This window comes from Brachypodium distachyon, chromosome 1 (assembly GCF_000005505.3).
Source record: "Brachypodium distachyon strain Bd21 chromosome 1, Brachypodium_distachyon_v3.0, whole genome shotgun sequence".
NCBI classification, from domain to species: Eukaryota; Viridiplantae; Streptophyta; class Magnoliopsida; order Poales; family Poaceae; genus Brachypodium; species Brachypodium distachyon.
This window is the reverse complement of record NC_016131.3, coordinates 52,418,801-52,479,748: the sequence shown is the minus strand read 5'-3', so window position 1 is coordinate 52,479,748 and position 60,948 is coordinate 52,418,801. Positions and strand designations below refer to the sequence as shown.

Below are 60,948 nucleotides of genomic sequence, written 5' to 3'. Positions count from 1 at the left end.
ATGGTCTCTGTTTTAAAAAAAACAAACTTTAGTATCTAAGGGTGTATAAGAAAGACTGAATTAGAAAAAACAAACGGTTCCATATATAAAATTGAACTTACTCCAAATTAAGGAAGAAGAGGATGAAGTCGTCGTCCGCGTATTTCTCGAGACATGCCACCAAGTATTTAGATGCCATGGTTCTTGAGGCATCCTTTTCTGGCTCAAGACCGATGTCATCGTAGTTGAACAGCGCGGGGTCTAGAATGGCTACTTTTTTTACCTCCAATCGCTGCAGTTCTCTTATTTGGTAGGCAGACCACAGCCTTAAGAGGTTGATATCAAGCTTTTGGCGGTTGAAGAGGTGGAACAGTTCGTTGAACTCCAAAGGTGATAGGACGTTCCTGAATGTTCCCGGTTTCTTGGTCAAAGAAGCCATAGTTTTTTGGGATTCTAACATTGATCTGTTGGGCATGCTGTTGAGAACCAGCTGATGCTTGCATGTAGAACTAATGAAGCTCTTGCATCTCTCTGGACACGGCACGCAGGAAATCTTCGGTGACCATCGGTCTTCCAGGATAGTAAAGCAGCGCCCGGTTGAACTCCCTAGCCATGAAATAGGATCCGTTTTCGAATCTCTGGCCTTGATATGGGTTCTTGATGAGAATGTCAGGCCTATTGTCCTCCCAGACTCCAGTTATGTCAGGCACATGGTGCATCTCATCTTGACTGACAGTGGAGGACTCCTTGATGGTCTTGCCGCCGCGCCCCCTCTTTTTATGCCTTCTCTTACTGTCCATACCTTCTGCTCCTCCGCCTTGTACTTGTCATCGATCTTGTGGCCACCCATGGACTCAGCGGCACCCAAGAGAGAGAAGGTGGGAGGGACGCTTCCAGCCTGTGCCGACCCTGTGGTCTGGCTATCTTTGAGCTGTGCAGGCATCGACATTGCCCGCTCTTCATCTCCGCCGGCATCGACAGGAGGAAGTATCCTAGGGGAAAGGCCGAGTGGCGAATGAGAAGTACCTTTCTGGGCGGAGGGATATGGAGCCATAGAGGGCCGGCGCTGGTTGTAGAGACATACCAAGCTCCTATGCCACATAATTCGGTAGTTTGGACAACCGCCTAGGATATCCACGCCTTCCTCCGGAGGTAGCGGGATAGCATAATCCCGATGGTCGTCGATGACGGAGTCCACCATCACACTCACTTGTGCGTCGTTCATGAGAATGCCTCAAGATCGTTTCACACGACGCCTTCAGGTTCCTTATATTTCTTCGCAGCAATCTTTTCGGGGACAACCTCAAGATTGTTCACAATTTCGAGGATTTGCATACCAGACTTCTCCTTCGGCGCTGTCCCGTGCTCCGTCTTCCCATTGAACCTTTCCTTGTCATCCCTCCAAGGGTCTTTAGCATCCAACCACTTTCGGTGGCCCATGTACACAATTTTGGATGAAGCGGGCAACTTCTCCGATGTCGTGTTTTCCCCGCACTTTGTACAGGCCTTGTACCCATGTGTCACCTGGCATGAAGTGTTTCCATTCACGGGGTAGTCATGCACGCAGGTCAGAAGCGCTGCTCTCATCGTGAAGTACTCCCTCCCGTTTGCGTCCCAAACCACTCTGCCAGGGTTCCAAAGCTGCTTCAGCTCATCCTTCATTAACTGCAGATACACATTTAGGTCAGCTCCCGGCTGCTTTGGACCCTGTATGAGCATGCACATGTGGATGTACTTTCTCTTCATGATTAACCATGGAGGAAGGTTGTAGACAAACAAGATCACTGGCCATGTGCTGTGCTTGTTGTTCATGTTTCCGAAAGGATTTATCCCGTCAGTGCTGAGACCGAGTCTCAGGTTTCTGGGCTCTGCCCCGAAATCCGGAAATGCCGTGTCGAAGTTCCTCCACTGAGTCCCATCGGCAAGATGTCTTAGGACCCCAGGTTTCTCCACACGGTAGTGGCCGTCAGGATCGAATGCAGCCTGCGGCGGATCGTGATGGACGAGATACCTCACGTCCTTAACGTTCTGCATCCAACGTTCAACTCGTTCACCTGCCGTAAGATACCAAACAGTCTTTGCCGGCCTGCCCTTCATCACTTCTTCCCCATCGTCTTCGCCAGCCCTGGCGTTTTTCTTCTTGTATCTCGATGCACCGCATATGTGGCAGCTCTCATGGTTCTCGTACTCTCCAATGTATACCATGCAGTCGTTTGGACATGAATGATGTTTCACGCAATCCAATCCGAGCGGGCATGTAATCTTCTTCGCCTCGTATGTGCTCTTGGGCAACTTGTTTGGCTGTGGAAAAACCGAAGCAAGGTAACTCAACAAGCCCGTGAAGCCCTTGTCTGACCAGCATGATGCTGTCTTCAGCCTCAAAAGTTCGAGCGTCACTTCGAGCACGTTGTTTTCTTCGCCAGCTCCATCATGCAAGGGTGTGTTTGCGTCCTCCAACAATTTTTTGAACTGAGCAGACTCTGTCTCATCTTCGGGGTCCTCTAGCTGCTCCCGTAGGTACGGGTCATCTAGCATTTCGGCAATCCTGCCACGTGGAGCTCCTTCACCTTCCACATTAGCCTCCTCATTGACCCTTGTTTCTTCCTCGGAATCATTCACCAGATCATACCGCAGGACATCATCATCTTCGCACCGCTACCGACATCAACAACATCCTCCTCGTGACAAGTCCAGCGAGAATAATCATCCACAAAAGCCAATGCCAGCACGTGCATCTGAACATCTTCAGGCTTCATCATGCATGTGTTTCCACATTTGCGACATGGACAACGCATCAACAAAAATCTTTTTCGTTCCATATCACCTTTCGCGACTCCAAAAAAGACCGTCCATTCGGTTATCCATCGAGCATTGATTCTTTCCTTAGCGTACATCCAAGAACGGTCTTTCGATCTACAACACAATACACAAGAAAACAAAAAAGAAAAATAGTTAGCCTAATCATTGACAAGGAGATTAAGGTACTAATTAACCGGAGCTAACTAAAAATTTGAAATTAGAGACATTCGGAGAGAAATTGGAGGCCGGCGAGAAAGATCGGGAGGAAGAGAGAGCTCGCAAGCGAGAGGGAAGCTCCGGGTGACGACGAGGAGGCCGCATTTTGGCCGGTGGCCGCGGAGCTCAAAAATCTGAAATTGGGGAAATTGGAGGCCGGCGAGAGAGATCGGGGGGGAGAGAGACATCGGGAGGGAGAGGAAGCTTAGGGCTCGAAGATCGGAGCTCGGCGGCCATGGCCGCTTGCCGACCATGGAAGCGGCGCCGCCGGCGCGGGGGGGAGGGAGGAGGGGCTACCTGGGGGGCTCGCCGGCGGCCATGGCGCGGTCGGGCAACACCTCGCCGTCGCCGGAGAGGAAGGGGCCGTAGCTGGTCCGTTACGACGCGCGGCGCGACCAGCTGCGGCTCTGCCAGCGTATTTAAAACGCGACGAACATCAGTGTCGGTCGAGGTTTTCGCGACCGTTACTGATAATCGTGTACACATCAGTAACGGTCGAGCTGGGCCGACCGTTACTGATGCATGGTTCATCAGTGGCGGTCGCCCCATAACCGACCGCCACTGATGTTACTCGCGAGCTATGAGTGTACATCAGTGGCGGTCGGACCGCCACTGATGTGTCGCTGGCCGGAGACAGGCGGTGCCCGCTCGGTTCATCGGTAATGGTCGCGCCGGACCCGTTACTGATGTGACGTTGCATATAAACCGTTTTGTAGTAGTGTGTGCAGTACTTTCCAAGAATGCACCAAATTCATGTGCTAAAAGAAGGATCTTCGCAGGAAGAATGGTGCAGAACATGGAAGATTAGAAAGGATCTATTCAGAGCGTCTAAACTGGTAAATGCATCGCATGAGTGTATCTATTAGACTGACAGGACAGGTTTGTATCGCAGCGTGCAGACTGCAGAGAAACCAGAATATGGTAGCTCATGAACTGGGCACATTGTGTTTTCCATTATTTTTTCTGATTCACAGTGCGGATGTTGTTCTTAATATTCAATGTAAACCTCTTTGCTTTGATTTTTTTCCCGCATGTCACGACTGTAAATAAAAAAATACTGATGCTTTCATCCTGTAACCCAACCAGGAACTGAAGCTGGAATTACAAGAGGATTGAAATTCAACCTAAAGTTAATAGTCTGTATATGGTACGTGCACACGGCAAGCAAGCAAGCTCGAATATATCTGATACGTTTCGTCGATCCCGTTCAATACTGCTAGCTTTTAGTTTGCTTGTTGGAGTAGCCCCAGGCATCTTTGCAACTATAAGAGTTGGCATGCATCCATTATGCTACTGCATCACTATTTCAAACAGCTCCTCTCTATAATCGGTCCCATTTTCTTTCTAGTGATTACTTGGAACAAAGTCCCAAGAGGAACGTGCATGGTAATCTCTTGCCAGGTATTATAAATATCATTTGTTTAATACTTGGACTTTTCTGAATTGTAGGTATTTTGTAATTTGTATGATTCAGAATTTGCTGTAAAAAGAATTTTGGATTTGCAGGAACAATGTAACCAAGTTTTTGTAGATTGCTTTGCTATGCTAGGAATTTCAACATCCACTGATTCCACTCCAACCTCGTTTGCCTGTTCATTTGCGTGGTATTTTTCCTACTACTTAGTTTCAACAACAAAAATATATAACTACTGGATCTTTTCTTATGCAGTAAATTAACCCAAAAGATAAAATATATATAGATGGCAGCCAATACATCAACAACGACTAGTTCATCGGGAGGAATGGACAAACGGCTCCTGCAAGCAGCAACATCCGGTGATTCCACATCAATGAAGGCCATGGCTTCACAGGATCCAAGCGTTCTTCTCGGAAGAACTCCATCGGGGAACACCTGCCTCCACATATCCTCCATCCATGGGCACCAAGAATTCTGCAAGGATGTAATAACACTAGAGGAGTCCCTCCTCACGGCCGTAAACTCCGACAAGGAGACGCCTTTCCTTGCCGCCGTTGCATGTGGCCGTGTCAACTTGGCCTCCGTCTTACTCCGGTGCTACCGTGTCCGCCGGTTGAACGAGGCGATCCTGCAGGAGGACAAGGACGGATGCAATGTGCTGCACCATGCGATTCGTAGCAGCCACAGAGAGTTTGCAATGGAGCTGATAGCAGCAGAGCCTGCTCTATCGAAAGGCGTGAACCAATTCGAAGAGTCGCCCATGTTCATCGCGGCGATGAGAGGATTTGCTTATGTTTGCGAGGAACTACTGCAGATTCATGATTCTGCTCATGTGGGAGAGTTAGGCTTCAATGCTCTGCATGCTGCCGTGGAATATGGTAGTCCAGGTGAGATGAGATACCACAAATTAATTAATGTGGTATATATTTTCCTTCAGCAAACTGAATTTGAGATTTTAAATTTGTATTTTGCATTATCCAGATCCTAAATGTTGATGCTCTAATATTAGTCGTTTCCATACCTTAATAATAAGATCAAACCTCCACCATTGATCATGTCTTGATCTTTTTCAGTTATTGCTAAAAGAATTATGGACAAACGTCCTGGCTTGGCTAGAGAAGGCAACATGGAAGGGAGTACTCCGGTGACAATGGCTGTAATTCTTAAGAAGATTGACGTGCTACGAGTACTGCTGGAACATGATTCTTCTTTAGGGTATGAAGTCAACGAGAAGGGTTTTCCTCTCCTTAGTTATGCGGCATACCGAGGTCATGTCGATGTTGCTCGAGAACTTCTTAAGCATTGTCCTGATGCTCCTTATCGCCAAGTAGGTGCTGAGGCTCAGACATGCTTCCATACTGCTGTATGCTACAGTAACACGGAGTTCGTGGAATTTATCATGAGCACACCGCAACTTCGAAAGCTCATTAACATACGAGACAATAAAGGGAAAACTGCTCTACATTATGCAGTCCGTCAGTGCAGTCCTAAAATAGTTGCTGCTCTGCTATCTCACAATGATATAGACACAACAATGCTTGACAAAGGTCTTGTTTCCGCAACTCGGGAATTGTCGGGTGTCATGAATGAAGCCAAAACTGTAAATTGGGTACGTAACTCTATTGATTTGCATGTTTTATAAGAGTAGTTGAATACAATTTCACCGTCAGTCCTAAAATTTAGAAAAAACTGTAGAAGAGACTCCGACAACAAATTATGTTAAAAGAACAAAGTATGGACAAATATTTACAAGGGGTGGAAACCCCAGGACACAAAGACAAAGACACAGCTACACAAAGGCCAAGGAGCAGAACACTCTACGTGACACTGTCTAGCAGTGCCAACCGGTCAAGCATGGGAAGCCTATCGCGTCAGTCCTAGGGATTGAATATATAAGCATCGAGGTCGTGTGACCTAATGAAATTTCGCAGTACTTACATATATATGGGCTCTCTGAATAAGCAATGTCACCATTGAATTTTGAAGGGGTCTATTGGGTCATTGGGTGCTATATTTGGGGAAGCCTGTGTAGTGTTGATGTAGTGGGAAATATAAGGAAGAGCTAAAATGTAATTTCAACAGTAAATAACTTGTTGGAAGGTAAGTGACAAATGTAGTGAGTTTAAAGTGTTTCAGATACTTTACCATATAAATTTTATGAATATATTGTATTATTTTAATACATGAGTTATAATCCTATTGCTGTTGCATATTCGATGACAACATCCCCCCCCCCCCCTCCCTCTTTGATTGTTTCATGGGTCAATTTAAACATATATGGCTTTAGTTTGTCATCAATTTTTTTAACTAAATACATTATTATGAGTAACACTTAGTTATTACTCATATAGTAGAATAGCTAATCTTTATTGTTACACTATGAATGAGCTCCATTTGTACCTAACTTGCTTTGAATTCATGCAGAATGAAGTGTGCATGCTTATGTTAAAAGCTAATCCCCAAGATAGCACCTCCATTTATAATCTAAACGAGGAAGCCAAGAAACATACAACCTTGGAGTCACGGAAGCAGGCGAAATCACTAACGCAAACATACACAACCAACACTTCGTTAGTAGCGATCCTCATTGTAACAATCACCTTTGCCGCTGCCTTCACCCTGCCTGGAGGATACAGCAATGATGCTGGAAATGAGGGACTTCCAGTTATGTCTAAGAAGTTTGCATTTCAGGCATTCTTGGTCTCTGACATCTTAGCAATGTGCTCATCGTTTGTTGTTGCCTTCATATGCATCATAGCAAGGTGGGAGGATTATGAGTTCTTGATTTATTACAGATCATTTACTAAGAAGCTCATGTGGTTTGCGTATGTAGCAACAACTACTGCCTTTTCAACTGGTTTATACACAGTAATGGCCCAGCGTCTCCGCTGGTTGGCCATTGCAACTTGCATTCTGATAGCTATGTTGCCAATTCTCACTAAGCTGCTGGGTGAATGGCCAGTCTTGAAGCTCAGATTTCGATTGGGTAAAACCTATAAGTCTGATCTTCTTGAGATGGTCTAACCCCATCAATTTTTTCTTATTTTAAGTTTACCTGTAATGAACATTGTTTGGATCCTCGTGTGGTACTGTAATTCAGCAGAAGAAATATTGTACCCTTAATTCTTGTATTCCGTTCAATACCTGATGAAGTGCTTCCATCTCTCTGGAGATGACCCATGCCATCTTCAGTGACAATCAACATGGGTCATCATCAGACATTCTCATCATGCGAAGTAAGCTCAGAGGTCCCAGGGAGATACCGAGAATTTTTAAGAAGACTTGTTGAGATGCTAGTTAAGCAGATTCAATTATGCTTTGCGCAAAAAGAAAAGTAGATTCGATTATGTGCAGGTGTCGCATATATTTCTTGCGTAAGGCTAGCAGGTCATACTCAGATTCCTTTTGCTCTATGTGTTTTCATGAGATCAGATAATTTTTCTTGTTTAGTAGTATGATGGTTAATAAGATTCTTCAAGACCCCAATTTGATTTGAAGTGTTTTTACCTTTTTAGATGGCAATCAATTTAGTAGGCTTGAACCCCATGGCTTCCCAATGGCTGATCTGGAGCTTGGACAAGTATTACAAGGCCTAATTAAGACAACAATATTCAACAGGAGCATGATGATCTAGAGAACTAGATAGTAGTACTTCCTCCGTCCAACAAAAAATGTCTCAACTTTGACTAAATTTGAATTCATATATACACTAAGTCATGTCTAGATACATCCAAATTTTGACAAACTTGAGACATCTTTTGTTGGACGGGGGGAGTACTAGTATTTTGAAACTCAAAAGTTTCCTATACTTTTGCTATCTTGCATTCCAAATGGCTATTTTTCTTTATTCTTGTGTTTTCAATCTCAATATGATTTGTAAGACATTCCATCTCAATTCTTCTATTTTTCCTTCCAAACAGGGCCAGCTCTTGGCCCAGTGTTAATATGTGTGTTGTGTGTGCGTTTTTACACCAAGAGACAGGCTCAGTTGGCTGACCTAGACGTGTCCTCAGAGGGTCATATGCACTAATTTGAAGACATTTTTTGCTTGAACTGCACAAATTCAGAGATATTTTCAGTGTTGAAGTTCTTCTCGACCGAAACCTTTTTCGTACTCCTAGAAATATGTCAACGGGTGAACATGCTCCGTCTATCCACCTTGTAACGTGAGCCATTAGATCAAGCCTTTTGAGATGGTAATTATGTTTGCTAAGATAAGTGGGACATCATAGTTGTCATAAGACTAATCCTGGTATAGACCAAATTTATGGCAAAATTAGGATACAATAACGAACGAAAGCATGTTGTGCATGCAAAGTTTGGCAATACTAAGCTCTGTTTGGAGACCAAATTCGTTTGAACTTCTCCCTCTGTCCTGAAACAAGCCACGTGAATTTGTATATTCCTTCGTCCAACAAAAGATGTCTCAATTTTGACTAAATTTGAATGCATCTATACACTAAATCATGTCTAAATACATCCAAATTTTAACAAATTTGAGACATCTTTTGTTAGACGGAGAGAGTATATTATTTCGGAACAGAGGGAGCATATGTTCGAATAGTCTGCTAGCAACCACACCGGTATTTAGCTGCTCGATTGAAAGTTCTCTCGACTCAAACTTTGATCCAACCGTCGGATCGCCGTCGCCTCCCACGGCCGGGCCGTTGGATGCACTAGTTAGGCCCTGCTCCAGTCCTAAGCCTGTGCCACTTTCGCCGCTCTCCTCCCTTCCCCGTCGCGATGCCGTCGTGCTGCGCCTAGGGCACAGTTGGCCGACTGACCAGGAGACCACCGGACCACCAGCGCTCGCCGTCGCGGTGCTCGGCCTCCTCTCCTCAGGCTTCGTTCTTGCACCTGCCCGCCGCATCGGCCGAGCCGACATGTGGCCGTCCCTCCGGCGAGCCTCCAGGCAAGCGCTCTTCCCCTCCCCGTACCATGCGCCGTTTGGCCTGTCCAAGCATGCTTGCTGCTCCGTACTGTGTGTTTTCGGCCGATTTTTTCCTCCCTAATGTCATCCGGTTCCGGTATATTATTGTCAGTCCCCTCTCCCCGTAGGCGCGATTTCATTTCATTTCATTTGGTCGTTGCTGCCGCAGTTGACGCTAATTTGATTCCTACATAAATTGCATTGTACCTCTGGTGTGGAATATCGGATTGGGGAGAAAGGGAAGTATGGCATTTTTAGTCAAGAATGGGAATGAATGTATGTCCGTGTATTACTTCACTTGAGGAATTAGTATCTTCTATGATTTCAGAAAGAAGAAATAAGGAATAGCTAGCGCCCCACGATCATGTTCGAACCAGAATCCTCTGTAAACTCTATGTCCTTAATACCCCTCAAGTTCATATAGCTGTATATAAATGACAAAATGTGGTCTGTAACAAAAATTTTATGGGTCGGATCCTTGAAATTTCAAACTCTCGTTCCTATAAGTGTTTTCTCATGTGTTTCCTATAAGTGCTGGATCCATGGATAGTAACTTGACTGGTGGTACTTTCAGTGGCTTGAGAGACTGTGGTTGCCAGGTGTTGTCTCAACTACTTCCATTTGGGTATCCAGAAACTGTTCTCCCCTTGATTCGGAGATTTTCTGCAGAGTCGACTGAAAGGCTCACCAACAGCAAATTTAATAATGAGTTCTTGGGTCAAGATGCAGCCGTTCTGCCAGATGACAACTTCGGTTACAATGATGAGCTCAGTAATGGGAATGGTACCATTGAAGCTAACATTTCGAAGTCTTGGAGTTTTAATATGGATCACAGTGCTGATCTAAAATCAAAACATAGAATCCACAGGCCATATCTTTTCCAGACTGTGCTGGATGCTCATTCACTTTCTGTTAAGTCCGTGCTTGATAAATGGATTGAAGATGGTAACCAGCTTGAAAGAAATGAAGTCTTGCTGGTTTTGTTTCACCTCAAGAAGCAGCGACTGTATTGGAAAGCTTTCCAGGTACCTATTTTGCAACTTTGTAACTAGTATGACTGTTTGGTTGTATCTCATCAAGTGGACTTGTTTCAGTAAAATATATTACATATTCACAATTATTCGTAAAGACAACATGTCTTTCTTCTGCATTTACTCGGCCTCTTAATGTTTGTTGCGAAGAACTCCTGTCGGAGTTGGTTACTAGTTCATGCATGTACTATATTTGTTTTATGTAAGTTGCTAATAGTCACGTGAAGTTCAAGTTTCTCAAGTTAATTGCCTCTGAATATTAAGGCAATTAGCCAAATATGAAACAGATTTCAGACTCATGTTCTAGGTCATGATAAATGAAATTCTATGCTGAGAGTCTCAGACTCAAGATTCCACCTTTCTGTAGCAATATAGCAGCATCTCTATCCCACCACTTGTATGAAGCAGAAAAATAATCCTATCTTCTGAAAAAAGCTGCTAAAGATAACCTTGAAGCTAATTAGCAGCAGTTTTCATGAGGATGTGATTTATTGATGAAGCTTCGCTTCATTTGTGTAAAGTTATGGATCTATAAACTCTATATGTTTTAGCCTACGTAGAGTTCAGTTCTAGGAGTATAGCAAATCTGCATTTTATGAACTACTATATGTTTTAGCCTGTAGCTTTAAATGTTTTGTGGCAATTTCACTAGCTTTGCATCAGTAACACAGCACGTATATGTATGCTTTATTTCTACAGTATACCTAGATACACAGCTGAGACAGCCTCCTTTGCATATGCCAATTTTAAACCTGCAGAATCATGCAAACATCAAACACATTTTTTTATACGTCTGAATGCTTGCAGTTTATGGAGTGGATAGAGAGAGGACATCTACTCAATTTTGAAGAACGTGACTATGCTTGTCATCTTGATTTGATTGCACGGAATACTGGTATTGAAGATGCTCGAAAGTACATTGACAGAGTTCCGAAACCCTTCAGGAATGAGGTGCTGTACGAAACTCTACTAGTGAACTGTGTGCGTGCGAGAGATATCCAGAAAGCTGAAGAAGTCTTCAGGGAAATAAGAGACCTCTCTTTACCCTTAACTGTCTCTGCTTGCAACCAAATGATATTGTTGTACAAGAGAGTTGCTCGTACTAAGGTAGCTGATATAATCATGCTGATGGAAAAGGAAAATATCAAACCCTCTCCCTTCACTTACAAACTCATAATTGACTTGAAAGGGCGGTCAAATGACATATCAGGCGTTGAGGTGACCTTAAATGAGATGAAGGCCGCTGGTGTTGAGCCAGATTTTGTTACGCAGACAATGGTTGCAAAATTTTACATATCTGGGGGCCTTATAGAGAAAGCAAAAGCGGTTGTCAGTGAGATAGAAATGGAATATATGAAGGATAAACGGCATGCTGTTAGATCTCTTCTTCATCTCTATGCAGCCCTTAGCAAGCCAGATGAGGTGGCGAGGATATGGAAGTTGTGCACGGAACCTAAGTTGGACGATTTCATGGCTGCAATTGAGGCATGGGGTAAACTTGGGTGTATTGAGCAAGCAGAGGAGACCTTTGAGGCCATGCTAGAAGCAACACAAAAGCTATCTTCCAAGTATTATAATGGGATGCTGAATGTGTATGCAGAAAATAAACTTATGGACAAGGGCAAAAAGTTTGTTGAAAGGATGTCTTTTGATGGGTGTCCAAACGGCCCTCTAACCTGGGATGCGCTTGTCAAGCTCTATGTGAATTCAGGTGAGGTTGCGAAAGCCGATTCATTTCTGCAGAATGCAACAGAACAAAATCCTGACAGAAGGCCTACTTACGGCTCTTACATCTATTTACTGATGGCATATGCAAAAATGGGTGACATCTATAATGCTGAGAAGATGTTTGACAGGCTGAAGAATATTAGGTACCCAGGAAGGAAACCACCTTATCCTGTGTTACTTGAAGCTTATGTCAATGCCAAAGTTCGACCCCACGGGTTCATAGAGAGAATGAGAGCTGATGGTGTACGTCCAATCAAGAAAGTAATGGAGCATTTGAAGTTTCTTGGCAAGTTACCAAGAGGAGGTGTTCCACAACTAATAGGCTGAATTTTTGTCGTTCCTATGATGGATTTCATTTAGCATTTCTTGGCAAGTTCCACAGAAAGGAAGAACTCCGAGCTGGTAAGACTGGAAAAACAGAAGAATCCATCATGCCTTGTTTCTGTGATGGATTACATTTAGCAATTCTTGGTAAGTTCAACAGAAAGGATGCAAACTTGGATAGAATGGGAAAAATAATATAAATATCCATCATCTCTTGTTGATTTGAATCCGCTCTTGGTATGCATCATGTTCTGATGGTACAGGATTTTCGAAGTTGTAAGCGAGTGAACTAGAGACTTATCCTGTTTGACAACATTTTAATAAAGAGAAATTAAAAGATATAGTTTTGTGGCCGTTTGCTTCCTGTAATTTACAGTGTTTATATTTTATGCAAATTAGACTCTGACAGTGAAATACAACGCTCCAAAATTCAAAATTTCAAGCTTGTAAAGAAGCTGACATAATAATGCTGATGAGAAAAGAGAGGTCAGCAGTTTTGGATTAAGGCTGACACCCTACGGCAGATCATGCAGCTTACATCCACAGTTCCACACACGAGCAGCTAAAATTTATTCGTGTATGTATTCATCCAGCTTAACCTGATGGGCAATGGTTTGTGCTACCATCTTCCAGTTCCATATGGCCAAGTGGGGCATGAGCCTCTCACCGGGAATGAAGCAAATTTGATACTACCTCTCTTTCTAAATATAAAAAGTCATAACTTATCCTAAGTCAATTCTTTTAAAGTTTGACCAACTGACCAAGTTTATATAAAAACTACCAACATCTAGAACTCCAAATAAGTTTTATTAAATATGTTATTATATATATTGTCGTTGTTATTTACAACAATTAGAGTAAGAGATGCCAATGACAACAATTAGAGTAAAGGGTGCCAATGCTTGATGGCACAAGTGCGTATATAAAAGTAGAGCATGTACGTCAGCCTAATAGCGAAGGTCGCCGTACAGTTGGACAGGTTGACACGCTGATATTTTTTGAATAGGTTCGGTCGACCCTGTGGGTACGACTTAGTCCTATGTTAGGAAAGGCTTCAGGGGGTTGTTGGCCAAGTGATTGGGCTGAGCTAATCTTCCCAAGACACCTTTAGCGAGAGATTCGTCGGGGCCGCCTCGTACTTGGACCGAACGCGTCTTCCAAGTATCGAGGTTAGGATACCCTCGGAACTCTAACCCAATCCCTTCTCCATCGACCCCGTGCTAACCAAGATTAGCGCGGAGCCTTGAAACTAGAGTCCCCTAAAAGGCTCCTCGAGGCCGGTCGACTTTTAGTCGAAAGCGGAGCTCGAGAGCGAACCTTAGTGGGAGCACTCTATCCCTTTCCCCTTGAGTTTATTCAAGTCGAGAGTGAATGGTACAAGCCACCATGGAGGGTATTTATAGCCTAGGGGTCCATAACAAAAGACCATGGCTACCTTTGCGGGAAAAAGAAAAGTGGGGGCAAAGTGGTAAAAGTAACCCTTTAGTCCATAACTTTTGTGTGCACCAAGTGCGAAAAGTAGGGGTTGGTCCATGGCCCACCATGGACCAAAGACATCATCCCTACACTTTTCTTGGCCCCTACTCAAGCTCATTCCACCCCTTGATCATGGCATGAGATGCTTGACTTGTTGACTTTGTTGGTTAACATGGTAGGCTACGCGAGCACAAAATAAAATTTTCTACCGATTCCGCCCGGATCAATGCTGTAGATAATGGATCACGAGATTATCGCTAGACACGCAGACCCGTAGCGAAAGTAGAGTCAATGATGCGTGTCGATGCCGAATAGTCAATCGGCCTGTTCGTCCTCGCCGATCCCACGAACAGTTCGTCCAAGCGCCGCAGGTGCAGCGCCTCTGAGGTATCCACACGTACAGAGAGGAACTCCGTGCGGCGGACTGCTAGATCCGATCGCAAGGTTTGGTCGTGGAGATGTGACGGCCGGGTCTGACTCGTGCCACGAACTGGGGTAACCCTAACCGGGTATGCCTCCTCCACTTATATAGACCTCCCTGGTGGGCTTCAACACTTGAGGCCCGTTAGGAGTCTAAGCCCGATACGAGTTGGATCCTATCCAATTCGGTCCCATCCCCTTAAGTGTGTGACCCTACAGGTTCGCGGTTAGACGGACACGACTACGAGTCCGAACACAGGTTCCGACCCAAGTCGATAGTCAGTAGCGGCGCCTAGCAGCACGTGCTGACTCCCGAATAACCACAAAGTATATTGACGAACCATACAATCTGTCCACAAGCAACATTCCTTTTGCCTGACGATATGTGTGTCGAGCTCAAGGCAAGTACTTGTCATCCTTGTGTATAGCTCGACTCTCTTCTCGATCTCGTGATTCAGATTCCCGAACGGGTTAACGCTTAGCTCAAGTCGCATGGCCATGCTTTCCGAATCTGATCACTCGAGATGGCCCAGAGATATCTCTCCCAAAGGGAGGGGCAAATCCCATCTTGATCAACCATGACTTGCAGCATGCTTCTCAGCAAACCCGAAAGCTATCTTTATAACTACCCAGTTACGGAGTAGCGTTTGGTAACCCATAAGTAAGCCGATTCATATCCCAAGCTCATGCGATGACCTCAGATCTAGGACTGGCATAAACATTGTACTTGAGACTAACAAATGACAATCATCTCGTTGTGTCTCGGTGCGGGTCTGTCCGACTCGGCAATCTCATTGTCGAGTCCAATGCTATCAGTTGGCAACACCTTGCCTTATGATTTGTGAAACATAGTCATCATACTGAGTCACATTGCTAGTCTAGGTTATGTGTCCGCATAACCTCAATGACTAGGGACCATTAGAACGACATCATAGAATATATAGTCTCACAAACAAATCACATATTTATTGATACATATCAATGATGATGTTCGAGGACAATAACATTAACTCATAAATACATAGGAAATAACATCATCACATGATTGCTTCTAGGGCATATCTCCAACAGACTTGTCTTGATCATTGTCATGTAGGATTGACCGTGTCACGTTGGCATCCTGACCCATGTAGGGAAATGTTGACCTAGTCGTCACCATGTAGGATTTATGGTTCGGCCCATGTAAGGGTTTTATTTTACTACAACAGTAGCCCCTTTGAGCTGGAGGCGTTGACAATGCCTTCGAGTCAACCTTCGGTGAGAGACTCTTGAGTCCTTCTCTTGTTCCTGTATTTATGATGATTTCTTCGGTGAGTCCCTTTGTAGGCTTCCTTGTGAGAGACAGAGGTATTTGGCAGTTTTCCCGCGAAGAATAGGAGCCTTGGAGGTGTTCCGGGGAAATCCATGCCTTCGGTGATTTTCTCTGCGAGAAATCGGGTTTCAGGGGGTATTTTAGCAAAAACCGGGACCCTAGGGGCCTCTCTGCGAGAAATCTGGTGTCCCGAAGGACTATTTTGCAAAAATCAGGGGCCATGCGGGCCTCCCCGAAATTTCTGAGGTCTTATTGGTAATTTTCCCGAAATCCTGGGCTTTCTGCAATTTTTCCGAGCCTAGCCAGCCGCGTGGACTCGCTGGGCCGGCTTCGCGCGCGTGCGGGTGCGGACTGGGCCGACACGTGGGCCGCCTTCAGGCGGTCCGTTTTTTTTAACCCAGGCCGGCTTTTGGGCTGTTTTCGGTCCGAGGCCTAGTTGGGCCCGATACCGATTCAGTTTAAGTGACGAGGATCCGGCGATCGGGGGAGCTCCCTAGCCCTAGATCGGACGGCCGGGGGCTCGTCTTCAAGCTCGGTACGGGCAAGGGAAAGGTGGCGGTCAAGCCGACCACCTTTTCTCCTTTGTGCGTCGCCGTCGTCACCATAGGTGACGAGGGGAGCTCAGCTCCGGCCGGGGCCGCGTGGGGGGGGGGGGGGCTCTCCCCCTCCTTCCTCCCTCCCTTTTGGAAAAGATTGCTTGTCCCTTTCCCTTCACTTGTGATTTGCTCACTTCAATCACCATGGTTGTTGGTTGCCTACTAGCATAATCAACCAACCACGTGGACGTTTAACTATAACGTGACATAGTAGAACATGCGAGAGGCCGCGTGGCAAATTGCCGTCCCCCTCAACTTTGGAATTAGCCCGTTAGTTCTTTTCATCCTCGTTCATTCACTACTCTCGCATCGTCCATGAGAGAGGGAGGTAGAGGCGATTGCAGTAGGGTTCAGAATGCTGGAGGTCATCAGTTGCCTGAGGTGTCTTGATGAGACGACAACCTACAAGTAGAGAGCCGTTGTGTGACGCAGATGATCCTTATCGGAGCAATCAATGTATGCACTCCAGCAAATGCATCGATCCTTTACGACCTACGTATTGGAAAAACTTTGACTCAAGAACAAAATCGGGATAGAGAACAAGGGGAATCAAGAGAGGGTAATTGGGGAATCAAGAGATGGAGTTAGGGACTTAGGATATTTTATATAAACATTGGAAGGATGGGTTGTTTCTAAACTACAAGGAGAAAGCTTTTTTTTTTTTGCAAAAACTCACCGCATGTGAGAGTAGGGCTTGCCTCCGACATGTTCCACTATGACACACTAGCATGGTTTAGTGTACACGTGGTATGTTGGCTGGTGAGATAAGGAGTAAAGTAGGACAAAAATAAGTGCAAGGATGACATGTTTTTTTTAACAATTTCTAAGTACAATGACTATAGACGTGGTATGTTGGCTGGTGAGATAAGGACTAAAGTAGGACAAAAACAAGTGCAAGGATGACATTTTTTTAACAGTTCCTAAGTACAAGGACTATAGTTAATCAAGCTCTTAAGCACATGGACCGCTAATGTATTTCACTCGTATCTTGTGGTTGCGAGTAATTGTCACGATGCTTCCTTACCTCCCGAGTTTCCACTCATATGAACACAATCTTGAAAATGAGGAATAGAGGAATAGGATGCAATTCTTTACTAGTCATGTTTACTTGATCTCTACAGATGCCCTCTTTGAATTATGACATTCTTCTAACCCTACGATTTAAGTGTTGATTCTTTATTCAACTAAAATTGTGTAATGCACATTCTGGTGCAGTATGTTCCATTTTGTATCCCGTATCTATTGCCTTGCCGTTTAAATTACTCCTGATGAGTACGGAGTATTTCATTTTCCCGTAGATCCTCAATTCCCCATAGGAGTAAAAGAACCCAGGGAGTAGGGAGGGTGCCAACGTAGTGTACGGTGTACCACACAGGACACTCCCCTACAGAACAGAGATCGAAAGGGCAGAGGCCGGCGAGCGTTGAGGTCTTTGCTTCCGCGGCCAAGTCAAAAAAGCCCGAGTGAACGACGAAAGGGAGAGACAGGAAAATGGCGGCGGCTGCTCTCCGTCCGGCGATCCTCCGCCACATCCGCCTCTCGGCCACCACGGTGACGCCTCTCGCCGCGGCGGCGGCAGCGGCCCAGCCCCACGCTCTTGCGCGGTGGCTCGGGCGGCCAATGTCCTCCCACGCCGACCACCTCACCCACGACGAGGTCGTGGGCCGCGTCCTCGACGTCCTCAAGAGCCACCCCAAGGTCGACCCCTCCAAGGTAACCCCATCCACTTAACCCGCCGCCAAATCCGCATCGCGTCGCGCCGGACCGGTGCCATCCAAACCCTAACCCTAAGACGGAGAACGGTCCTCGGTGGTGGCTATTGTGGCAGGTGACCCCCGAGGCGCACTTCGAGAAGGATCTGGGTCTCGACAGCCTGGACACGGTGGAGGTGGTGATGGCGATCGAGGAAGAGTTCAAGCTCGAGATCCCCGATATGGAGGCTGACAAGATCGACTCGCTCCCGCTCGCTATTGAGTATGTTGCCAACCACCCCATGGCCGGCTGAGTTTCCGTCCATCTGCTCCGCCTACGGCGCCGGGGTGAGGCTTTTCTTGATTCTGTTTTGGACGATGATGAATAATTGACTGGAGTTATCAGGAAAACTGGTCCCTGGTGCTCTGTGCTGTGTGGTGGTCAATATTGATCTTCGATGAAATGTTAACATTTTGTTGTTGTGGAACTGCAATCTTAGATTATTGCTCTTGTTTTTGTTCTATAAAGTATGTAATGCTGCTGCTGAACTAGTTTTGTTGGTCACACGCCTATATTTTGTTACAATGAATCTGTTTGCACAGACTGGGTCTAGCAAGATAACATGCCTTTTTTGTTTTTATCCATTTTCCTCCATCTTATGAGACCCAACCCAGATTGATTGACAAACAAATGATAGTTCATCTTAGGTGCTGTCAGCTCATATAGTTTGGCGGCACATGTGATGTTGCCTTGTTCTTGTCACATCAACATTCTGGTTGTGTTGTTGTAAGAAAGCAATAGTAAATTAGTTGATAGTAACCCAACATAGTTCTTTCTGCCCTTAGAGTTAACATCTTTGTGCTAAAACCAGTCAAAGTACCCAAGAATTTGCGTTATGTGATTAAATAAATCTGCACAGTTAAGACTTAAGACATCTTCAATTGGGCCATGTTTTTCCATGAACTATTTGATTTCATCGCATGAGAATCTGCCAGAAATGTGCTCAACTTTCAGTTGAAGTACTTTGGTACTGCTTTGATCCCTTGCATTTAAACAAAATGCATGCACTCATGTAATAGCCATCTTATTCAATCAGCATTGTTCGGTATGGTGTTAATCTATTTGCCACTACTGTGTTATACATTTGATTCAGAGTGTTACAAATTAAAATTGCTCCATATTGAGGGATACCGAATTAATACATCTTTGTAGTTGATCGCTTTGTCCTAAAATCTGCTAATTATGATATCAAGTGATCATAGTAGAGACTTGCATTTTGTTCTTTTTGCACTGCCCCAACCTTTTGGTTCTTTATTGGTGTTTCAAATTCATTGCCAGATTGGGTCCATCTTAATGTTAGGTGGTTCCATGATTGATGATTTGGTGTTGCATGTATCCGGCCTTCAGTAGACACAACTCCACCCTGGCTGTCATTGCATGTTATTCAGTATGGCTGGATTTACTGTATGGAAGATGGCGCCTTCATGTTGTGAACCTAGAAAGTAGTCAGGCTGTGCGTGTTTTATGCCGAATAATGATTGAAATTTGGTAGGGTGTCAACATGTCATGAACTCATGATATTCTCAATGGCCTTATGTTTTGTGAAATACTCATGCTTGATGGATATGCACTTATGATAGCCTATTTTGCTGTATGGAATATGGTTAGGGCCCACCATTTTTTTCTTAGTGACCGGATATGATTTTACTTCATTTTGGCATTTTGTCATCCGCAATTAGGTCTACTATTGCAAAGCAAATGAAGTAGCGGTTAGTGTGGCAGCCACAACTAAGTAATTAAGACTGGTAGATTGAAAATTTCACCAGTTGATGCCTTGATGGTATAGCTGTTTGCTAGTTTTCACACGTTTACTAAGTAATTGCCGATACTATCAATTACTGGCAACACTACTAGGGAAACCAAAATCCCCCTTCTCTCTTCCAGTAAACCTAACAGAAAACATCGATCTAAAAGGCTTCATTGTTTTGCATTCTTTGTAAGTAGTACTATATTTGCATGCAAGAAAGTGAAGAAATAACCCTGTTGGGATCATTGGCGTGACTTGATTTTCTATATTTAGGTCTTAATAGGATCCAGAACCCCAAACTGGCTGCATGCCTGCATGTCTGGTTACCAGTGGTAACTGAGAAGCCACCATTTCATTCGTGAACATCATTAATTGTTCCTTTGGCTGCTGCTCTTCCTATCCACCTTTTTGCTACAGTTTCTACATTTTAGTCAAGCTTGAGGTAGCTGCACCTTTTATAGCTTGCAAGTCTAGTTTGATCTTCACAAGAATCCCTCTATTCTTTTTGTTCGCAAAGCCTGGCCATTTTTTATTTAATTTTTCATGCTGAAGTGTGTCAATTGGAGCCTGGCTAATGTGTGTATGCTTCGATGCACTTAGCTGAGGGGTAGTTACTTGGTTTTATCTTTGTCTACTTTCATGGTATGATTTGAGGGGGGTTTCTTATTGGCTTAAACCATCATTAGTCTCGAATATTTTTCATTTAAACAAGATTTTAAGAATTAATGCAGCCTAGACTTTGTGCTGGTGAAATCGATCAGGATCCTTTTGGATGGTATAGTTATCTTTGCTGTGGATCCCTGCACACCCAAATTGGGCCAAATAATTCTCAAAGTGCGTTTGCGCTCTCCATCGTGCGGAAGTTTTGAATGCCAGTCCAGAACTATCTAAATTTAAATTCTCCCGCCATCCTGAAGTAAGTGACGTGGATTTGTATTAGAATATATGCAAATTCAAGTCACTTATTTTGTGACGGATGTGACGGAGGGAGTAGTTGAAATGCCATTGGTAACTAGAGGTCCCTCATTTGGATAGCAACCGGGTCAAACCAACCTCACCCTTCGATAACTAAATGCCCATTTACTATTGGGCACTATTGATCCATCTGCAAAATGTTCATAGATCTATATGGTAACCCTGGAATTATGCGGTGGGGGTACAATTCGTAGTTGATTTGTTAATGCCTTTTGTTTTGACTTCGGGACTTGCTGATGTAGCCTAACACGTTAGATGATGCTTAGTTTTTCAGCTTTTGTTTGAAGACACTAGGTCATTTGTACTTGACGTGAAATACCGATGCACAGAAGTTTCAGTTATTCAGTCAGATTTCATGAAATATTGAACCAAGTAGTCAAGGCTTCATGTGAAGGATTAAGCGTCATGTTTTCTGGGCTAACGTTTGCTACAGCTTATATAAACCACATCTACGCTTTGTTTCTGCACTGTGGCATAGTGCAAATGAAGATTGTGAACCGCGGCACACGCTGGGCGAGCACATTTTCCCAATATATATACAGGAGGCATGGGAACATTTTCTCACAGGATTCTCAGAACCGTTCATTGCACAAATATTTTGCCATGGCCCTCCGTTGCTCAGGGCAGTCAATGTTTCGAGAAATCGACATAGAGTTGATGCAAACCTTGCTTCGGAGTGAAGATTCGAAATATACTTGTCGCCTTTAACTTCGAATCTTGCACGTTGGAGGAGCTATGTCAGTCAGGGCCACGTTCCTTATCATCCTCTTAGACCCAAACACGTCGATAACATATTGCTTCACCACGAAGGAGACCCTTCCATGTGCTTCCAACGGCAACAACCTAAATTAAAATCGATTTGCTATTTCCCATTCATTAGAACGACTGTTATCTCTAATTCGACCAAAGGAGTCAAAATACATGGGAATTGTTTGAAAAAATATGTTTGATTGTACACAAGAAAACACATTAATTTTGAGATTAAATGATACTCCCTCTGTTCCATAATTCTTGTCGAAATATTACATGTATCTAAACGTTTTTTAGGAATAGATACAATCCATTTTTGGACAAATTTGAGATAAGAATTATGTAACGGAGGGAGTACTTAATTGGGGTAGGAGAGGAGAGACAGAGATAAGAGTTCCATTGAATCTTTCAAAGGAAAATACGGCAATGTTTAGATTTCTCAAAAATTTGGAGAAAAAATTCATATCCTATGATTTTTTTTGTGTTAATCCTATGATCCAAAAGGCAGGGGCATGTATAGGGATTATTCCTTAGGACGTGAATTCTCTATTTTTCCTCCAAATGACCCAAAGATGGACAGAGTGAGTTGCATAGAAGTATGCGTGCAGCTTAATTGAGGTATAGTCGTACACAATTTGTATAATTTGAAAAAAAATTGTGTAGGATAGGACAATAAGTATTATTTATCAGTCTTCCATTTCTAGGGACACATAACGCAAATCTTATGACAAATTATAATGCCATGGCAACAGAAACGAACAATAGAACAATTTCCTATATCACCACAGTTATTTTTCGTTTCATCAGATTTGTACTGAGCATAACGTAAGAATACCCATCAAAAAATAAATATCGATCTCTATATATAATTCCTGAAAAGTTTCAAGTAAAGACATTATGGTTCAAAAAGTTTAAATCTCCAATAACTTCGACAAAATCCGTGAAGCTTGAAGTAATTTAATTCAATTTAAATCCTGGAAAGTTTTTTTCTGCTGCCAGAGAGGTGAGAAGAGTTTTTTTTTTTACCACAAAGAGGTGAGAAGAGTTGGTGGCATTGGGTCTCTGACCGACCGCGTCCAGCTGTCCATCGACGCGTGCCTCTCGAATTTTGACCTCACCGTCGTCGATCGCATCGAACATAAATAAACTCCCGTCCCGAATCACGACGCACGTTCCCGTCTTCTTCGCCTTCTTCTTCTCCTCCCTCCCCTCTCTCTCTCCCCCTCCCCGCATTGGATCGCATCGAACAACCAAGCGCCAGCCAGCTTCTTCTCGTCAGGTACCCGATCTCCGGCTCAAACCCATCGTCTCCCCCGATCCAGCCTAAATTCTATCGATTCCATTTGTTTTCTACCTTGATTTCGTGAGAATATCGCCCGATCTGTTTCCTCCGCCGGTAGATCTCTGTCATCTTCCGCGCAGATCACAAACATTTTTCGTGTGCATGGGTTCATCCACAATTTTCCACCTAAGTTTGCGTCAGGCCTTACATGGGGATCGTCGTCGCGTTTATTGGATCCATAGGCGTCGCGTCCGTTTTGTGTTGTTAGGATTTGGATCTGATGGATTTGGGCCGGATCTGACGAACTTTTGTGCTTCAGGTGACCGGAGGAGAGGTAGGACGAGATGGGGCTTGCTTTCGGGAAGCTCTTCAGCCGGCTCTTCGCCAAGAAGGAGATGCGGATCCTCATGGTCGGTCTCGACGCCGCCGGAAAGACCACCATCCTCTACAAGCTCAAGCTCGGCGAGATCGTCACCACCATCCCAACCATCGGTCAGATATCCTATTTGTCCCGTCTACACCAGTTGCATGCTGTTTAAATCCCATTCGTTAATTCTATTGTGCAGAGTTATATTCCAGAAAATTATGCTATTAGTTTTTCTCGTTGGGAATAATTTTTTTTCCTTAGACGATGTGAATCTGAGGGATTATTTTATGGAAACCTGAACTGTAAGCAATCCCCACAAACTAAAAATGGTTGGTTTCATAAACATTCTACTTTGTACTAAATCCTCCGGCTGGAATTACTTGTCATTGATTTAATACAACTTTGTACTAAATCTGAGACAAGTAATTCCGGCCGGAGGGAGTAACAGATTTGTAAGTCCGTACGTCTCTTGGCACATTCAGCTCCCACCATATCTTATAAAACTAGTAGCTTGTCTGATGTGGGACCTGATCTTCACACGTGAACTATTGTTATGTGCATCAGAATTGTACCGCCTAGAGCAAGTTTGTTCATGCATATGCTTGAAAGCAGTTGGATTTGGTTTTCTGTATTTACATGAAAACTACAGTTTCTGTAATCAGTAGTAGTGACATGTTAGACCCATGGAAGTTCATTTAGACAATATCATGATGGAAGTTCATTTAGACATTATTATGATGTAGAGGTTAAATAAACAAAAGCTGGATGGAATGATGTGATGATATTTTTCTGCTTACAATGGGCCCTGAAGCTAACATTATGACCCCACCTGTCAGTTACACCTGACAGGCATTTTATCAAAGGGCAAACTAAGACGGGGAATTGGATCAAATCACCCTTATATAACTTCAATTAGCTTTTTGCATAGGTTGAGATCAACAAATTTTTGACATTTTTGTTGTTTAAATATGAATACCTAATATCTAATTGAATGGCCTTCACTATGTTTTTTTTCTGCTTGAGCTATGACATGATCATGATGTCTCTTGTGAAATACAGGGTTCAATGTTGAGACTGTTGAGTACAAGAACATTAGCTTCACTGTTTGGGATGTCGGGGGTCAGGACAAGGTATTAGCTGCTGCAATGTTTTTCACCCATATTTATCTACAAATGGTTCAATTTCATATTAGTTTTTTTTTGTTTTTCTTGTGAGAACAGATCAGACCACTCTGGAGGCATTATTTCCAAAACACCCAGGGTCTTATCTTCGTTGTGGACAGCAATGATAGGGACCGTGTTGTTGAAGCCAGAGATGAGCTCCACAGGATGCTGAATGAGGTACATTTGTTGTGGATAGCAACCTATTGTTGAGCATGATTAACATAGCAATCTTTTGGTTTGACCTGCATAATTGAAAGCTAGGAGGCAATTGTTTGCACGGGACGTCCATATTACACTACTTACTACTTATTTTGTCACATTTAACTCCTTTAATCTTCTCTTTTATTTCTTTTTTGATAAAATTTCTCTCTAGAGAACTGAGGAAAGGGCCTTATTCTGGATGTACCAATTCCGTGTGTACTGTCTAGTAGTTTGAAACAATATTTTCATTTTCTTTGCAATGAAAAGTGATAATTTACACTTTACTAGCTAAACGCCTAAACGTCTATAAGTAGCTTTGATTTTGCAATTGTATTGAATGAAATTCACTTGATATTAATGACAGGATGAGCTTCGTGATGCTGTGTTGCTTGTCTTTGCCAACAAGCAAGATCTTCCAAATGCTATGAATGCTGCTGAGATTACTGACAAGCTTGGACTACATTCCCTTCGTCAGCGACACTGGTAAATAAGGACTACCTGTTGGTTTTTACTCCTGAGCTTTGTAGCAAAAGTCGTATGCAGTATTGTTGTGATTCGTTTATTACTTTTATTCGGACCCTTATATCTTGATCTTCTCTCCACTCTGACAGGTATATCCAGAGCACCTGTGCTACAACTGGTGAGGGTCTGTATGAGGGCCTGGACTGGCTGTCCAGCAACATTGCTAGCAAGGTATGCATAATTCACCCTGTTCAATTTTAGAAATCTTTATGTTCAGATAAATTTGTAACTTACAAGCATTCTTCCGGTGTGACGTTTCTGGTAACTGTATTTGTCTATATTTCACCTCCATTACAATAAGTTTTTATTTCTCCCTCCAATTCTCTTTCTGACTCGTCATTTTTTGGGTGCTTGTAGTCTTGAGGCTTGGAGTTTCGACTGGAGCTGACTAGAAGCTGTGGATGTATCAATTCATACTTAGGACGAATTATTTGTTACCATCTGTTGCGTGCGCTCTGCAAGCTCAATATTTTTGTAATGATGTCCCAGTTAAACGTTTCCTAAAGAATGTTCTTTTGTACCTGTTAATTTTGCAGAAGGATTTAAATATTACATTTCTTAGACGAGTTACCACGAACCTGTTCCATGCCTGCTAGCTCAAGGCCCTAAAGATTGTCTATGTTGATACGACGGTATAGCCATTGATTGTGTTTTATATGCCGGGGTGATTGGGTAGCAAAGGCTGCGTTGAACTTAGATTATTTTTAAGTGGTGGCGTATCATGTGAAAACTGTCTTTGAAAACACATCGGAACCACTGTAAAAAGGTGAAAACAAATTGTATATGTTGGTAGAGTTTATGTGTAAAATGGAAAACACAAATGCAACATGAATAGTGATTCTTCACTATTTGACACTTTGTGTATTTCTCCTTTTAACCCTTGCAAATGCAGCGTATATACTTTAAGTTTTACAAATTTATATTCCCTCCGTCTCATAGTAAGTGACTCAAATTTGTCTAATATGTACGTGTCTATATAGTACAATACGTCTAGAACATGTAATATTTCGGCATTTAATATGAGACAGAGCATAGTAGTGCATATGGTATTTTTCTTTTTAGGAATATTTTCTACTTGTAAACATGTTTTTATGGAGTCTGGAGGGTAAGAATGTTTTTTCCCTAATATATTTACCCTTTTAATATATTGACAGTAGAGAGAACACAATGAACACTTCTTCTTCTTTTGGAAATAACCCTACTCAAAAAGAAAAGAAAAATCACAGTTCACATGTCAACAGTAGCGTGCATCCTAAATGTTTTCAATTTCAACCAATCTGTGGTTGGTAGTAAAGGTCACATTGTCAATACTTTGGCTAACATCATCAACTTTGCTAATATTTGTAATGCACGAACTCAATGTTCACAAATTCCCTCAGAACAAATTTCTCTTGAAGTTGTAATAGATTAGTTCTGGAGGATGTCCCTCCTGATGTAAGGCCTTTGGCACTTGGCGATTTGATGCCTGATTAATGAAAGTTGTTTTCCCTTTCCAAAAAAAGTATTTTATCTTGAAGTTCCATCTCTTAATGGATAAGGTGTTCTGCTAACATATAGACATTTTTTAAGAAATAAAAGTGAGAAATACCCACTATCTTGTGAATTTTTTCGGATCTAGTGTATGTGTCACCGTTAATAATGAGCTACAAAATGACTCGTTTCATTTCATAATTGATTACACTTCGTTTTTAAAGAGTGGTATTTTATGTCCAGTATTTCTGATTGAAGTAAGAATGTCGGAACAAATACGATAATGTTGAATGAAAAGTTTTTAGAAACTTTTAGCCTAACAAGAGGAGGATATGGCCAAACGGACGTTGAATCCCGTACATTACTACTCTTGCTGCCAACTCACTATCCCTAGTTACGTTCTTGCTAACCCTAACGCTCTACATTTGTAATCTTAAAGTTGGAACCCTAAACACACAAATCAAAAGATAGAACCGGATGGGAAGGCTTATTACTAGACGTCCAATAGAGGACCCCAGGAAACAACCATAACTAGGAGGAGATCGGTGACGCCAATACCAACCAAATTATATTATTACATGATAAATGAGACATTAATTGGTGAGGGGAGTGACAATGAGCAAGGAAAGGAGAGACGAGGAGACGACAAGGAAAATGAGGATCAATGACGGGGTGCCATCCTATAGGATCACATGTGTTGGCGCCAACCTCGATATTGCACAAGAAAAGAGGAAAAAAATTCAAGACAAAATTATTATCCAGAGAACCTTTTCATCCATTTGGTAGAAATGAAATGAAACCCAATTTTTGATATGATTTGATTTGGTTGAATTTGAATTTTGGGATAAAAAATCATGTTTGTCTACCACATGAATTTATAAAGTGAGAGACAATTTCAGAGAAATGATTGCTTTTAGTGAAAAAAAATTCTTAGTTATAATGTGATTACATGAAATTTGTGATTGAATTCACGTGGCCAATTCCGTACTAAACAAACTTTTTGAAATTGTCCAAATGATAGATGCCAAGTGAGCTGTTAGTATATTGTCCATTTTGTTGTATTCGTGTAGGTCACTTAGGACACTAGCTGAGCGCACTTCGTGAAAGGTGCAAGCCTGCTGCATCAAAGTGGCAATACGTTGTTCTGTAATTTTTTTGATAGGCCGAAAAGCTACTCCTAATTAAGAAAGCCGAGGGCCATTTAAATCAAAACATATTCTCGGTTACAATAAATAAATAAATTCAAATCAAAACATGATCTCGGTTGGCACATAAACTCCCGGCCCGAATCACGACGCACTTGCCATTTTATTCTTCCTCCTTCTTCTCCTCTCTCCTCTCTCCTCTCTCTCCCTCCTCGCATCGCATCGCATCGAACCACACGAGCGAAGTTCCAGCCTCTTCTGATCAGGTAAGCGCCACCTCCGAATCCCAAACCAGATCGCCGGCCCTGCTCAAATCCATCCTCTCTCTCCCCGATCCATCATTCTCTCCAATTTCTTCTGCCGAATCCCTTTGATTTTTACGCGGATTTCGCGAGAATTTTGCCCGATCTGTTTCCTCCGCCAGCAGATCTCTGACAGCTCCGTCGCAGATCACAACAATTTCCTTTTCAAAAGTTCACCCACAAGTTCGTGTCAGGCCACGCAGGGATTGTCGTCGCTTTTGTTGGATCCGTAGGCGCCGCGTCTGTTTTTGCGTTGTTAGGCTTCTGGATCTGATGGGCGTCCAATCTTTTTTGAGCCGGATCTGACGAACTGTGTGCTGCAGGTGACCGTAGGAGAGGTAGGGCGCGATGGGGCTTGCATTCGGGAAGCTCTTCAGCCGGCTCTTCGCCAAGAAGGAGATGCGGATCCTCATGGTCGGTCTCGACGCCGCCGGAAAGACCACCATTCTCTACAAGCTCAAGCTTGGCGAGATCGTAACTACCATCCCAACCATTGGTAACAAATGATCCCTCCCTCGTCTCTGTGGAAATATGTTGTTCTTGCATCTGATCAGTTTTAATTCATTGATTGAATTGTGTGTATCGTTGTTGGTTTGGTATTTAATAAACTTTAAAGAAATACGATTCTGATTATCAGGCTAACCTACAAACTGTGAGAATCAGGTGCTAGCCATATGGTTTGTTGCCCTTGCATGGCTTCGGACCATACGGCCCTTAATGAAATATTTCTTCACATTGTTCATTATTGAGTGCTTGTCACAATTTTGATTCCTTTCTAATGTGCCAGCACTAGAATGCTTAGTGTTAGTGCGTTGTTGCATTCCTTTATGTGGTGAATTCTTATGATGGTGAATCAGAGCGAGATTTGTTGTGTAGTTTGCATGCATCCCTGATGACTTGAGTCCTATATGTTCTTTTCTTGTTTTGGCAACTTGGAGGATATTGATTTTCTTCAATGTGCAGGGTTCAATGTTGAAACTGTGGAGTACAAGAATATTAGTTTCACCGTCTGGGATGTCGGGGGTCAGGACAAGGTATAAAGACCGAATGCTTCTGAAATACGTTGTTGTTTTGCATTTCTCCACTATTGTCCATTGCAAGGGATGTATTTGTGTATATTTTTGAACCTGTGTCCTTTAACATTACTTTTTCGTTTGCCCCATTTGGTCTAAACAGATCAGACCACTCTGGAGGCATTACTTTCAGAACACACAGGGGCTTATCTTTGTTGTGGACAGCAATGACAGGGATCGTGTTGTTGAAGCTAGAGATGAACTCCATAGGATGCTTAATGAGGTAAGATCCTCTAATGGATGACTTTTCTGGTTCCATATATGCAATATCACAATTTCGTTGTGAACAAACTCTTGAAGTTGACACCTTAATGATGCTATGATTCTGCATAAAATTAAGCAACTGTGTTGATATCCATGGAATACTACATTTTGACAAATCATCTAACATAGTGTTGATGCAATAAGGTGCAAAAGGCATATTTTTAAAATTTCCTAGAAATTTAAAAGCCGATTCCTCCATACAAGAGGCATGCCTTCCAGTTTTCATCGAATTCTCCTATCATTTATCCTTACTAGTTTAGGATGTTAAAGGGGTGATATGTTACCTTTGAGTTAATTTTGCAAGGTTATTCATGGAATTCACCTAATTTGTGGCAGGATGAGTTGCGTGATGCTGTGTTGCTTGTGTTTGCTAACAAGCAAGATCTTCCAAATGCAATGAATGCTGCTGAGATTACTGACAAGCTTGGGTTACATTCCCTACGCCAGCGACACTGGTATGAAGTTTCTGACTTTGCAGTATATATGCTAGTTCTTATTTTTTCATATAAGAGGCAAGTAAATTCAATTAAAATGTATAGGAAAAGAAGGCCTAAATTCCAACCAATGAGTTGGGATGCCAGCGTCCCTATGGGGTGTCAGTGTTACAAGCACCCAAGAACACTGGCACTGCTGCTGGCCTAACATTGTTTTTATTGTCATTATGAAGCATGCTTAACTAAAACTTCAACAAAAGGTTATTATAACTAATAATTTTTTACTGTAAGCAATAGATGGTACCATGAAGTGGGATATCAATACCGCTGCTCATGTAGCATGATTGCTTATTTCGTCAGCAATGAGGACCTAATTTGCAAATGGATCATGCCTGCTTACAGATCAGTGGCAGAACTGGAGCAAAGCCATATGATGAGCACTTTTTTTTTTTGCTTACTGCTGCTTAGATGGACACACTCCACAAGCAACCAGGCAACTAGCTACCGCTCAGCCACGTTCCTGATTGTCCAGTTTTTTACCACTCAACAGTCAACTCCTGTATTTATCGCTGGTTAGAGTGGTTACTAAGGGTGTGTTCAGAAGTCTGCTAGCTTCCCGAAACTCCACCTGGAGCAGTGCCGAACGCTTCAACTCCACGAAGCCAGATCTGGGAAGCTAGCCCAATTCTCTGTCAAAACTTGGAGATTCCTGGAATTGCAAAACTTGGAGAAGAGCAAAATTACAGCCATTTTGCCACCGCCAAGTGAAAAACGGTTGGATATGATGCCTAGTCTATTTTCCTCTCCTCCCGGTACCCTTCTTCCGGTTTCCATCCCGGTTGCCACCGACGCCGATAGACGCCGGAAGAAGGGTATCGGGATGAGAGGAAAATAGACTGGGCTAGGAAAGACGGATCCAAGCGGCTTCCTCTGTTATCCGGTGGTCCGGCCTCCTCCTCCCCCTGCTGTTCTCTGGCGCAGGCGGCAGCTTCGCTGCCTCCCCCCCCCCCCCCCCCCCCCCCTACCTCAACCACGTACGGCCGCCTCTTCCCCAAAGCACGTCCGACCGGATATCTGTGGCGTCTGGTGCCACTGAAGCATCCGCGTCGACACGCTTCTGCAGGAAAATCTCAAAGCAAGTTTTGGCCAAGGAGTGGACAGGATAGCTCATGTGTGTACATGTGCATATAGATTGGATTTTAACCTTCTTATCCTATAAAAAATGGCCAGTTCTTTTCTGACCTTCCTCGATAAAGTTGTCATAGTTTAAGAATCAACTGCAACTGAATTTGTGCATTCTTAGCCTTTCATTTTTGCTCCTGTGATAAATTCTTCAGTATGGAAGCAGTTCTAAGGTTATGTTTCGTCATTAATTCATAGTTTTGTACGACAATATGTTACTGTGGTACTTTTTGAGCTGTACATTGTAATTATACTTGCTTTAGGAAGACCGAACAAGTCAGAAGACTTTGTTGGCAGCATACGAAATAGAGAACTAGTTTGTGGAGGGAGTAGAGCATGTATCAATTGCTGCTATAGCGTTGGTACAGCTGGACTTGGTTAGCTTTCCTTTCGGTCCTAAACATCTGCTCGTTTTGTGTGATAGGTACATCCAGAGCACTTGTGCCACATCTGGCGAGGGTTTGTACGAGGGTCTGGACTGGCTGTCCAGCAACATTGCCAGCAAGGTGCGTATTTCCATTCTTCATCCTGTTCTCGACAAATCTTTAGTTCTGAAAGAGTAATCTTATTACATTTATTAAATCCACTCATATCGAATATTTACAACATACCTTGCTGCAGTCTTGAGGCTTGGAACTATCAAGGTTGTCGAATCAACTAGGAGCTCTGGATGTATCAGTTCCCTAGGTGCATCAGACGCTGCTACTTATTCCACAAGCTCGAACATTGTTCTGAGCTTGTTATATATAACTAAGGGGTCCATATAACTAAGGATTTTAATATTCCCTGTAGTTTCAAATGTTATTGCACATTTTTCACTTTTGCTTTAGGGTCTTTCCAGTGGAATGTACTTTTGGCCATTCTTGAAGTCTGATGAACTCAGGATGTTTTATCGCAAACTTCTTAAAGTCTGAAAGTTACCCATTAATGTAATGGTCGTTGCTTTTGTCAAATTATTCAGATGTTTGAGATATGATGCGTGCGGGTTTTCAGATTCAGGTTTCTTTCCCCTTGTGGGGTCTAGGTCCAGAGTTTTCCATATCTGTTTGGTCCTCAAATTCCTTTTCAGCATAAGAGGAACCGTGAGGTGAGGTGAGGTCATCCTAATCATGGTTAAAAGTTGAGAGCACATGCAATAGTGACTGTCTGGCACTGGCAGAAACCGGTTACGTTGTTCAGGGCTTTTGGCAAAGTATATCGCTTGGCAGATTTTGTAGTGGCTTGTGCAAGATGCCCCTTATCACACTAAAAGCTTGTTTCATTGGAGCAATTTGGTTGCCGAACATCTTCCATCTTGTTGCGTGCCGTGGCCTAATATGTTTCTACTCCTTTCATAAAGACTGGCACGGTTTCAAAACCGTGTCAATTTTTATGGAACGGAGGGAGCACAAAACTGCCTTCACCTTTTGCACGGAAGATAAACTTACGCGTTGTTTCTGTGGGTCAACTCAAGCAGCCACTTCGTACTTCGTACCCTAGCTGCTAGCAGCCGGGAGTTCCTCCACGAGCCATTGTTATCGTCTACCATCGTGACGACGGGACCCGCGTTGAAAGGAGGATCCTCCGTTGGCATCGAAGTAGGATGAAGTCTAAACGGATACATTTGGATATGGTCTAAATTGTATTACTTCCTCCAGTCGGAATTACTCGTCAAAATATTACATTTCTCTAGACACTTTTTACATATAAATACATCTGTATTTGGACAAATTTGAGAAAAATAATACCGGTTAGAGGAAGTATTATTTTTAAATTTTTTAATGGATTCGGGGTTAGAGCGGATAGTGCTTAGATACAGTAGCGTATCGGACATCGCTTATAGTAAAAAACAACATGGATATTCATCGGTTCCACTTGTATCTAGACAACAACAAAAATTCTAAGTTAGAATATCACTCACAATACCCTTATTTATTCTCTTATTAGCAAGCCAGATTAAGACCATTGTCAAGACTTACATTGACATGCAGCATTTGAGCTTCATGCTTTACTTAAACATGTTGGATTAGGTTGTAAAAAAATGCATGTTGGATAATTTTTCAATATGGTAACATTCGAAACCTTCTGGTCGGTCAGTTTTCTAGATAATATCCAATCTGATTTCACCCCTGATTGGAACAATGGGGCAGTTACCTCGCACTTCGAGGATAGCTGGCCAAACATGGCTCATATTGTTTCAAATAAAGTTGTATAGGACAAATTTCTGAGGAATTGTATCCTTCAAAATTCCTTTGAATTAAATATGCATTAATTTCATTTCACTTGACACTACCTATTGAATTGAGCAACTGTCAAATTTACTAACCTAATATCATCACTCATGATTTACTAACGATAGATGTTAGATTTCTACGATGGAGAGTAAGCACATATTCTCCAAAATAGATAAAAACTTGTTACAATGGATTAACTCTTAGTGTCAACCATGTTGGCATTTTTGTAAAATATCTAGTAGTTAATTTACAAAGCATGTGACGAAGACATACTCTCTCCGTTTCAAACTATCAGATGTTCTAGCTTTGTAAGAAATTAAAAAGAATTGCCCAACGTTTTAGAAAAGTATACTAATATCTATTATCAAATATATATAAAAAGATATCCGTCATGAAAAATTTAGTAATAATTTAGACTTGTATATGTTGGTATTTTTTTCTATAAATTTGGTCAATTTTTTGTACTCCCTCCTTCCAATATTAAGTGACTTTTTATTACATGTATCTACACGCTTTTTAGGTATAAATATATCCGTATTTGGATAAATATGAGTCATTTAATATGGAACGGAGAAAGTATTATTTTGACGAAACAGACCTAACATCTTATGAAATTTATGATTTAGAACTGGGAGTAAGATATGTCATCTATCAGTCTTATTTCTTTTTTTTAACTTAAGAGATACTCTAACTTTAAAAGAATGCAGCATTTTTGAGTTCAAAAAAAAGAAAAGAATGCAGCATTTTTCTTCATATTCTTTAGCAATTAGTGACAGCAGCCGGGCTTCTCGTAGTCTCTTACGGTCTTACCGTATACACGTGTTTAGCGTAATCAACTGAAAAGTGTCTCCAAACAAATCAGACAAAAGCCTTGGCTCGCCGGGTAACGCCCATGTTGTGCCCCCGTTCTCCGGTCACTCACGAATAATAAATCGAGCAGCCAAGAAACCATCGGCCGAAGGCCACCCCAATCGCACGCCCGTGAAATCTACGAGAGAATCCTTCCGATTCCCTGACCTCCCCGTCGATCGCGCTCCTAGGAGGCCGAAGAACTGCGCGGCGAGGAATCGGCTCCCCGCTCGCCTCCGGAGAGGCCCCCCAGATTTGCATGTCCGGAGCTCGCCTGAGTCGGAATGCCCTGGTGCCCCGGATTCGGGCCGCGGGTGCGCTCCTTCCTGCGTGACTACGACGCGCTCCAGTCCCTCGCCCTCGCCCTCATCTACCTCCAGGTGCGCGGCGCGCCTCCTTGTCTCTGTTCGATCGGATCGGCTGCCGCCGGCTCCCAAGATCGGTTGCTCTATTGTTTTTGTTTTTTTATTGCTGTTGTCCGTGATGGGAAGCTTGGGTGCGGAGAATAGGATTATAGGAGGGAGGAGAATTAAAGCGCGCTGTAAACTTGTCGTACTAATTGCGCCCCAGTTCTCGGGTGCCCCGGTTTACCCTAATTTTTCCTGTTCGTGATGCTCGGGCCGTCAGAATATTCTCGGACGTAGGAGTTCTTGTTTAAATGCGGTGCGTGACGCAACCTTAGAAAAAGCAGTGAGGCGTTTCTGTTCAGTCTGGTCAGGTGGCGTAGTCAAGTTTGAGCATTGCAACGATTCACTGCTTTAGCATCTACTCTGCGCCTTGGCTCTTGGTACTGAATTTGGCCAACATATTTGTGTACTTTTTTGTTCCAATTGACCAGGTCAGTTTATTCGGAAGCTGGTTTGGATGGGATTCCCATGTCCCATTATTTCTTATTTTTGTGCGTGATAGGAACCTTGGAAACAGGAAAGATATGACTTAGAATGCTAAGAAGATGCTATGTGCCTAACCTATTCCCAGAATAAATTCTCATTTTTAGAATTCTTGCATTCTGGAAGATATGAATCAAATTAAAGTTTCCATTTGATCATTGATGGTGTTAATTCTGGTCTAGTATGACCAAGACCAGCTTTGAGATCTTATTTCCTATCCGTGACTAACTACTCGGTAATTACTCGGTTCTTAGAATTGCAAAATGAAAAACTCTGAATCTAGAAAAGTCTTGTATTCTGGATGTTTACTATTCTGGAAACATTTGTTTTGATCAAGTGTGACATTGCGAGTCTTGTAGCCTGTAGGCAACTATGCTTGTTGTTTTGAGTCTCTCATCAAGTTTGTAAGTAAGTGATTGCCGATCTCTTTTGCATGTTATGATACTTATATCATGGTTTAACAGATGGCATGCTTAGCTTCAGTGATGCTTACGATACCTGCTTTATGTTTACTCCAGTTGGTAATTATGTAATTTGAATGCTTTTTAATGTTGAATGAGTTGCACTCAGCAGAATTTGCTTTAAACTACTGTTAATTTATAATATATCTTCAATATTTTAGATTGGGTGTGCGCTGATTGGATCGCTTGGGGCTCTGTTCAATGGTGTTCTTGTGATAAACCTTGTGATAGGGCTATTTGCTGTTGTTGCTATTGAGAGTAGTAGCCAGAGACTTGGCCGGACATATGCTGTCCTTCTCTTCTTCGCTATCGTCCTTGATGTTGCATGGTTTATACTCTTCTCACATGCTATATGGTATGTCTTCTGCAACCAGTATCTTTCAATTTAATAACCTGTTTTCCTTTTCTTATAATGTGAGTGCACACCTTGTTGCTCATGGAAAAAGGAATTATAATGGTATCCTGCGTAAAAATAATAATAATGAAAAAACAGTACTCAGAAAAATGTAGGGCTGATGTCAACTGGTATATCCAAATGCTACATGGTGTTGGTTATGTTGCATTTCTCTGTGTGGAACACTTCACAGCAAAAGAGCAATGTAGTCATTGTTTTTGTGCGAACCATCTGAAGCTAATTAGTGTCTATTTGCACAGGAATACTACCCCTGATGAGAATTATGGTGAACTTTTTGTATTTTCACTCAGACTAGCATTGTGGATGCAAATTATAGGGTTTTCAGTGAGGTTTTTGTCTTCATTCGTATGGATCCAGATGTATAGATTAGGGGTCTCATCAAGCACGCCAACATATTATGAAGCAAATGATGCAAGAAACAGTTTCTTGAGCCCCAGATCTAATTCAGTTAGACGGAGTTCCATGGCTGATGATATATTGGGTGGTTCAATTTATGATCCATCTTACTATTCTTCTCTCTTCGAGGATGTTCGAAACAGTGCATGTAATCATCAGGTATTCCCTTCTAACTCATGCTACCATTTCTGTATCTGTGTACTTCCCTGTATCTGTATGAACAAGTACGAGAAACAAAATTGGCTGTTTTCATATAAACTGCTCTTTTCTTTCCATAGCACTTCACATAATGGTCTTAATATAAGATCATTATTGTTTCACCTACACTTTTGGCCTGCTTATACTGTTTCTTGCTTGACAGCTATTACAATATTCTTCTCTACGTAGTATTCCTGCTATATCTATGAATTTAAGTTAACTGCAGAAAATATAAGTTAATATATTCTTAGATTCTCAAGAATGAGATATAAGGAGACTAAACATGGATCATATCTTTAGTCAGATTGATTTCCCATGGAATAGTAGCCATCAAAATGTATATGTTGGCATTTCTTCTTTCATTTCCTTTAGTTCTCCGACATTGTTATCTAGCATCTGTAATGATTTATTCTTTATCTAGATGATATGTGACAGTAGGATCAGCAGATTTGCATTTCCATTGCTCAGTATTTTTGTAGTCCCTCCGATCCATATTAATTGTCGAAATATTACATGTATCTAGATGCTTTTTAGGCATAGATACATCCATATTTGGGCAAATTTGAGACAATTAATATGGATCGGACGGAGTAATACATCTCCTTAGTTTGATGTTTTGAGAACTTCTTTCGGTCATAGCTGTCAATATATTGAATATTTTTATCATGCGGGCTATGTTGTATACTTGTTGCATCAAAGGAGGAGAATGTTCCTTGGACATTTTCCTTCAAAAATCAGAGAATGCTATTTCTAATATATGCACAGATTATTAGCTCATTATCAATGCTGCAAGTATATGTCAACATATTAATTCAGGATTAGCTTATCTACCTATCTGCAGGGTGATAAACAAAGTGGTAGTAACGATAGTGGGTCAACATCTGCTGGCCAATCTCCTCGACTTAAAACTTTTGGTACTAGATCTTTTCTGTCTAATGATGTAAGTCACGTCCCATCATTTGATTTTGAATTAAAAACATTATGTGAATTGCTAGATTTCTTCTATACATCATAATTTGCATCATGTTCTCACATTCAGTGAGCTGGGTCTTGATTCTATGAGCGCATGAACAAATATCTTTACCGCATGGGAAGTATTGGGCGAAAACCTCGATTCAGTGCAAACTTGAAAACTTCCAATCCTATCCATTAGATCTTTAAATAAACGGATGAGATAAAAGGTGGAACCTCTAATCACTTAAATGCATTTTATGAAAAAAAACACTAGTAAATCCCACGTGTTTTTTTTCTTCTTCATAAAATGACTTTTAAGTGATTAGAGGTCTCACCTTTCTTCTAATCCGTTTATTTGAGATCTAATGGCTGAGATTGGAAGTTTTCAAGTTTGTGCTGAATAGACTGTCCCCAAGTCTAGTTTTGATGATCAAGTAATACCCACCAGTTTTTCAGAGAATGCACCTTTGTTGTAGTGCCTACTATACTAATAACATAGGTACAAAAATCTGTAAACCTTACCTGTCGTTTACCTGCCTACGAGTCATTTTCTGTTTGTTTGTGAATTCTCTCATCTTATCATGACACACCATCGATCATATAAGCATCCTGATGATATCTGATACAGGTGGCCCACTGGGTCAGCCTCGGTCCTTGTCGCTTCATGTTTTCTCTCTCCAGTAACTTCACTCAATGCATTTCGCCCGATGGGTTGAATATACTGCGTGCTTGTATGGTCATTGTCGTGTTATAATTTGATGAGAGTTTAAGAAGAAATCAACCAGTGAATGAATGAGATAAACATGCTTCTTCAAAACACAAAATGGAAAATTGCTCAGAGTTGGGTGGGGGGCTAATTGGACATTGAAATGACAAGGCAGTGACTTTGGTGGGGGTCATATATAGGCACTTTTGGGCTTCATGTGGCTTATTCGCGTCATGTTTAACTGTTAACATCTCTATGAATTATTTTTTGAGGATATTTGGAGAGCCATTGTAGATACATTGATTCTGACTTCCATTTTGGGCATCAATGTGACATTTTCTTTTTAAAGGTGGAAGCTGGATTAAGAAAACCGTTGAACTCATGCACCGTGGAGACAAGTTGAAGATGGAACTTCCTTTTGCCAAGATGAGTACTCTTTGAAGCTCCCAAAACTGTCGCTCCTGTTAAATGGCAGAGAGGTTTGTACAGTGCAAAAGTTCATGTCTCGGACCAGTGGTTTCCCATTAAAACGAGATCAGGAAGATGCTATAAGACGACGGCTGCATGTGTTGTTGTGCATTCTTGAACTTCCACGAGAGTTTTGGTGCCAATCAGGAGCCATCATATTTGCTTCGAAAGTGAGCTCGAGTTGGATGCCTGATCCCACTGACCTTTCACGACGTGTGGTATCTTGTGCTGCTCCGTATGGTCCATTTTTCTGACATATGTATTGCATGCTTCTCTTAGCTGTCGAGGAAATGAGGCTGCCTAGTTCTCTTAGTCTATGTTTCTTCTTCCCTAGCGTTTTGGTGGTTTGTTCATATCACTATTTTGACAATGCACGTCTTCAGATTCAAAAGGAAAGAAATGTAAATTTCACTCTGGTCTCCAGCAAATTGAATTTGAATTGGCGATGGCCTGCAGCTGTTCTGGAACAGTGGAACGTCCATTTGCAGTGGTACTGCAGTGCATCGATGTGCTGCGAACGGTGGAGGCAAAGGGGTGGCAATGATGAGAACAGGGTGGAACCGTGGAAGCTGAGTGTGCCCTCTGGATTACCTCCCTATGTATATTCTCCCTCCTGTCATCTCGCTCAAAAAATTTCTTTGGAAAAAAAATTCATGAATGTTACAATGCCATATGGTTACACTGGGAAATTTTGGTGCTGAAATATGACGAGATGTGCTCTGCACAGAAAGAACGAACTGTGCTTGGTTTAATAGAATAATGTTCATTGCTTAAGTTATACAGCATGATTATTTGTAAGAACACATATGGTCATATTTTAACACCACGTCATTATAATTTAGTAGGGAAAAAACTGGAGGGAGAGATGTCAAAGTGGCAACAAAACTTGCTTTAACCGAGCAAATACATATTTGGCCCTATATCCATCATGGGAAAATATCAGGTGAAAACTCCTTTCTGATGCAAATCTGAAAACTCTCGTCCAGAGCCCATGGATTCCGAACGGATGTTTCAGATGTGATGCGGAGGCAGCGGCACTACTTCGTGCCCGCGTACCCATCTGCTGCCTCCAACTGAGAACAGGCCGCCGCCGTAGTTGTGGCCGTCGGCAACAGCCGGGCCGTCTGCCCTATGTGACGCTTGATTGCCTAAAGATCTGCCTTTTTCGATTCCTCGCTCCCTTCGTCCGATTTGGTGTGGATTTGATGAACCGGCCGGTGACTCCTAGTAGAAATTTATTCCCCATCTCTTGACCACGCGCTAGAAATCTCATTGTCCATATATTTTGATTCATGTCGAAAGTGTGCTTGGCTGGAATCAATTTTGGGTGTGGGTACTTGTGAGCTTTCCTTGATTTATTTATTATACACAGATGAGAGTTTGTAGATTTACTTCTTGGTTCTGCTCACTTTCCTTGGCATGGAGAAGCAATCACAAGTTAGCAGAGCATAATTTGATTTCTGCCATTGGCTGTTCTTGGCTGCAGTGATTAGGGCCTAGCAGTGATGAATTGGTAAAGTTAATTCACAGCTTAGAAATCTCCATCTGTAGGTCCCTTAGGACATAATCCATTTTTCAGGGCTTAGAAACCTTTTCTTGGTTCACCAGCGGGAGGTTCAGGCATCCGGTGAAAACAGCAGCAGCGCAGCAGTTTCGCCGCTCGACAGCAGCAGCGGCCCGCTGGGCGCATCGCCATAAGGTTGGACGGAGGTAGGGGAAGAGGGCACGATGGAGTTTTTTCAAAAATAAATAAATCAAGTACCGTAGCTGCCTCCGCATCACATCTGGAACGTCCATTCGGAATCCAACGGCTCTAAGTTGCCTCCGCATCACATCTGAAACATCCATTCGGAATCCAACGGCTCTGAGTGAGAGTTTTCAGATTTGCACCAGATGAGAGTTTTTTATTTTATTTCCCCATCCATCATATAGGACAGTGGGGACTGAGGAGTGGTTAACTCACCTTTGGGAGAGCGGGCCCGAGGTTCGAGAGGTGTGGATTGTATCCATCATACTTGTTCCGTTCTTAAATTCTTATCATGATATAACAAGATTACAAGGCTACACGAGGATGTCATTGGGGCTGAAGAGTGAAGGCATGAGCTTGTTGTCGCGAACAAACCTCAGCCAACGAGAAGTGATGCAGAACATGCTGGAGACGAGAGTGAAGGTACGAGTTTGTTGTCGCAAACAAACCTTAGTCAACAAACAGAAATGATACAGAATTCAGTGAAGTTACAGAGCAAGAGAGGGCTTCCCTGCCATCTGCTCTTGAGCTCTTCAATCTAGATCCAATGGCCAATATGACATAAACGCAAAAAAAAAAAAGTTCAGACTTGGCTGGTTTCAGATTCCAAACAAGTAAAACAATCCGCAACTCGACAGACTCAAGCATATCTGGATAACTGGACAGATTATGAAAGGCAAAAACTGGAAAGATTATGAGGGGGAAATTTTAGGAATCCACACTTCTGAATTTGATACCAATTTTAGGGATCCCTTTATCAGACTTTGCCATTGCACAACACTCACAATCATATAAGGATCTTTTTTTTTTAACGAAACGGAGGCAAAAAGTTTTGCTTCATCGTATTGATTAAGACAAACCGGCAATAAACAAGAATACCCTTTTAATTTTACTTGCGATTGCGACGAGGACCGTGTGCATAGAAGATCTTCCGGAACACCCTCGATTTTCTTTCATTTCAAATCTCCCAAGAAACAAGCAAATCTCCCAAGAAACAACGAGAAACAAGCATCATCAAAGAAATCTCCCAAGAAACAAGCATCACCAAAGAAATCTCCCAAGAAACAAGCATCACCAAAGAATGTTGATAACGGAACACCACCAATAAATGAGACCCAACCAATCTCTCATCATTTGCCAAACATGTTGGTATCTTATTCTGCTAAATTTCAAGATAACACCCATTATAAGAGGACCAATTTTGAACGCAAAACACTCAACACAAAAACGCAATAGAACATGATCGACACCAACATCATCATTGTTCCTTAGTCACTCACTGAGAGCAGCCTCGATTCACAAGAGAACCACTGATGACTCGACGGCATCACAATCAGACACTGGACACCCCAACCAGACTCAAATTTATTCCATCGCGACGACTCTCCTCTCCTCAGGCAAAACTTCTTCACCGCGCAGGGACCGCAGGCAGGCAGGCAGGGCGTCTTAGCCGGAGATCTGGATGGACTTGACGTCGGGCTTCTTGGCCTCGACCTTGGGCACGGTGACGGTGAGAACGCCGTTCTCCATGGACGCCCTGACCTGCTCCGCCCTGGCGTTGTCCGGGAGCCTGAACCTGCGCAGGAACTTGCCGCTGCTGCGCTCCACCCGGTGCCAGGCGTCCGTCTTCTCCTCCTGCTCCTTGCTTCGCTCGCCGCTGATCTGGAGCACGTTGCCGTCCTCCACCTCCACCTTCACCTCCTCCTTCTTCAGCCCCGGCACGTCCGCCGTGAACACGTGCGCCTCCGGGGTCTCCTTCCAGTCGACGCGGGCGCCCGCGAAGGCCGCCGTCTCGGAGGAGCGGGGGAAGGACGGGACGATGCTGCTGCCGCCGGCGCCGAAGGGGAAGCCGTCGAACGGGTCCCAGAGGTCGAGGGAGAAGGGGTCGAACACGTTGCTGCGGCGGATCAGCGACATTGTCGGTCGGGTCGGTGGCGATCGACGAACTTGGCTGGTGTTTTGGATGCGGAGATTAGCTTTTTGATCGTTGCTCTTTCTTCGGACTTGCTTTGGGTCTCTGCCGATGAGCGAGGGGGGAATTTATGGAGGGTGGGAAATTGCGAATGGTGGCAGTGGAGGAGGAAGCAGACTTTTCAGGAGAATTCTACCGTGTTCCCGAATGAACGAGAGTGCGCTAGCCGCTAGACTTGAGAGTCTGGGTTGGGCCCGAATTGGCATGCCGCAGCAGTTTCCTTTTTTTTTCTATCGAAAGAACCAGCAACTTCTAGAGTAGGCTCGACACAATTTACAGCTCAATTTCTTCTACGCCTGGATCGAAAACGGTATATCAGCATACAACAGGGAACTCAAACAATTTGATAAAAAGCATACAACAGGGGATTCAAACATTGATTAAAAAAAAGCAGTGAAAAAACAATCTGATAAAAAGCAGCGAAAAAACAATTTGACAAAAAGAGCTTACACCGAAGAGTTGCTCGGTTTCCTCATTTTCACCCAAATCAAAGTCTCAAAGACTATTATTCTCCACGTGCCAGCAAAATATCAGCTTCATTTCCTAATATTCGTAAATCCGAAAAGGTTGACTCGACGGTCTTTATTATGAAAAAAACCCCTCCATTTTTTTTCTCTTTGCTCCGTCGTCCCCTTCTTTATAATGCGTATCTCCTTAGCTCCTCCTCACCTTCCTCCGTTCCTTCCTTCCTCTCGCGTTCGCCGCTCTCCCTCTCGCCTCCGCCAAACTTGCATCCGCCAAGCTCCCCTCCGCCTTCCCCTTGCTTCTGCTGCGTGCTTCACCTTCACTTTGCCTCCAACGCGTTCCCCTCTGGTCTCCGCTGTGCTCCGACCAATAAAAAGGTGTCTCCTTTTGGTCCAAGAAGGGGATCTCGCTGGATCCAGTGGCTGCGAGGCCGGATCCGGTGGTTTCAAACCCGGATCTAGTGGTGTAACATCCCAAAATTTCAAACTTTTACATGTGCATTGCATTCATAAGCATCATGCCACAATTGCATATTTGAATTCAAATTTTGAATCACAAAAGGCTTTAAGAGATCTTGTTTACATCCCTGTAACCTTTGGATTTTCAAACCAATAGGGTTGATGTATAAAAAGGGTTTAGTGCATATATAAGCTATCCCATAATTTTTGGTTAATTATTTGGAGTTGAAAAAGTATTTTTATTTAAATAGTTATATGGCCCTAAAGCATTTATAGGGCAAATGTATTTTTACATATTTTATTTTGAAGAGAAACTATTTCCAAAAGTTGTATCTTGGTAGAACATGATTTTACAAATTTTTTGGAATTTATTTGGACCAATTTGGAGTTCAAACTCAAAAGATATCAAAGAAATGAGAAAAGCAGAAAAAGAAAAGGCTAAAAGAAAAAAAAAATAGAAAACCGGACCGGCCCGGCCAAAATGGGCCGAACTGGCCCAGTCCGACCGCACGCGTGCCGGCCCCGCCAGCCCGGCCGCCCCACGCGCGCGCCCGCACCCGCTGACAGGTGGGGCCCACCTGTCAGGGGGTTCTTCCCCGGAAGGAAACCCTCGCGCCGGTCACGCGCGCGATTTCTGGCCGCCGTCCCCGCGCGCCCGCCGCCGCAATCCGCTCCTCCGGCCTTCCTTTTTCACGCCCGAGCTCGTCTATATAACCCCCGCGACCCCCTCTTCTTTCCCCCCCGGTTTTCCCTGGCTCGCACGCCGCCAGGCCGCCGGAATCCGTCGCCGGAGCCGTGCCGCGCCGCCGCCCGTCTTCGTCCTAGGCGCCGACTGCGCCGTCCCCGAGCGCCGCCGACCACACCCCCGTCTCCGCCGTGCCGCGCCGCGCCTCCCCGTGTCTTCCCCGTCGCGCCCACGTCGCTGGAGCGCCCCCGCGCCGCCGTCTCCTCCGACTCCGGCAGCCCGCGCCGCCCGGTAAACCCTAGAACTCCCCTCGTCCGTCCGATCTAGATCAATGGCTAGGATTAGATCATTTATAAACCGAACCGGTACCGTCCAATAATAATGCGCCACGTGGCACCCGGTTTTTATAAAATAAAAATGTAATTTTAATCCCCCGGAATTAATAAAAGGCACTTTTGCAGATAGGCCCCTGTAACTTCAAATGATCATAACTTTAAATCTGTTTGGCCAAATTTAGTGATCCACACCTTTTTGGAATCCTTAGGAAGTGTAGAATCTTTTGGCACTGTTCAAATTCAAATTTGAATTTTTGAATCACATTCAAATCACAGATTAGGGTTTTATACCATTTAAATCATAACTAATTATTTAGAAGTCCTTTTTGAATGAAACCAGTGCCCAAAATTCTGTTTTATTGTCCTATATCCAATGGGGCAGAGAAATAAATATTTTAAATTAAAGTGTTTTGCAGATGCAAATAAAACCTCATTTTAGGATTTAAACCCTAGCTTTTGCTTTTGTTTAAAAACCCTAATCGCATGTGCTTAATTATCAATGCTTTGGTGTGTTTAAAATAAACCAAAACTCATGTCACATGATTTGTATTGCATCATGGCATACATATTCTTTGTTGTATTGTGTGTTTATGTATGTGTATGTTTGCTTGATTGTATAGTTTTTTCGGAGAGCGAACAGTGTGATTGCGAAGAGTGTTTGAATACCAACTACTATCAAGGCAAGTTCACTTTGATCATTCATCTATTACTTTATTAAGCACTAGATTTTATTACTTGCATTGTTAGGATTATTATTGTATCTATGCTAGCTATGATCAGTCCTACTAGTATAAGATACATTTGTCATGACCCTCACCACCAATTGCCATCGTAGTAGTAAAATGCTATGCTATGATAATATACGAGGGTGGTATTATTACAATGTGATACTATTGAATTACCATATGATTTTCCTAGTGTATGGCAAAACAAGTAATTCAATGAACCGTCCTGGGTGGGCTGCTTTGAGTTTTCGGATGTCGTGACGTTAGGTCCATTTCTATGGGGCCCGCTGAGTTGTCTCTCCGTGTGATTCGGGAGCGTCCATGGTCGCCTCCCCGTGCGATTCGGGGAGCGCCTGCGTCACAATGTGGGATGCCACCCGGGGTAACTAGAGACTGGACTAGTTTCCTGTTTAGTAGCTTCCAGTACAACCACATGGTATTATGGGCTCTGCCAGGATGGATGTAAGAAATATGAACCCGGATCCGAGGTGACATCGGTATGTAGCAGTGTAGGTGGGGGCGCGTCCCTCAGGTGGTCTGGGGGATTATGTTCTGAAAATTCCTGTAGTCGATGCCGTTGCTACTCTGCCCTGAGGACAGCAAGGGATTAACACGTCGATTTCTTGTGGGTAAAGTGTACCACCTCTCGAGAGTGTCAAACTAAGTACTTAGCCGTGTCCCCGGTTACGGACAATTATGTGCAACTGGATATTGGAGCTGTAAGGAAAGTCTCACTCATTCCAATTTCCTAATAAAATGAATGGTTTGAACTGGGTAGGAGCATTGATGTTTCTACTCAATGTGCCTCGGTTAATAGGAGCATGGGTGTTTCTACCCCGTGTTCAATAGAATTCAAAACTATTTGTCTAAAAATGATAAGATTTGAATAATGATGCTTTTATGCAAAATAGCCAAACCCCACTTAGCCAAACTATGCATGTACTGGGTAGGTCCTTTATAACTCTAGTGAGCTTGCCAATACATTCAAATGTATTGACCACGTAGTGGCTGCAATTAACAATGCAGGTGGATCCGACGATGAGTGAGGTTGGTCGTTTTGTCATGGGTCATGTGCTTACATTCCAACATGCTCTCTCCTCTGAGAGTAGATGAGGCCCTTTTACTATACCTTTTCGCTGCAGCTTCATGATACATTGTTATCATGGTTTTGAACATTATTTGCTTATGCTGGCCTAAGAGGTCATGCAAGTTTGTAAGTATAATTTAAGTTCTGGATGATACGATGTAATAAAGTACTTTTGACCTTTGTATCTTAGTATTACATCTTGAACTGTGTGTGCTAGTGAGTCGATCCAGGGACTAGCACAAGTAAGCACAGAGATCGAACCCTTGGTGAAGGGGGATCGCTTCAAGTGGCTTCATGCACGGTGCCGCTGCCGCCGTAGTCCGAGGAGGAGAAGCAGTCGCGACGAGGAGGAGGAGCAGCTGCTCATGGCAGCGACGACGACGTGGAGCAGCCGCTCAAGGTGGTAACGACGACGAGTAGCAGCGGCGGCTAAGGTGAGGTTTTTATTCTTTCCCAGTTCAGTGTTTTTACTGCATGTACTCTGTGTATTCTGAATCAACGACGAGGAGTAATCTCAATTTTTAATCAAAACCCAAGGCTCCATAGAAGAACACATGGAGTATATAAAGGAGGAAGGAGAGATATGTTCGTCCAACTTGAGGAGGAGGCTGAAATTCAGCTGTATCTCTAACTTTCCTAACAAACTACAACTCTTTCGGAAACATAAAAACAGATGCATCAGCTTGTTTTGCCCGTCACGGTCAGCACACGTTGAATCTACTAGTGGGTCCAGATCCTTTGGAAAGGTCTCGAAATTATCTTCCCAAAAAGTACTTGCTTGCTTCATTTGGACCCCGGATGCGGCATGAATGATTAAAACAAATTCGGATCTCCTGACAGCTCGACCCGAATTGGATTAATTTCAATTCGTGATATTTTTCTTTAGCAAGCTACAAATCATGTGCCGTTTGATTTGTTGGAAAGTGTACTTGATACTCTTCTCTCTCGGATGTATAGATGCTTGATTCTTGTTGCACTCCCCGCTAGCCTCCATTGTATCTCATCTTGACTTTCGACTTGAAAAGCTCGACAAGATACCTACATAATAAAATAACACAAGATAGTAGTAGATCCGCCTCTTCATAAATATGACATTGAAACAAATTACTAGTTGAATTCACCTGATTATAAATGTTGTCGAATACTCTACAATTGAGGGTACCGAGGGTCGTATCCATGGTTAGCATGTCCATATCAGTTGATGGGCATATTGATAATGTCCAGATCTGTATCCCTTTCAATGCCAATTTTCCACCAGAAGCTCTAACCAAAACGGCATGCAAAGAAGAGGTGCTCCATGGTCTCATTAGCACTATAAGCACACATGCATTACTTTCAACATAGATATTTTTCCGAGTGATCAGATCTTTTGTGTTCAGTCTATCTTGAATGAGTAGCCATAAGAAGAACTATTAATTAGATTGGCAAGCAGATTTCCAAATCTAAACAAATGACCATGACTTCCAGAATAATTGTTCATGAATTTTCAAAGAGAAAGTTACGCAAAACAATCACATTTGGGGGAACATTCTTGAAAAAACACCTTTAAAAAAGAATTCAAATCACCACCACTTTTGTGGACCGTTATACTCTCGCACACTAATTTGCGACTTTAGTCGTTTTGATTGAAAACCTGACAAGGGGCTCACCTGTCGGTGCCACCATGGCGACACGCTGGACAAGTGGTGCCACCGTGTCTGATTGTCCAGTTTGTCGCCACGGTGGCACCGACAGGTGGTCTCCCCTGTCAGGTTTTCAACCAAAACGAGCTCAAGTCGCAAATTAGTGCGCGGGAGTACAAGGGTCCACAAAAGTAATGGTGATTTTTTTTTTTAAAAAGGTGATTTTTCTAGAATGTTGCCTCAAATGTGGTGGTTTTGCGTAATTTTCTCGAGTATATGTTCACATATAAACAATATACTTATGAGTATATGTTCATTCATTTATGTAAAAGGAAGAAAAAAAAGAAAAATGTACAATGTTTGATCATCAATCTAAAATTCCATGCCAAACCCCAATTTCTCTATAAAGGCATAATTTTTCTAAAATTGTCTATCATTCTACAAATCCATGTGACAACAAACATGATTTTTTAATCTAGAACTCAAATTCAACCAAATAAAATTCTATCAAAAATTAATTTCATTTAATTTCTACCAAATAAAATCAATGAGGGCTACCAAACGGGATGTTAGAGATTTTGAGATTTACATGAGAACCTGTTTGCATCCTATTTTGAATTTTGAAGACGTTAGGGGCGCTGGGACGATAATACGGAGTACAATAAGTAGAAAGGAAGGAGGCGCTCCCTATAGGGCCAGCACTATTGTACTCTCTCCGTCTCAAATTAACTGACTTTCTATTATATGTATCTAGACGTATTTTAATATATAGATACGTCCATATTTAAAAAAATTTGAGTCACTTAATATGGGACGGAGGGAGTAACGAAGAAAAGACCGCAAGCCCAGCGAGGCGAAGGAAACCATCGAAAAACAAAATGGGCCGACCTTCGGGCCTGTAAAGCGACCAGGGCGCATATACGTGGACTTGGCAATATGTACGAAAGCCATAGAGTAATTAGGGCATCTCGAACAAGGTATCAGCTAGTAGCGGTACTAAAATTTCTCTCTTTCCTTTTTCAATGTGTTTCATTTTATCTTATTTTTTTCTTGATTGACCCACATGTGATCTTTTTGTTATCTTGGTATCCATGCAGTAAATGATACTTTTTTCAAATAATCATTATTTGGACGTGGCATTTCTCTGTGCTCCACGTTGATCGCTTATTTTTTTTTACCCGTGTAGTACTTGTTGGATGCCCTTACTAGTACTCGTCCGACCTGACTCCCAAAGCCCCTGTCTGTCAGTTCCAGCCACAAGGCTAACAGTCGATCCCCCTCCCCGGGCTCTCTCGCTCTCGTCCGATGCCCTAGCTCGGCCCGGCCGCCGCTTCCAGAGAGCTCCCACCCCTCGCCCCCCGGCGTCCGCACACCGTCACGCCGCTGTCCCACAGCTCGCCGCGCCTTTAACACATCCCTACCGCCGGCCAGCTGCACAAGGAGCTTGCAGATCGAGAGCTGGGGACGAGAGACGCGACGCTGCCCACATCAACTTATTACTCGTCATCCCAACCGCGGTGAGTATCGTGTGACTCTCAGACTTCGATGATGTGTATCTTGAATCTTTTGTCGCTCGGTGGTCCCTCGTTCTGTTATGCAAGAGGGGAATGACTACTCTTTGTAATTGTCCTAATGACATTTATATTAGTTGTTTACATCTATCATTCTCGGGAGGTTAAGCATTTTAAAGAATTACCAACCATTCTTTTTGACCTTTTGGTTGTTTACCTGCGAAATGATCTCCTGACTTCATATCACAAAATGAATTATTACATGTTAAGTTTACTATTCTCCAACTTGTATAAAAATGGGAAGTTATTGTCTAATTGTACTTCTGTCCTGATTTAAACTGCAAAGTTCTATTTAATTCCTGCTAATTAGCTTTTTTTCCTGTTCTCACTTGAAGTGTCCCAGTTGAGAGCCGCGTAGCCTAAAAACCAGTTGAAGTGTACTGTGTATGAATAACCCTCTCTTGATTCCAGAAAAAATGTTCTTTTAGACTTTTCATGTTCCCTGAATCCCTGATACACAAGATTTACGGTATTTGTGCTGCATAGTTATAAATTATAAAGAAATTTTCTTGTTAAGCATTTTATGTCGAACATTGCAGTAACATTTTCTCATGGACAACATCAATATTACAAATAGGATAATGCTCCAGTTTTGACCGATGGTAAATGTATATAAAGCAAAATTCAATTTAGACTGGAATTAGTGGTACTTAGTTATGTCATGACCCCGACAACTTGCTTATCTAAATTCCAGTGTGCAACTGTTTGGCCTTATTGGATCTATCCTTGGCAACCATATCTTGCACATTTTAGTAATCCCCAATTCACCCACGCACGCACCTCCTCCGCTGCTCTCGACTAGGGCAGCCGCCGGCCGCCGCCCGCATGCCCACGACAGCGCCCACACGTGTCCCCACCCATCCATGGTCACTGTCGCGTCCGGCGTCCCTTCTCATCGATCCTCCGGCCACCGTCCTCTGCCCCTCTTTCTTCAACTGGTAACTCGCTGATCTTCAACAGGCCACCGTCTCGACTAGTGCAGGTGCAGCTGCCCCAACACGCAACTGAGCCATCACCTGCCGATCTATCTTGCCGCTGCCCCACCCAACACCCATCCATCTGTAAGGATTTGCAGTGTAGAACTAATTGGTAGTTGATACAATCGGTAACTCTATTTGGCACTAACTATATACTCCTTTAATTAGTAATCTTGAATACACTATGTATTGTTTACTATGTCAGTATGCTGAGATCTATGTCAGTAAGCTGAGATATTTAATTATATGCCATTATTACTTTATTACTCCCTCCGTTCCATAATTCTTGTCTCAAATTTGTCCAAAAATGGATGTATCTATTCCTAAAAAGCGTCTAGATACATGTAATATTTCGACAAGAATTATGGGACTGAGGAGTAGTTATTATTCTACGTGTGCACTATCCGTCCATAATTATCTGTTTCCGGTCCGGCACCGATCCGCTACCGTACCATATCCGTTTCCGACAAACTCCGGTATATTCCGTATTCGTTTCCACATCCAAACCCAAATACGTAATATTTCCGAATCTGATAAAAAAAAGTGGAATAGGATACTGTACGAGTACCATCTGACCGAATCCGATCCGGTTTCACCCCATGATTTTACTATCTCATTGCTAGATGATCATTAATTTGAAGTCTTCAGGTTTTTAACTGATTCTTAATATTTCTTTTGAAGAATAATAAACGTCTTCTTTGTCTGTCATGATTATGCTATTAATGCTGCATCCCTTATGTGTAGTACTCGCGTGAACTGGAAATCTTGATGAACAATGAGGCTTTAGTGTTCTTCTAGATCTGCTACGCTTTGTTCTCTGTATAGAATAACTAACTTGTTAAGTTCTTTCTCAATTTCATACTCAAGACACTGAAGGATTCCATTTTGTTTTCCCAGTTTCCTCTGAAGCTCTGAAGAATGACTCTGTAGGCAAGTGTAGAACTGTAGAAGAAGATACAGAGGAGGTATTGTCGCAAATCTTGATTTGGAAAATATCACAATGGCTGGAAATCAGCAGATGCCTTCAGTTCAGTTGAATGATGCAGAAGTTATTGACGCCAAACCCTTGCGCACACTGACACCGATGTTTCCTGCACCGCTTGGGATGCACACTTTCACCCCTCAAAATTCATCTTCAGTTATCTGTGTCACCCCATTTGGACCGTATGCTGGAGGCACTGAACTGGGAATGCCTACTGGTGTTCCACCAATGTTTGCATCACCGTCCGCTCCTGCATATCCCAACCAGACGCAGCCATATGTGGTTCATATGAATGGAGTTGCTAATGCTAATGGTATTGCAAACAGTACAACAGTCACCCCTGTGTTGCAAACTCCTCCAGCAGCCACCACACATGATTCTGCTAAGAAAAAGAGGGGGAGGCCCAGGCATGTGCGAGATACTACTGTTCCTTCAGTTCCTCCAGCTCATTTGGTTCCTTCAGTTCCTCCAGCTCAGTTGGCTCCCCAGTTGGCTCCCCCGGTTCCTGCAGCTCATTTGGCACCTTCGGTTCCTCCAGTTCATCTGGCTCCTTCTATTCCTTCAGCTCCTCCAGAAGGCAATGATATTGTTCCCCAGGCACCTCCTTCAGCCATAAGTCAGGAATCTGGTAAGAGGAAGAGGGGACGACCCAAGCGTGCACAAGATGTTTCTGTCCTGCCAACTCCTTCAGTGCCTGTAGCAGATGGTACACCTCTTTCTGCGACACCTCCTGTGTTCGGTGCACATGAATCTGTTACAAGGAAAAGGGGGCGGCCCAAGCGTGTGCAGGATAGTTCAGATGCTTCAACTCCTCCAATTCATTCAAAAGACAGTGAGCCCTTTATGCAGACACCTTCTGCAGCCACTTCACTGGAGGATGGTAAGAGGAAGAGAGGGCGGCCGAAGCGTGTGCCCGGTAGTTCGTCGACTCCTTCAAGTCATTCTGGCCTTTCAATAGATGTTGACGGTGGTGAGAAAATAGCAGTACGTGGACGGCCTAGGAAAATTGACACCAACCTGCTGCACCTGCCATCTTTATCTTCAGATGATCCGAGGGAATCTGCAGATAATGTTCTTATGATGTTTGATGCACTGCGGCGACGGCTCATGCAACTGGATGAGGTGAAGCAAGTAGCAAAGCAGCAGCAGAATTTGAAAGCTGGGAGCATTATGATGAGCGCTGAACTTCGCGTCAATAAGGACAAGAGGATCGGAGAGGTTCCAGGTGTTGAGGTTGGTGACATGTTCTACTTTAGAATCGAGATGTGCCTGGTAGGGATGAATAGTCAGAGCATGGCAGGGATAGATTACATGTCCGCCAAGTTTGGTAATGAGGAGGACCCTGTGGCCATTAGTGTTGTGTCATCTGGTGTATATGAGAATACCGAAGATGATCCAGACGTTCTGGTTTACGCTGGACATGGCATGTCTGGTAAGGATGACCAAAAGCTTGAGAGAGGTAATCTTGCACTGGAGAGGAGTATGCATAGAGGCAATCCCATTAGAGTCATTCGCAGTGTAAAAGACGTGACTTGTTCAGCTGGTAAGATATACATATATGACGGCCTTTACAAGATCAGAGAAGTCTGGGTAGAGAAAGGGAAATCTGGTTTCAATGTGTTTAAGCATAAGTTGCTCAGGGAACCTGGCCAACCTGATGGCATTGCAGTGTGGAAGAAGACTGAAAAATGGAGGGAAAATCCATCCTCTAGAGATCGAGTTATATTGCAAGATATATCATACGGTGTGGAAAGAAAGCCTGTCTGCCTTGTAAATGAGGTTGATGACGAGAAAGGTCCTAGCCACTTCACCTATACAACTAAACTTAACTACGTGGATTCTCTGAGCTCGATGAGAAAGATGCAAGACTGCAAATGTGCAAGCGTATGCCTACCTGGTGATAACAACTGTTCTTGTATGCATCGAAATGCTGGTGACCTTCCTTACAGTGTTTCAGGCGTACTTGTCAGCCGTATGCCTATGTTGTATGAGTGCAATGATTCATGCACTTGTCAACATAATTGCCGAAACCGAGTTGTACAAAAAGGTTCCCAGATCCACTTTGAAGTGTTTAAGACGGGAGATCGAGGTTGGGGCCTTCGTAGTTGGGATCCAATTCGAGCAGGTACGTTCATCTGTGAATATGCAGGTGAAATTATTGACAAAAATAGTGTTGATGCAGAAGATGATTACATCTTTGAGACCCGTCCTTCAGAGCAGAACTTAAGATGGAACTATGCACCAGAATTACTGGGTGAACCTAGTCTTTCTGACTTAAATGAATCGTCCAAGCAGCTGCCACTTATTATTAGTGCAAAACGAACTGGTAACATAGCTCGCTTTATGAACCACAGCTGCTCACCTAATGTCTTTTGGCAACCAGTTCTATATGACCATGGTGATGAGGGATATCCACATATCGCATTCTTTGCGATTAAGCATATTCCTCCAATGACAGAGCTTACATATGATTATGGTCAGAGCCAAGGTAATGTTCAACAGGGAATTAATTCTGGGCGCCGGAGGTCTAAAAATTGCTTATGTTGGTCTCGCAAGTGCAGAGCTTCCTTTGGTTAAACAATCAACCCCATAAGTGTAGCTCTGAACCATAGTTTGCCAGTCCCAAGGTTAGTGATTTTCTGTTTCCTTTTTTTTCTTCTCAGCATCACTTTTCCTGAAAATGTCATACATTGATATTGGATGGTACTACTATTATCTTCTGTAATTTGTTCTAGTAAAAATGTGATACTTATGCTTTTAGGGTGTAATGTTCTCTGAGATTTTGATAGACTCAATGATTCCAATAGAGTATTTGTATTCAAGTGCCTTTTGGCAAAAATGAAAATGGCACTAACTGGTTCTTGTCTGCACTCTATAAGTTCATTACTCACAAGAGTTGTTAGTTAAAGATTGCCTCTGTGTGTTCCATATGTAATTTCACTTTGGGAATGGGATTCCAATTTGGCAAACTTGGGAATCAGGAATTAGAAAAATAAATAAACTATATATTGGCTTGCAGAAATTATTTCTCTATGATTACCAAAACCAATTTTCAGACATTATGCACCAATAATCTTGTCAAAGCACCAGGTGTCATGTAATGTTGTTTTATACCATGGATTTTTTTAGAACATCCAATTTGTTTTTGTAATTAGTGAGCTTATTTTTCTCATTTGCTTTCTCACTTAAGAAATTGCATAAGCTCAACACAGTATCAGCTGAAACTTGTTTGTTTCACATCTGCCTGTAGGTCCTGTACTCCTGTTAAGTGTATTTCCAAGTTCCTGTTCTCGCCTGATCTTTATGAACAGAAGCAGCTGTGATCGTTGTGGCATCTTGAAGCAGCAGGGTATATATCTGTGGTGTTCCGGCTACAGTGGAATAAATTTACCCCTCTTTAGGGTTAGAATGCCGAGTAGAGTAGATCTTGTAATAAAGGGTACCTATCTTACTGTGTTCTTGTAGTTATGTGCTCCTGTTTAAGACCGCCCAGCTGAATTTTATGTATGATTGCCAGATCGTCTGAGGCTTTTGCAAACCAGTTGTGAATTTATCTTTATTATTTCTGTTATCTCCGTAGCTACTCCCTCCCGATACATACTTAGTAGTACAAAATTGTATTAAACCGGAGACACTTTATTATGGATCCGAGGGAGTACATACCCAGTGATTGCCATGGTGGGCGAAGGGAGGCAATAAGCTGTGGCAGCTGGGTGCATCAAATTAGCAGGTAAGATGAAAGGTTCAATATTGCTGGAGATGTGGTTTGTGGCCGTGGTGCATTAGATGCAACGTTTGCTGGATTGATTTATCCCCTGAGCACGCTTGAACTCTTGATCGGTTTTGCTTTGCAACAAATAGAACTGGCGCCTCTGCAATGCTCAAAAGTTGGTACTCCCTCCGTTTCATAAAGATTGGCACGGCTTTGAACTAGATCTAGTACAAAACCGTGCCAATCTTTATGAAACGGAGGGAGTACCAAAGCTTACATTGCATACGAATGTGAAACTAAGAAAAGGTCTCAGGCTACCAGCTCTCATGTTGACGGGTGAAGGTCTCCGAGAGATGAACATCAGATGTCATTTGGATGTACATTCGGAGCAGACACTGGGCCGAAAACTTGGACCGACCTCCTTCTGGCCTTTTTCTGAGCAATAGAGTTACAAGTTTACATCACATTTCATCTTTTTCTTCACTCGTTTCCTACCCTGTATTTGACTTGCGACCGAGACCTTTCTCTTTTTTAGAGACCTTAAGATGTCATGCACCATTTCTTTTTTTCGTTAATACTATCATGGCAGTGAAACCCCAAAATTAGTGTGAAAACTACCTTTAATGGTGTTATCTTATGTGCCTACTCTTCTCTACTCATGTCGATGGTCCACTTGGTGAAAATGAATCGAAAATAATGCATTTATGTGACATTACTTCGAAAACAATAATTGTTACGAACTTTTTTGGAGCCGAAGTTCTATAGAAATAGTTCACATGTATCTCCACAAGACTCACAAATAAAACCGGGTGACTATATCTTTGTAGCATTAATTATTTTGTGTGTCAATGCCAACTTTCGGTGGTCTCCTGTAGTATATATACTTGAAGTTTCCTGGAAGGTTCGTTGACACGGAAGTCTTCTGAAGTCATCTCTCCAAGAAATGTCAAATTATATCAGGAAAGGACAAGAATAGCTATTAATATTGAGTCTGGATATCCATCTCTGAATTTCTCAGAAATGATGGAGGCCTGCAACCATGGATCGGCTATATATACACACATGCCTATGGCTATGCCTGAAAGATGTTCCTTCTGAAAACCACTGTACCAAGACTCTCTTTTGTTCTGATTTTTGTTACACAGAACCATGTGGAGGATGGTGATGGCGGCTCACAACATCACAATCGCACTGGTGTCATCTCTCCTGATGTTGATCTTGGGGCCATTGATCATAGATGTCATCTCGGTAAGCAAGAAGATCGGTAGGTTCTTGTGCTTGGCAACAAAATTCTTAGCGGATGGCGATAGCAATGCCATCGACAATGTAACCCTTTCGGACAGCCCTCTCCCAGCGGCACAACTAGCCCAGGGGGGAGGGTTGATGTGTACTGACATAGAACATGTTACGGCGAGGCTAGGCCTCGCCGCAAGGGGGTTTGGGGAGACAATAGGAAAGTGTTATGAGTGTGATGCGATGAGTGCCATAGATGAGCTTATGGATGACAAGGAAGCAAGTGAGGACGAGCTGAAGGAGGCCTTCTATGTGTTTGACAGAGATGAGGATGGTTTCATATGCTCTGGGGAGCTATGGAACGTGATGAGGAGGCTAGGGTGGAAGGAAGGGGCGAGGCACGAGGACTGTGTGAGGATGATCCACGCCTTTGATGAGGACGGAGATGGGAAGATCAGCTTCCTAGAGTTTACACACATGATGGAAAATGCCATTTAGTTAGTCTTCTGTTCCTTTGGCTCCTTATTTTTGTACTGTAGCATGAACAAGTTACCGATTTGCATCCTTAATGTGATAATTATTAAGATTAATACTGTGCCAATTTACAAGTTCTCTTGCCTCTGAATGTGGGATGAAAAGTACAGTGGCATGTGGCAAGAACAATGTTTGTTGGTATATGCGTAACTTTTGGTGTCTTTTTATGTTGTTGCGATCAGTAACTTTTGTTGCCACCGTTTTCTACAAGATAATTCCACAAATGCGAAAAGCAGGTGCCTAGTTAATTAAGCATCGTATCCTGTTAGCAATCAGTTCCTATTTGTAGCAGGAAAGCCTCTACTGTACCTCATCGGGTGTTGAGTACTTTCGGCCCCTCCGATCAACCTTCGACAGCCGGATCACAGTCAGTTAACTCCAGCACGTATGTTTTTCAGGTGGAATTGCTCAGGCAGTCAAGATGTCATGTCACCGTTTTGTTTTTGCCATTTAGGATCACATGTAAATTTTACAAAACAACATTTTTAGGGCGGTCTTCTCGTCGAGCCACAATGTTTGCTAATTTGCACGTAAACCACACATTTTGAGTCTAAGTGTCTCAAATGGCCCGAAAGAGAGGGTTAAGCTATTTTGAGCCCCCTTCTTTTCGGCTGCAGCATTTCCAAAAACCAGTTTCAGCTGAATTTCTGTGAGAAACCGTTTTCACAGGAAGCTCTAGAAGTTATAGAACCACTTCTTTTCGACTTCTGAAAATTTAGCTTCTTAAATATGGGCCTCGCATGTCAGGTGCCATGTCGTCCAAAACCAACCCGTCGAGGAAAAAGACACGTAACAAAAGCATGCTCCCAATGTGGTAGTCATTCACTTTCCTGCCGGACGTTTTTCGGAACCGTGGTACCGGCGTACCGCTGCACCACCGGCATTCAGCCGTCCGATCGAATGCATCGTTATGCGAGCCATACAGCATGCAGTGCTAATCATAGGAGGTTAGGATTAACAGCGGTACAAGACCGAACCCCATGTTTGTACCGACAGGGCTTCAGTCGTCAGACACTGCTGCAGCATGTTTTTTTTTTCACGCACTGAGTGATGACGACGCATTCTTCGGAAATTCCTGTTTCTGCCCATGGATGGTGACCAGCAACGGAAGACGCGTAAACTTTGACCCGTGTGTTGCAGTAAATAATAATTTGTCGCAGAAGTATATTTTGGAATTTTGATAGTAGTCCTATTGACACGGACTGGTTTAATATTTCATATATAGATATGTTGAAAAGAGAGTAGTAGTTTCTTTGTGTTCTCTGTTGTCTCAGTAAAAAGACCATTTTCTTTGGACTGTCAAATCTATGCCGTCGCTAAAAACAAGAGAAGTATGTCAGGCATATCCAAATACATGTCAATCCTAAATATTTTTGTCGCATTTTAATCTTGCCGATGACTAAGCCCTCGTACATGCCTGCATAGTGCATACATGAAGGGTAGGGGAAATGATACGAATTTTTGCTGGCCAGCTAGAAGAAAAAACATCAACTTGTTGGGTTGTGACAGTAAGCGGTCAGGTGTCAGGCTGTGAGCGCACAACGAGCCCAGGAATTCAAAAAAAGTTGTTCCCGTAAGCTCCCAAAGCAAGATTTTTTATGGTGCAAGCACAGTTAGCACGCATCCGTAGGTTGCAGGTTCTTTTTTTGGATCCTCATCGGACCGACGCATGAGGGTGGTGCAGCGGTATCATGGAGCTAAAAATCCACTCTCCTTTCCTAGTCATCCGACATGTGGGTCCATCATATCAGAAACCAGAAAATTTAGTTTAATGGAGTAAAAAGTGTCACAAATTTACGAATTGAACGTGGGGTAAAATGTGACACAAAATTTTAAAATGGGTATACACTGTCACAAATTTACAAGTGATAAAAGGGGAATTTCACTCTTGTTTCATCGATGTTATGAACCAGGGGCTATGGTTCCTAATTTTCTTCTTAAAAGGTGTATGATGTACGGAAACATTGCTCTCTAAGCTGCATATATGCTGCGGGACAATGACGTTTCTTTTATGTGATGGAAACATTTTTGTTTGCTGAATAGAAACATCTCCAACAAAATGCTATGTAGAATCCAATAACCGATAAGAAACATCTCTGACCATAATGGAATTCTAACTAAAAACCAAAGTCTCCTAAACAAGGCATTATTTAGTCGTATTGATCCAGATTTGGACGCTCAAGGCGAATGTGGAACATTCTAAAAAGTTGGAGATCCAACTACAAGGAAACAGGCACATGCAAATTGTTATGGTATCTTTCTCCTTTATTTTTTGATTTGGCATGGGAAACATCTCCGATCCTTTCTTTTTTTTCTTAGTTTGTATTGTTTTCTTTCTTTATATGAGAAATTATCCCAAATGACAAATGAATTGGTCTGAAAGTTATAATTGTAAATAAACCACAGTCGAAACTATGGAATCATATAAATTAACCTTAACAAAGGAATAAATTTAGAACACACTATCCTCCGTCATATGTCTTGCTAATCTGTTTTTCAGGCTAATGGTCTCTTTGTCCACAGCTATATAATTTGTTTTAGTGAAAAAACATACGCATTGAGAAATTCAGGTCGGCTACACCAACACGTGGATGCCAACTCTTCACCAAGTCAAATAGGGTAGCAAACCTATTAGGATATTGATTAAAAAAATTAAATCTTTTTGGAACAAGAGTTCTGATGCTTAAATATACTTCAGTGAGTCACACAAGAATCATTAGATTCTTGTTTGATCTATAATCCCGAAATAAATGACTTGGCGGAAAATAAATGACTTGGATTGGATTTGTATAGATACTTACATAAATCCAAGTCATTTATTTCCGAATGGAGGGAGTATTGAAAACCAGATGAATATTTTTATATATCAGCATGTGTTTTTCACATAGTGAAACCAAATAGTTTTATCACATATTTTTGTGTTTTCAGTCTCTGCAGCGTTAAAAAATGATGTAACATTCAATTCCTGTGTTTTCTTAATAAGGTGTTTTTGAAATTCTACGAAGGCCTCTAATATTTCTAGAAGTTTTTGCGTTTTTTCCTCCAAACAAACAAGTTGTATTATACCCCTTCCGTCCATATATGTAACGTCATTCTCTATCATACTCTTGCACCTACCCCTAACTCTCTCATTCCCTAGCCCGATCTCCCACCTAACCCATCCTTCTCTCTCAAACCACGCGCCCCTCCTTCTCCTACCCCTCACTCTCGTCTCCTCAAGCCGCCTCCCCAGCTCCCTCTCCTCGCGCCGTCACCGTCCTCTCTTGTGCAACCGCTATCTCTGGCAGCGGCCGCAGTGCTGCCAAAGGGAGGCCAGATCTACACCGCCAAACCTTCATACTGCCTGGATCCGGACCGTCGAGTCCTCATACGGCTGGATCCAGCAGCCCCACCGTCGCACTCATCGCCGCCACGTCTCGTCCAGGTGCTGTCATCGCTCGCCGATAGGAGGGCGGTGCAGATCGACGCGCCGCTGGGAGGCCGCCAGTGGAGCCAACGCCACGGGTGGATTCGGTGAGTTTTCCTTTTCTTTTGTTTTTAATTTATGCAAACTGAAAGCTTAAAACTAAAACATTGTTTGGATCTGGATCACAGAAGCTTGAATTTCTGGACTTTCGTCGCTCGCTGCTTCGTGTCTCCATCCTGCCAGAGCCCTTTTTGAGGAGCAGTTCAACCGTATACCCACCCAACGGCACCTGACAACCACGCTGTTCAGTCAAGGCCAACATCCCGAGGAGGGGAGGCCTGTTCCTCGCCGGTCGTTCAGTCAGCTCTCACTCCCTGCCGGTTCAAATCAACCCTCTGCATCCCCAACCCAAGCAAAACCCTCCCACTTTCAGCAAAACGCAACCCCGAGAGGCCTTAACCCAACCCAACCACTGTCTCTTGCCACCTCCTTGCCTCACCCAACATCAGCCGCAAATCCTAACCGAAGAAGCAACATCATGCCTCTCGGGACTCGCAAGCACCGTGATGACGTCAATGCTCGTCCTAGCAATCATGCCACTACAACTACAAATCCCTCGTCTTTCCATACCTGCATAGAAGAAATCCTAGTCCGTGCCCGTGCAATAGACAATGCTCTTTTGAATAAAGACAAAGATTTGAATGATACTCAAGCTGAAATACAACGCTTGATGGCGGAGAAGGAGGAGAAGGACAATCTAATCAATTCTATTGCTAAGAGTACCATGAAGGACCTTGAAGCATGGGACAAGACATCCAAAATACTTAATCATGAAAAAATGACAATGATCTCTACTTTGCAGCAATTAGGACAGAAGTTGAAAGAGACCAATGCTGCATTTAAAGAGTACAAGAACAATATTTCTGCAGAAAGTCGAGAATCATCCTTGGATGGTATTGGGAAGTATTATGTGGGCCCAACGTTACCTGCCGAACACCAAGTGCAAGGATCCTCGAGGGGCGCTGGATTG

The 60,948-nt window shown here is 42.9% G+C and overlaps 9 protein-coding genes and 1 non-coding gene across 13 annotated transcripts; 9 read left to right on the top strand and 1 right to left on the bottom strand.

Annotated features, from left to right (window-relative positions):
- The first annotated feature begins 4,258 nt into the window (after positions 1-4,258).
- LOC100827303 (ankyrin repeat-containing protein NPR4) lies at positions 4,259-7,552 on the top strand. 3 transcript variants are annotated; one of them, XM_024457257.1, is made up of 5 exons: positions 4,259-4,395; positions 4,501-4,598; positions 4,695-5,298; positions 5,485-6,020; positions 6,836-7,552. In XM_024457257.1, the coding sequence occupies exons 3-5, from the start codon at positions 4,695-4,697 to the stop codon at positions 7,433-7,435; spliced, it is 1,740 nt and encodes a 579-aa protein (XP_024313025.1). In that variant the 5' UTR covers positions 4,259-4,395; positions 4,501-4,598; the 3' UTR covers positions 7,436-7,552. The 3 variants fall into 3 exon arrangements, with proteins under 3 accessions (XP_024313025.1, XP_003557376.1, XP_024313026.1); XM_003557328.3 differs by lacking the exon at positions 4,501-4,598 and having other exon boundaries at positions 4,298-4,395; positions 4,664-5,298; XM_024457258.1 differs by lacking the exon at positions 4,501-4,598 and having other exon boundaries at positions 4,304-4,380; positions 4,664-5,298.
- A 1,499-nt stretch (positions 7,553-9,051) lies between these two features.
- Positions 9,052-12,778, top strand: LOC100834571 (pentatricopeptide repeat-containing protein At1g80270, mitochondrial). The gene is made up of 3 exons (XM_010229921.3): positions 9,052-9,323; positions 9,916-10,366; positions 11,180-12,778. The coding sequence occupies exons 1-3, from the start codon at positions 9,295-9,297 to the stop codon at positions 12,425-12,427; spliced, it is 1,728 nt and encodes a 575-aa protein (XP_010228223.1). The 5' UTR covers positions 9,052-9,294; the 3' UTR covers positions 12,428-12,778.
- A 4,804-nt stretch (positions 12,779-17,582) lies between these two features.
- Positions 17,583-18,521, top strand: LOC100827000 (acyl carrier protein 1, mitochondrial). The gene is made up of 2 exons (XM_003557327.3): positions 17,583-17,941; positions 18,057-18,521. Exons 1-2 carry the CDS (start codon positions 17,720-17,722, stop codon positions 18,231-18,233), a joined length of 399 nt encoding a protein of 132 aa, XP_003557375.1. The 5' UTR covers positions 17,583-17,719; the 3' UTR covers positions 18,234-18,521.
- A 4,053-nt stretch (positions 18,522-22,574) lies between these two features.
- On the top strand, positions 22,575-25,582 carry LOC100825133 (ADP-ribosylation factor 1). 2 transcript variants are annotated; one of them, XM_003557321.4, is made up of 7 exons: positions 22,575-22,731; positions 23,054-23,226; positions 24,161-24,231; positions 24,322-24,441; positions 24,830-24,948; positions 25,077-25,158; positions 25,345-25,582. In XM_003557321.4, exons 2-7 carry the CDS (start codon positions 23,079-23,081, stop codon positions 25,348-25,350), a joined length of 546 nt encoding a protein of 181 aa, XP_003557369.1. In that variant the 5' UTR covers positions 22,575-22,731; positions 23,054-23,078; the 3' UTR covers positions 25,351-25,582. The 2 variants fall into 2 exon arrangements, with proteins under 2 accessions (XP_003557369.1, XP_024318181.1); XM_024462413.1 differs by lacking the exon at positions 25,345-25,582 and having other exon boundaries at positions 25,077-25,203.
- A 2,125-nt stretch (positions 25,583-27,707) lies between these two features.
- Positions 27,708-31,828, top strand: LOC100825440 (ADP-ribosylation factor 1). Its single transcript, XM_003557322.4, has 7 exons — positions 27,708-27,868; positions 28,228-28,400; positions 28,868-28,938; positions 29,081-29,200; positions 29,578-29,696; positions 31,282-31,363; positions 31,479-31,828. Exons 2-7 carry the CDS (start codon positions 28,253-28,255, stop codon positions 31,482-31,484), a joined length of 546 nt encoding a protein of 181 aa, XP_003557370.1. The 5' UTR covers positions 27,708-27,868; positions 28,228-28,252; the 3' UTR covers positions 31,485-31,828.
- Positions 30,467-30,573, top strand: MIR7722 (microRNA MIR7722). Its single transcript, NR_127004.1, has one exon. It is a non-coding gene; the product is annotated as a microRNA MIR7722 (primary transcript).
- A 2,117-nt stretch (positions 31,829-33,945) lies between the features above and the next one.
- Positions 33,946-39,112, top strand: LOC100826063. Its single transcript, XM_010229917.3, has 5 exons — positions 33,946-34,299; positions 35,432-35,625; positions 35,925-36,240; positions 37,121-37,219; positions 38,289-39,112. Exons 1-5 carry the CDS (start codon positions 34,204-34,206, stop codon positions 38,340-38,342), a joined length of 759 nt encoding a protein of 252 aa, XP_010228219.1. The 5' UTR covers positions 33,946-34,203; the 3' UTR covers positions 38,343-39,112.
- Positions 39,113-41,287: 2,175 nt separating this feature from the next.
- LOC100825747 (17.9 kDa class I heat shock protein) lies at positions 41,288-42,229 on the bottom strand. The gene has a single exon (XM_010229919.3). The coding sequence runs from the start codon at positions 42,069-42,071 to the stop codon at positions 41,601-41,603; it is 471 nt and encodes a 156-aa protein (XP_010228221.1). The 5' UTR covers positions 42,072-42,229; the 3' UTR covers positions 41,288-41,600.
- A 6,499-nt stretch (positions 42,230-48,728) lies between these two features.
- On the top strand, positions 48,729-54,612 carry LOC100826372 (histone-lysine N-methyltransferase, H3 lysine-9 specific SUVH1). Its single transcript, XM_010229916.3, has 3 exons — positions 48,729-49,020; positions 50,949-53,660; positions 54,284-54,612. The coding sequence occupies exon 2, from the start codon at positions 51,052-51,054 to the stop codon at positions 53,608-53,610; it is 2,559 nt and encodes an 852-aa protein (XP_010228218.1). The 5' UTR covers positions 48,729-49,020; positions 50,949-51,051; the 3' UTR covers positions 53,611-53,660; positions 54,284-54,612.
- Positions 54,613-55,814: 1,202 nt separating this feature from the next.
- Positions 55,815-56,590, top strand: LOC100826687 (probable calcium-binding protein CML45). The gene has a single exon (XM_003557326.4). It carries the CDS (start codon positions 55,895-55,897, stop codon positions 56,474-56,476), a length of 582 nt encoding a protein of 193 aa, XP_003557374.1. The 5' UTR covers positions 55,815-55,894; the 3' UTR covers positions 56,477-56,590.
- Positions 56,591-60,948: the final 4,358 nt, after the last annotated feature.

What these genes read in the sequence shown, in the direction of transcription:
- LOC100825440 (XM_003557322.4), top strand. Translation starts at nt 28,253, where the DNA reads ATGGGGCTTGCATTCGGGAAGCTCTTCAGCCGGCTCTTCGCCAAGAAG. An exon ending in ATGTCGGGGGTCAGGACAAG is followed by an intron (nt 28,939 to 29,080) that starts GTATAAAGACCG and finishes TGGTCTAAACAG; the next exon opens with ATCAGACCACTCTGGAGGCA. An exon ending in TCCCTACGCCAGCGACACTG is followed by an intron (nt 29,697 to 31,281) that starts GTATGAAGTTTC and finishes TTTGTGTGATAG; the next exon opens with GTACATCCAGAGCACTTGTG.
- LOC100834571 (XM_010229921.3), top strand. Translation starts at nt 9,295, where the DNA reads ATGTGGCCGTCCCTCCGGCGAGCCTCCAG. An exon ending in TCCCTCCGGCGAGCCTCCAG is followed by an intron (nt 9,324 to 9,915) that starts GCAAGCGCTCTT and finishes TGGTACTTTCAG; the next exon opens with TGGCTTGAGAGACTGTGGTT. An exon ending in TGTATTGGAAAGCTTTCCAG is followed by an intron (nt 10,367 to 11,179) that starts GTACCTATTTTG and finishes GAATGCTTGCAG; the next exon opens with TTTATGGAGTGGATAGAGAG.
- LOC100826063 (XM_010229917.3), top strand. Translation starts at nt 34,204, where the DNA reads ATGCCCTGGTGCCCCGGATTCGGGCCGCGGGTGCGCTCCTTCCTGCGT. An exon ending in TCGCCCTCATCTACCTCCAG is followed by an intron (nt 34,300 to 35,431) that starts GTGCGCGGCGCG and finishes TCAATATTTTAG; the next exon opens with ATTGGGTGTGCGCTGATTGG. An exon ending in CTCTTCTCACATGCTATATG is followed by an intron (nt 35,626 to 35,924) that starts GTATGTCTTCTG and finishes CTATTTGCACAG; the next exon opens with GAATACTACCCCTGATGAGA.
- LOC100825747 (XM_010229919.3), bottom strand. Translation starts at nt 42,071, where the DNA reads ATGTCGCTGATCCGCCGCAGCAACGTGTTCGACCCCTTCTCCCTCGAC.
- LOC100827303 (XM_024457257.1), top strand. Translation starts at nt 4,695, where the DNA reads ATGGCAGCCAATACATCAACAACGACTAGTTCATCGGGAGGAATGGAC. An exon ending in CGTGGAATATGGTAGTCCAG is followed by an intron (nt 5,299 to 5,484) that starts GTGAGATGAGAT and finishes GATCTTTTTCAG; the next exon opens with TTATTGCTAAAAGAATTATG. An exon ending in AAGCCAAAACTGTAAATTGG is followed by an intron (nt 6,021 to 6,835) that starts GTACGTAACTCT and finishes GAATTCATGCAG; the next exon opens with AATGAAGTGTGCATGCTTAT.
- LOC100826372 (XM_010229916.3), top strand. Translation starts at nt 51,052, where the DNA reads ATGGCTGGAAATCAGCAGATGCCTTCAGTTCAGTTGAATGATGCAGAA.
- LOC100826687 (XM_003557326.4), top strand. Translation starts at nt 55,895, where the DNA reads ATGTGGAGGATGGTGATGGCGGCTCACAACATCACAATCGCACTGGTG.
- LOC100827000 (XM_003557327.3), top strand. Translation starts at nt 17,720, where the DNA reads ATGGCGGCGGCTGCTCTCCGTCCGGCGATCCTCCGCCACATCCGCCTC. An exon ending in CCAAGGTCGACCCCTCCAAG is followed by an intron (nt 17,942 to 18,056) that starts GTAACCCCATCC and finishes CTATTGTGGCAG; the next exon opens with GTGACCCCCGAGGCGCACTT.
- LOC100825133 (XM_024462413.1), top strand. Translation starts at nt 23,079, where the DNA reads ATGGGGCTTGCTTTCGGGAAGCTCTTCAGCCGGCTCTTCGCCAAGAAG. An exon ending in CACCACCATCCCAACCATCG is followed by an intron (nt 23,227 to 24,160) that starts GTCAGATATCCT and finishes TGTGAAATACAG; the next exon opens with GGTTCAATGTTGAGACTGTT. An exon ending in TCCCTTCGTCAGCGACACTG is followed by an intron (nt 24,949 to 25,076) that starts GTAAATAAGGAC and finishes CCACTCTGACAG; the next exon opens with GTATATCCAGAGCACCTGTG.